Source organism: Mercenaria mercenaria, chromosome 16 (assembly GCF_021730395.1).
Source record: "Mercenaria mercenaria strain notata chromosome 16, MADL_Memer_1, whole genome shotgun sequence".
NCBI lineage: Eukaryota > Metazoa > Mollusca > Bivalvia > Venerida > Veneridae > Mercenaria > Mercenaria mercenaria.
The window spans coordinates 49,115,021-49,187,109 of NC_069376.1; the positions used below are offsets into that span (position 1 = coordinate 49,115,021).

The 72,089-nt window shown below is 35.3% G+C and overlaps 5 protein-coding genes and 1 long non-coding RNA gene across 9 annotated transcripts in view; 5 read left to right on the top strand and 1 right to left on the bottom strand.

Annotated features, from left to right (window-relative positions):
• The first annotated feature begins 7,792 nt into the window (after positions 1 to 7,792).
• LOC123539903 (protein TsetseEP-like) lies at positions 7,793 to 9,356 on the top strand. Its single transcript, XM_045324687.2, has 3 exons — positions 7,793 to 8,116; positions 8,156 to 8,534; positions 9,238 to 9,356. Exons 1-3 carry the CDS (start codon positions 7,793 to 7,795, stop codon positions 9,354 to 9,356), a joined length of 822 nt encoding a protein of 273 aa, XP_045180622.2.
• Positions 9,357 to 14,909: 5,553 nt separating this feature from the next.
• Positions 14,910 to 20,665, bottom strand: LOC123540559 (uncharacterized). Its single transcript, XM_045325661.2, has 5 exons — positions 20,209 to 20,665; positions 18,307 to 18,450; positions 17,343 to 17,460; positions 16,811 to 16,938; positions 14,910 to 15,818 (listed from the first exon to the last, which is right to left on the bottom strand). The coding sequence occupies exons 1-5, from the start codon at positions 20,270 to 20,272 to the stop codon at positions 15,787 to 15,789; spliced, it is 486 nt and encodes a 161-aa protein (XP_045181596.1). The 5' UTR covers positions 20,273 to 20,665; the 3' UTR covers positions 14,910 to 15,786.
• Positions 20,666 to 25,570: 4,905 nt separating this feature from the next.
• Positions 25,571 to 36,610, top strand: LOC123541580 (C-type lectin domain family 4 member E-like). The gene is made up of 5 exons (XM_045327147.1): positions 25,571 to 25,682; positions 25,781 to 25,887; positions 26,685 to 26,775; positions 35,504 to 35,726; positions 36,484 to 36,610. The coding sequence occupies exons 1-5, from the start codon at positions 25,595 to 25,597 to the stop codon at positions 36,512 to 36,514; spliced, it is 540 nt and encodes a 179-aa protein (XP_045183082.1). The 5' UTR covers positions 25,571 to 25,594; the 3' UTR covers positions 36,515 to 36,610.
• Positions 36,611 to 40,001: 3,391 nt separating this feature from the next.
• Positions 40,002 to 49,967, top strand: LOC123540759 (hepatic lectin-like). The gene is made up of 5 exons (XM_045326022.2): positions 40,002 to 40,127; positions 40,494 to 40,583; positions 40,844 to 40,934; positions 43,569 to 43,782; positions 45,311 to 49,967. Exons 2-5 carry the CDS (start codon positions 40,524 to 40,526, stop codon positions 45,339 to 45,341), a joined length of 396 nt encoding a protein of 131 aa, XP_045181957.2. The 5' UTR covers positions 40,002 to 40,127; positions 40,494 to 40,523; the 3' UTR covers positions 45,342 to 49,967.
• A 196-nt stretch (positions 49,968 to 50,163) lies between these two features.
• On the top strand, positions 50,164 to 56,469 carry LOC128549692 (uncharacterized). Its single transcript, XR_008367867.1, has 2 exons — positions 50,164 to 51,817; positions 54,392 to 56,469. It is a non-coding gene; the product is annotated as an uncharacterized LOC128549692 (long non-coding RNA).
• A 3,889-nt stretch (positions 56,470 to 60,358) lies between these two features.
• The window catches only part of LOC123539594 (uncharacterized), a 22,675-nt gene continuing 10,944 nt past the window's right edge, over positions 60,359 to 72,089 (top strand). The window contains exons 1-2 of one of the 4 annotated variants that reach the window (XM_053527008.1): positions 60,359 to 60,756; positions 70,549 to 70,678. In XM_053527008.1, coding sequence (XP_053382983.1) covers positions 70,654 to 70,678 — 25 coding nt within the window. In that variant the 5' untranslated portion in view covers positions 60,359 to 60,756; positions 70,549 to 70,653. The other 3 variants (XM_053527011.1, XM_053527009.1, XM_053527010.1) reach the window with 3 other exon arrangements.

Below are 72,089 nucleotides of genomic sequence, written 5' to 3' on the forward strand. Positions count from 1 at the left end.
ACCTGTCATGAGCGGACTGGGCCAAACCGAGTCGCAAGGTTTTGTTTAATTCCGTTCTATGTTTCAAACAGATGATTTGATAACACAGTCAAACCTGCTTAAGAGACCACCTGTATCAAGCAAAAACCTGTGTTATAAGACCATTAATTTTAGGTCTCTTTATAGTGAATTTCATATAAAACGAACCTGTATTAACAGACCACATGTCTTATAAGACTACATTTTTGCTCTCCCTTAAGTGATCTCTTAAAACAGGTTTCACTGTACATTAAGATGAGAATCAAGTTTAGTAGAGGGTACATCCGCAATAGCTGTCTTGTAAGTGTTGACTTGCTGTCATAACATTACCACAGCATTTGCATTTATCATTATTTATTTCTTGTCCTTTGGTATCATGGACTCCATTCAGTATAGCAAATTTAATCTTACGACAGCGTTAGTGAATGTGAGGTGTGTTTCTTTCATTACCTCTCATGAGCAGACACGGGCAGCTAGTTTTTATTTAGTTCCATTCTATGTTTCAAAGAAATGATATGACGATACTGTACATCAGTATGAAACACATTTTTAGCAGAGTGTACACCCAACGAATTCAAGAATAAAAATCAGTTTTTTTAAAAGTACAAATCAAACTAAAATGTCTGAATTCATAAGCTACACAACAGGCCCCGCTCTTGGAAGCGAGTATTGGAACCAGTCGTTGAAAAAATATTGTCATAATAGAGAAAATTTCTTTTTTCATCTAGATTCTTATTTTGCGTAAAATGTTCTCAGAAGGTATATACTCTTACAGCGCTACAATATTTTTGAAATGATTGTTTTCGCAAAATCAATTCTCTTAGGTTCTGCCTATTCTGATAAATATATACTACAGTCGTGTCAAATACATTATTTTCAGGGATAACTTTTACTTATACTGACCTGTAACTATTGTGAAATAGAAGGACTCAAGTGTGAGGTTTTGCGTAGAATTAAAACCAGCCAAACTCCCCAGTGGTATTTTTGGCATTGACCGTCCCTTGACAGTCTCCGTCGTGTTCTTTTATTTGTTTGTTTTTATCATATACTCACCTATACATATACTCCTGAAGAATCTATCTTTAAGGATGTGAATTTTCTTGGGACGTGGCTGTTTCTTTGGATTTTTGCCGCTCAGTTAAAAGTCATTTTGACGCAAATAAACTGAAATTCTTGCATAAAAACTACTTTTTTTCACTGGATCCGCCCATGTATCAACGGGAGCAAATCGTGACTCCTCCACGTGAAGTAAACTGAACCTCACGAAGAATATTGACTCCCATAAAAAAACGACCCCCGGTCATTTGGTCAAATTTAGTGATAACTCATGTATCTTAGGCCTAATTGCTGCATTTTATGCCCCCACTCGGGGGAGGAGGCATATAGATTTGCCTTTGTCCGTCCGTCCGTCCGTCCTTCTGTTTGACCATTAGCCCCAGATACCATCACTTGACACAGAGATCAGAGCATTCCGCAACGGGAAAAGGGATTCTATTTCTTGACGCTGTATCTTGGTGTATACATTTTTTTTTCAGGAAAATAACAACTCACAATACGTTCACAAAACACACCAGTGTCAATAATCCCTGCAAACTTCGGTATGAAGTAATTCTTCAGAAGAAAACTGCACAAGAAACTGCTAGCATAGAACTTAGTATTAATAGAAGTTGCAATACTTAGCAGTGGCAGTAAAGTACGGTAGCGGCAACAATAGAAAGTAGGAGTAGTAGTAGTAGTAGTGGCAGTGGTAGTGGCAGTTGCAGTAGCAGCAGCAGCAGCAGCAGCAGCAGCAGCAGCAGCAGAGGAATAAGTGACAGCAACAACAGCAGCAGGAGAAGAAGAGGTAGATGTACAAGACGTATTAGTGGAAGCAGGTATAGTAGTATCAGTAGTAGCAGTTGTATAGTAGTAATAGTAGAAGTAGTAGTAGTAGTAGAAGAAGAAGAAGAAGTACACGTAGTAATAGCAATAGAAGTAGCTACACCAGTAGTAGTAGTACAATCAAAATGTTAACTATTGGCAATGAGGGTATTAGAGTTGTAGATCTAGTAAAATTATCCGTTAGGTTTGGTGGGGATCACTTTTTAATAGATATTATCGTCGAAAGTCTTTTTAGGAGCCGGTGTTTTACACGGAAAGAGTAACTTTTTTAAATAGAATACTGTCCGGGAATCGATATTGTATGAGAGTTCGAATGTAATAATTTCGGCAGTGAGTATTTTACATGGAAGGAGTCACTTTTTCTATAGAATAATAACCGGGGTCGCTATTCTATATGAGATTTGAAGGGAGTCATCTTTAGGGAGTCAGCATTTTACTTGGAGGGGTCAGTTTTTCTATAGAATAATGACCGGGGGGCCGTTATTCTATACAGTTTTCAAAGGGAGTCAGTTTTTTATGGGAGTCAATATTTTACAGGAAAGGAGTCACATTTTCTATAGAATAATGACCGGGGGGTCATTATTCTATGGGGGTCGAAATACTTCATTACACCGGCAGCAGGCTAAAGGTTAATAGTGTATCATGTCTTTTTACAGTGCATTTACTCGAGTCAACAAGACGTGTGTCCTAATTGCAAGCGGGTCTGTCAACACCAGAACAGGCGCGTACTTACACTCAATTTTGTTTCAATGTCTGGTCCGTTTTTTTTCTGTCATGGTGTCCATTCAATATTACCTTAAGACAGATTTCTAGATTAAACATAATCTGCTGTTATTTTGTCTTTTAGGTCCTATGCTTCCAACAGATTTCTAATTTTAAAACATTTATTTTTCTGAGTTTCGGATATACATTGCGAAAGTCGTTATGTCCGCGTTTAAAGCCGAAATTGTTGAATATCAACACTATGCTAATTATTTAATGTTAACTTTAGATGCAGAAATCCGCGCTAAATTATAACTCGGCTAAATATATAAATTTTCAATCACTGTGTATGTTTCCGGATATTTATTCAACGCCCCTCATTACCTTAAAATTCTAATTCTCCAACAGATTTGACAACAAGCTATAGAACTGTCAGAAAATATAGATAGGTCAAATGCCCATCCTTTTTGGATCTTTTTTTCTTTTTCATTTTAGTAATAATCCATTGCAACGTTATATATGATGCAGGCATAATGGGGACTATCTGATATGTTATTTGGGCGATATCTTATTTGTTAGTTTTAAATAAAATAAGTAGTAAGTGGTGTTTGTCCCTAGCGCGTTTACTTCGTCATCGCACTTTGTCACATCTTTTTCAACCTTGAGCTGCATTGAGGAAGGTGTGCAGAAATCCAGACAATTTAAAATCAATACTTTTCTTTGTGTTAATGCATATTCCAAAACTATACTTCAAAATAATATTCATGAATACCTTGCCTTGAATATTCTATAATTCCGCTATTTCATAGATCGTTGGCACCTGAGATTAAAGATTTTTCTGGATTTAAAAGCGACTGAGTGGAGCTGTGGAGTAAGACTTCAATAATGTACATAGCGAATGAACCCACGTGATTTTCTATTGCAACAACGTTCAGTGGCATAGTTTTTATCATTAATTTTATCTAAATTTATAGATTTATTAAAAATTAGGATAGTGCTCGATATATTTTATTCTAGATTCGTTTTTTTTTCTCTTATAACTTTGTCTCTTTGTTGACTCCTGCTATTCATGTCACGAGTGCCGCATTAGTGCAGCATTCGCAAAAATTGTTGACATAAAATAATCAAAGCACTTAAATTACTGATGGGGCGGTGCGTTTCAGCTGTATTTGTAACATGGCAGAATTCACTTGCAATGTCCGTTAAGACAGCTTACAAAATCAGAGCACCAGCACAATTTCTCCAGGACTTCCCTTTCGTTAAGTCATGAACTTTTCGCTTTTTCGACTGACTTATTAAGGGTTCTGTTAGGGTTTCCTTACGCTTCCTTATTTCATTAACCAGGAATCCATCTCTATCACTAAGAATTTGTACTTCAAATTCAGTACACCTGAACCTTTTTTAAATATAAATGATAAATGAATGCAAGTCAAACTGTATATCATCAGAATATAGCCCTAAAGACAATGACAAGCTTCGAAAGAAAGTACACAATTCAAATAGATTAGGAACAACACCTAGAACACACTCTCATGCCTTGTCTATTACGAGAATGGCTATCAGATAAGTAAAATTGGACACCATCATAACTTACACCTACAGAAACGCCATTAACCACTATAATGAATTTGTTTTTAACAGCACATGCTTTTAAAAAAGTGCATTCAAGGGTATGGCAAGTCTGCCCATCTGCAAGCGGATTTTCATTTAAAAACCCAGAGAATAATTCTTTGTGCCCAATAAACACTCTCCTGTACCTTTGTGTGAAATACGTTACTTATCTGAAAATGATAAAGAAAATAACAGTATCATTGTAATAGATGTGTGAAAGTGCATTCAGACAATTGAAGTGGGCACACGGCAAAGCATTTGTACTCGGCTAATTTTGAACAGGAGTTTTACCAATATAAATTATTCTCAGATTTGGATACTGTACTTCCAACTTCCAAACATGCCTATATTTTGCTTTAATTCAATTTGCCGATTTGTAAATATCAATGTCTTTCCTGGTTCCTTTTTAGGATCTGTCTAGTCAAACAATAGCCCCAAGATTAAAGATCAACAATAGCCAGAATATGATTAAATAAGAAGAAAGTAGTTTTTAGTGGGACAACAATGCGTAATTTGACCAGTGACAGTGTGTACCTAACTCCCCTTACATGTTACAGCAGCATAGATTCGGCAAATGGTTCATACAAATTATTCCCTCCAAATATTCAAGAACTTTCCAAGAAATTTTCAGGGTTTAAAAACTCGAATTCAAGCACTCTTTTCATGCATTGCCAGTATTATATTTCGTACAACAGCGACAGAAGTCGACCAGAGTACATACCCGCGAAAACTTTTCATAGCGGACAGTTTCGTACCCAAAGAGAATTGTTATCAGGTGAAAAATGCGATAATTTTACTAGTAGTACTTTTGTTTCCTTTCTTTGTTTTTATTCTTTTTGAAAGTTTTTTTCGGATTTCTTTGATAACAGTTAAAACATTTCAGCTTCTGAGATGTTTATGTGCTATTACGGATCTCTCTTAAGTAAATGGACGCGACCTAGAATTCTGGACTACTTCACATGTAACACTGAGTAGTCACTTGCGTTTGTGTAATCAGTCCTTAAAGGAAAACTTTCTATACTCTAAAAGTGTTTTTTTCACTTAAATTATACCAGTAACCTAAACGTATGAAAAATACCCGTTTCTGTTTGATATAATCAATTTTCAAGGTTTTACGGCTTTTTCAGTAGCATATGCTAGCGCACCAAATTTCCTTCGAAAAAGCTGTCGCGACATAATTTATGACCACTTTTCCCTGCTGGGGCTTATTTTTGCCATATATTATCAATTTTTACCATAAACTGCACTCAAATCACACACTTTTACTGTAAAATATACCAAATCTAACCCCTGACACTTAAAATTTAGCAATATTTAGTCAGTAAATATGCATTTTTAGAAAAAAGATACACCCTAAATAGTGAAATTGAAATATTTTCAATTTTTCTACATTTTCTCTGCAACATTGCGCAGAAATTGTCATTTTGTATTATTATCTGACCAAACTAACACATTTACAGCCACATCTAAACAAGTTTCAATTTTTACCTCTGTTCAACTTAAAATATTGTTTTCGGTTATTTTGCCTATCCAAATGTAGTCGTGTCTACTAGGAATAAGGTCAGTAATTCGGTCGAAAATGTGCTTCCGTGGTGTAGTCGAAAGAAGTCCATAATAAATAGATCCTAATTTTCCCATTTTTTGCGCAAATTCGTGTAGAACGAGTGCTTTAATCACCATTTTTCACTACTAGAATACATTCTGCATGAAATGAGACGGTTTTCATGTTGATACACCCCACATGGCAAGTTTTGCAGATCGAAACCGGAAGTAGGTGTTTATTGCGCGGACGAGAGCAAATATGAGCCATTTTTAGGGTAGCAGACCACAACTGACTGGCATTTCACTAGGAACTACATAACCCCCTATTTTCTTTTCATTTTTTCGTTAATTTGTGATAGAACTTCCATGAAAAATAGGTGTAGGAAAAAGTGATGTTCTCTAAAGATACGTAAAGTTGACCTGAAGTTGTCGTTTTTTATATGAAACAAAGAAGGATTTGAATTACTGACCTTTAACCTACTACAAGAAGCCGGGAAGCAGAATATATCCAAGCGGCAGGATGTAAGGAGTCAACCGATTGGTCACACCTACCCGCTTCGGTCCAACGGGCGTTTGCGTTTTATGAAGTCTGTTATTAATTCGAGGGTGTTTCACGTACAATAGTATGATAACAAAATGTAAATCAGTTACATATACTGTATTAAGATTTTATTGAAAATGAGGATCTCTTCATTTCTGACTTTACATTTAGTTACTATTATGAAGAATTTATGGACATTTATACCTGCCATAGTACGCACACCCCTGAAATAATGTAACCTGCACATTCTGGTTTTAGACTGCTTCTGTGCATGCTTTTTTACCGCTTAGTCATGTTTACAAAAAAGACGGAGAAGTCGACTCCTTCCAGTTTCGTCTGATTTTAATAGTAACAAAGGAAAACCTTTGGACTATAATAGAACACGTCCGAGCGGATGCTTTTACACAAAGTTTTCCGTTTTATGTGAACTGGTTTTGTGCTATACTTGCAGTCTTTGACATAGTTCATAGATTAAAAAAACCAGGCAAGCCTTTCCTTTTAAAAGGAAACTTTATTTCGTATTTAGATAGCGTTCATGGAACTCATCGCTTTATGCGTATAGACTTTATCAACGGAGAGTCACGTGGTCTGTTCCAGGTAAACATATAAACTGCAGATGAACCCTAGGCAGTATTTACAATAGCAATACACTCGTATTTTTTGGCTTAAATGGGCCATGTTCATGCGCTTTGTTGTAGCTTCTCTTATTTTTCAGAGGATGTAGAATCTGTGTAATTTGCCGTTTTGCACTAAAAAGTGCAGTGAGTTTAATTTTCCCGTCTCTAATTCCATTGGAGGCGGAGCAAAGCACCGCCCCAAAAACTGGAATTAAGTTCACAGTGCCGTTTACAATCTATATAATTTTATATCGGAAACAACAGTGCTTTTAGTCTCCGGCACTGACGAGACCTTGGATGTCGTAAGGTTCACAAGTTGATGTAATGATGATGATGATGTTGTTTTTGTTGATGATGCTGATGATGTTGATGACGATGTGAAGGAGGATGTTGATATGATCATATTGATGTTGTCATTGATGCTGCTGTTGATGACGATTAGGTCAACGCCGACGACGACGATGATGATGATGATGATGGTCGATATTACATATTAGAATCAATTTGTTTTAAGAGTTAATGATGATGATAATGGTTAATTCCAGTTACAGAAATCTTAATCAAATCTATTTAATAAATACCAGTTTATCGTAAGTCAAGGTGGTAATGATTTCTGATTCTGCTAATACAGTATACAATACCAACGAAAATAAGAGGCATGCAATATGATCGAAATGCTGACGACTGGCTTATGTTGTGTTTTAGAGATGATGTTGAATGATGATGCTGAAAATGATGTTGTTGTTGTAACTGATGATGATGATGATGGGCTTATTTGTTACAATTGCTTTTATTATTGCAATACTTCAAATTATACAATTTGTAGAAACTTAATTAATTTATTTTATCTTTTTATGCACGTCATCTTTTGCGTTAAAAAATGAAACGATATAAAAGACTGAAGAAGCGGGCCGGAGAGTTGGGTCTGATGGACAAAAGAAAGAGGCGGTACGAGCCTTCACTGGTGATTCCTCAACCAGATAACGAGGTGGACAAAAGACAGAGGCGGGACGAGCCTCCACTGGTGATTCCTCAACCAGATAACGAGGTGGACAAAAGACAGAGGCGGGACGAGCCTCCACTGGTGATTCCTCAACCAGATAACGAGGTGGACAAAAGACAGAGGTGGGACGAGCCTCCACTGGTGATTCCTCAACCAGATAACGAGGTGGACAAAAGACAGAGGCGGGATGAGCCTCCACTGGTGATTCCTCAACCAGATAACGAGGTGGATTAAAGACAGAGGCGGGACGAGCCTCCACTGGTGATTCCTCAACCAGATAACGAGGTGGACAAAAGACAGAGGCGGGACGAGCCTCCACTGGTGATTCCTCAACCAGATAACGAGGTGGACAAAAGACAGAGGCGGGACGAGCCTCCACTGGTGATTCCTCAACCAGATAACGAGGTGGACAAAAGACAGAGGCGGGACGAGCCTCCACTGGTGATTTCTCAACCAGATAACGAGGTGGACAAAAGACAGAGGCGGGACGAGTCTCCACTGGTGATTCCCCAGCCAGATAACGTGGTGGACAAAAGACAGAGGCGGGACGAGCCTCCACTGGTGATTCCCCCGCAGAATGACGTTGGTGGCGACTCTGTGCAAAAAGAAACTGACGATTGTAGCCTAGGTCAAGTTTTTCCTAGTATTCATTCCGAACTGGGGTGGGGATATCTGTTTCATTTCCCTAAAGTCTAAAATATTTTCCGGAAAATATGTTGATCTAGCGCAGTTGTTAGATTCAAATATAAAGCCGGAACATAACAAGGTGTCAATCAGTACAACAGGTGAACTTGTTTTCAAACCTAGTAGCCCTTCAATCAAAATAAGCGACATTGAATCCTGGTCAGACGCCTTTTTAATTAACACCAGTATATACTTATGTACTCATCCCGAAAAAACGCAGAGTTGTTTAAGTATATGAGTACAGTCCGGGATAGTGCAAGAAGGCATAAGTGTTTGGGATGAAAAGATTATGACCAGCAATTTAGATATCGCATGTCAGTTAATCCTTCGATGTCTTGGGCCAAAATACCGGTAGATTATGAGTTATGGCGTGTGTGTGTGTGTGTGTGTGTGGTGCACGCGTCTGCGTGCTGTGGGTTTCGTTTTGAGGAGGCTGCGTTTTTGGTGCGTGGCATTCCCTGTTTGATATTTGTCTTTGTTTTTTTTGTGTACATGGCTAATGGGTAGTCTTCAGGTAATGTAGCAGTTAAGAAGCAATATCTTGGCAGGTGTTATGACTTTAATTATAAACAATGCAATCGACCTATATGTCCATACAAACACACTTGCATAACTTGTCATGCTATTCATTGTTCTAGGTACAATCCCAATAGAAAGCAGTTCTCCAGCACCCACGTTTGAGTGTTCAGAGTCCCAGACTGTTTCAGGGCGATGGAGTTCATTTGTCTGCAGAGGGAAATATGTTATTTCTGCGTAGTTTGGCTAGTCAGTTGGATGCCATTGTTAATATCTGATGGGCTTATTGGTAGTAAACTAAGGGGAATGGTCTGGGCGCGACTTCAAGCTCCCCAGTGGTGTTTTTGCCACTGACCGTTCCAAGGCGGTGCCCCACTGTGTTCCTTTGTTTGTTCGTTTTGTCCTCTTGTGTGGGCTTTGTGTGTGTGTGTGTGTGTGTGTGTGTGTGTGTGTTCCTTTGTTTGTTCGTTTTGTCCTCGTGTGTTGGCTTTGTGTGTGTGCGCGTGTGTGTGTGTGTTTGTGGTGTGCGCGTCTGCGTGCTGTAGGTTTCGTTTTGGGGAGGCTGTGATTTTGGTACGTGGCATTCCCTGTTTGAAATTTGTCTTTGTTTCAAATACTATGTTTGTTTTGTTCGCTGGTGCCATATAAGTATTTGTTTTATTTGGCGGTGGCCGGCGTTCCTGGAGCCCACTAGGACTCCAATACTTCGGACGCATAACTGTACCTCTTGCACGTGATATAAGCCTCTGTTTCCCAGTGCCAAATTGACAATAACTAACATGATTCAAATCCTCTATGGTCCGAACGATTCACTAAATGTTGCTATTGTTGTTTAAACAATGCCAGTTTGGGGCGTGTGGTGACTTTATTTTTGAAACAATTCCCTATTGGGGCGTTATTGTGACTTTAATTAACTCATAGTTGCCGGGATACCCTTAGTGGTCGTTTGTAATGACTGAGTATCTCGAATTGTTGTTGAAAAGGACCTCGGACATTTTCCTATTCACATTGCCTATATCCAATTATGTAAAAACTGACCAAGGGCTAGACTTCTGAAATAGCATAATACAGATAGTTAAAGACCATTTCTTGATATATTCGACTAAATTTTACAAGTTTGTTAAGAAAAAAGATGACTTTTAAACTCCGAAGTTCCTATTATTTGTTATAAATATAAAACACCTGTAAGAAATGTTATATTCAATTACAATAAAATTGTTTCCGACTTAGATGTTCAAACAAATACCCCTTCTTACTGCGAATGTAAAAACTCAAAATTTTGCTATTCAGATGCAGGTCATATCATCACTGGTAATTTTGATATTATTAAAGACAAACGTATACGTAATTTATTCTTTAAAGGACCTAAATATAGAATTTCTTCAACTATTGATTTTAATGCTTGTCGTGGTCAGATTGCGGAATCCATCGAAACCTTCTGTGTTAAATGGCGCCTTCGTGAGAACGCTGATCCCAATGCATTAACGTCTTGGAAACGAAATATTTTTAACATTGTTGATTCTCGAATAAAATTTTATCAAACTAATGAACACCTACTTCCACCAAAATTCAAGTTTACTTTAAGACATTTGAAAAAAGAAATCCAAGAATTTCATTCCAAGTATGTCTTAGTTCCAGCAGACAAGGCGGCCAACAATATTATCATCATTTGACGCCTACATTATATTAATGTTTTACAAATCGAACTAAATAGCACTAGAACTTATACATTGAGTCCTTCTGTTGAAAGTAAGTTGGTCACTGATCACATCACTGAAGTTTCTAATTTAAAAGTTCGTATAGACGATCAACAAATTAAACTACCGACAATGTACTGGATTCCTAAATTGCATAAACAACCATATAAAGCTCGCTTCATCGCTAATTCAAGCTCTTGTACAACTACAAATATTTCAAAACTATTAACATCATGTCTAACTGTTGTGAAAGCCCACGTGGAAAGATACTGCGATAAAGTATACGAAAACTCTGGTAAACACTTATTTTGGTCGATTAAAAATTCTGGCGAAATCTTCGATAAGTTTAAAATTAATAATTACAAGGTTTCTACAGTCAGTACATACGATTTTTCTACTTTGTATACCACTTTACCACATAACTTAATAAATGACAAATTAACTGCCCTAATTCAAAAGACTTTTGCCAGAGAGAATGCTACATTTCTCGCTTGCAATTATTTTACTAGCAATATTATTAAACATTATACAATGTGGACCTGTGACGAAGTTTGTAAAGCCCTTTCCTTTTTATTGAACAACATTTACATCAGGTTTGGGAATGCAGTTTTTAGACAAGTTGTTGGTATTCCCATGGGAACAAATTGTGCACCCCTTGTCGCAGATTTGTTTTTGTATTGTTATGAAAGAGACTTTATGTTGAGCCTTTCTCCAGATACGCAGGCAGATATTATAACTGCATTTAATAATACATCACGCTATCTGGATGATATTCTTAATATGGATAATCCGTTTTTTGGTCATTTGGTGGGTACTATTTATCCTAGGGAGCTTCAGTTAATTAAAACTAACAATTCGGATACTGATGCTTCATTTTTAGATTTACATCTCTCTATTTATTACAATATTATACATACAAAAATTTATGACAAGAGGGATGATTTTAATTTTAGTATTGTAAATTTTCCCCATTTGGATGGGGATGTACCTCAGGCTACATCTTATGGGGTATATATTTCTCAATTAATTCGGTTTGCCAGAGCGTGTAGTCATGTCAAGCATTTCAATATATTACAAGTAAACTTCTTCAGCAAGGCTACCGTTATTACAAATTGCGTAAATATTTTGCTAAATTTTACTATCGTAATTCTGATTTAGTTTTAAAATTCAATAGTAATTTAAAAACACTTCTGCGAGAAGGTATTTCTAAACACGTTTTTTGGGGGGATGTGGTTTACAAACTTTGTAAGATATTGGGTCATGGTAATTTTCCAAATGTATTTGGTAAAATTATTAAACGTTTTATTAAAAGAGGTTACGGCCCAACTGTTTTGAGACATACCGCATGTTTAGTGTTCAACCCGTTTACAGTTGGACACTACGCTTCCCTCTTTGATTGTGTCTGACGGAAGAGGGGGAGGACTCTATGATAAGCAGTTTATAAATCCTACCAGGACTGAACTGTTTTGATATTTGTCTTCTGGCCTGTTTCATCGGGCCCTTAAGGGTGTTTCTCTTGTTGCTCTGTCTTCTGAAAAGGCATTGAGTACATACGTTTTTGGATCTTAAGGTTTGCTTTTTATATATTTATACACGAGCATTTTTGTGTTTTACATGCCATGCCTTTTTGTTTCCATTACGTGTGTAAGAGATTCACCTGGAGGGGATTACTTTTATTTACACTGTCCCGTGTCTTTTGAACATGGTGGGGATAAGAGTGAGGTTGGGTGCGCACCATAAACCGGTTTAAGCTCCTGAGTGGTGTTTTTGCCACTGACCGTTCCAAGGCGGTGCCCCACTGTGTTCTTTTGTTTGTTCGTTTTGTCCTGATGTGTTGGCTTTGTGTGTGTGTGTGTGTGTGTGTGTGTGTGTGTGTGTGTGTGTGTGTGTTCCTTTGTTTGTTCGTTTTGTCCTAATGTGTTGGCTGTGTGTGTGTGTGTGTGTGTGTGTGGTGCACGCATCTGCGTGCTGTGGGTTTCGTTTTGAGGAGGCTGCGTTTTTGGTGCGTGGCATTCCCTGTTTGATATTTGTCTTTGTTTTTGTAGACATTTCTCATTCTCATTTCTATTGAAATATGAACATTAATCATTTTTACGTTTTAAACAACATCTTCCCCCCCCCCCCCCCCCCAGTGACGCAACAAAATATTTCACATGCCTTTGTAAATAGTTATTATATATGTATGCTGCAAAAATGGTACTTGGTCACAGGGGGGAAAGTGATAAAAATGGAAATAAACTACATACAGGGTGTCAGCAAATGAATTTTGCATAAAATATTCTGAAAATGATTGCTTGTGTTTCGTAAACCTTACATATCTACAGATTTATTCGTTTTTGTCAAAATTTCAAACATAGAAAACACTATAATAAATAAATAATGGACATAGAAAGTCATGCTTGAAAGCAGACTGATCCTGATAAGTATGTCTTATGAATTTTTCAATCTGGTCTGCTGCCTTTTGACAATCTAAGTCCGTTGATTGAGTGTCATCAGGATTGAGACAACTGCGTCTGTCGCAAGTCACGGACCAAGCAAGCGGCTTAGACATATGCAACTAGATGTCTTCAACCTAAACATGACAATGAGATATAGACAAACTTCTATGGGAATAGTGCCACTGGGGTGCAAATGCCTTTTAACCCTAGAATGCATTTTGCTTTAATTCGAACCAAAGAACCACTAGATCCAACATCCTCAACTCTAACAGAAATACACTAGACACCAACTCCTGAACTCACCCTGGTGCCTGCAGAACTAACAGTGACACTTCAGAACTAACACGGACGCCCCCAGAACTAACAGTGACACCGTCAGAATTAACAACAATGCACCTACACATCTGAAACTTATTCTGAAGCCGCCCGAAATACTAGTAACGACCTTCAAGGAACTAACACTGACACCCCAAGAATATCTACATAGATGTTGATACTAGCTATTTAACTTCTGTTCCATTGGAACAGTCGGAATTTTATTACCACATTGTATCATTGTGTTGTTTTATTCTTTTTATGCATTGGTGTAACAGAAAGTACATTTAAATGTTTGCTAGACATTAAAAAGACCTTGAAAAGAGCAAACGATGGCAAATGCTAAAACGCAGGCACCCCTGAACCTACAGTTGCCTAGACAGTCCCCTATACCCCTCCGCTACAACTGAAAAAGGCCAGCTACTCAAATGTATGTAAAACATTTTGAGGCCAGCTACACCACTGCATGTATTCAATATATAACCCTCCCTATAACGCCCGGTCACTTTTGTACATGTGTACTGCATGCGTCAATACAGTATAGTACATGTAATAGATGTATAGAAAACAAACAATAGGCTATGATCAATGCATCAGTTACCATGGGCGCTCAGGTGGAAAGAACTGAAGTACAGTTGTGTCACCAAAAGTTTCGTCCCACTTTAAGTTTTTTGCTTTTGTTATTTTTTAAAATGTTAATAAAACTGATAATTTGCATGGTAAGAGTTTATTTATTGTTTTAAAACATTTTATAATAGGCATAGCTTAAATGCATATGCTTAATTCACTAAAAATACACATTTTACATTTTTCATAAAATATGACCTTCAGTCAAAAACTGTTCGAATTTCAAGACAACGAATATGAAATGAACTTACTTTTTGTGACAATCTGATAGGTATATAACATATTTATGAGTATTTGAAGTCATTATATAAAATTGTCAGATACTGAAGTCATGAAAGGGCATTGAAATTTGGGCAAAATCCCTAGCATAATGTCCGATGTCCTTTAAAATTGTGAAAAGTGAAATATTGTTCTCGTTGAATGAAATTTGGGACATTGACAGTTCGAAAAAAGATAAATATTAACATTTTTTTAAAACTACGGAACCGTGCCCAGAAATTGCCATTCTTAAAGTTCAGTAATAAAATTTAGTATTTGTGTTTTCTATTACTGGTATATGAAAAACTGAAATATTGAAAATGCTGTCATCTTGTATACTTGTTACTTTAGTCTTTTGTGAGTACCAAATAACAAGCCACTAACTTACCATACATAGATATAGAACCCTGTACATCCATTTTCTGCGTGTAATGTTTACATAGAGCGACACAGAATCCATAAACTTATGTAATCTTTATATATCCATCAAAATATAGCACAACCATTTACACGCTTATACTTAACAAATAATCAAGGCCTTCGAGTGGTTTATCGTCTAATTTATCATGGTTCAGAGTTCAGATGCGTAGGAATTGAACCACGAGGGCGTTAGCCCGAGTGGTTAAATACTGAAGCATCTGAACGATGAACCGTGGTAAATTAGGCGATAAATCACAAGGAGGGCTTGATTGTTTTCATTCTGACATGTTCATTGACATATTATAATAAATATTATGCTGGACTTCATTTACCCGAGGAGTAATGTATCGGACGTCATGCGGCAATTTGACGTCATAATGCTCTCTTACCGGTCCGCGCGTCAACCGTTGTTTATCGCAGAATATACAGAGCTTGATTTCCTTCTTTGTTTAACTGGAAATCAAATCGAGTCATGTTAGAATGAACATTTACATGTCCATTACATTACGAAAATAAAAACACTGGTAAAACAGAAAAAGTAAGTAGCTAATACATATGTATGTAGTCACTCACGTTGAAATTGCATACACGCATCACATACTGACATAGGTATTTTTAAACTGGTAGACAAAGTATCATTAATCATTTCTTACTCTTCCTGGTATCTAATGCATATTCTTGAGTTATTAGTTAAATGACGGACATTGAAGCAGAAATGAAAAGGGAGGATTGTCTTTTATAACTAAGAATAGCACGAATTTTATAAAACTGCTAAAACAATAGGGTTAAAATACAGAACAAACCCTGATTTTTTTAAATGTACATTCAGAAACCAATTTTAACAACATTTGGTGCTATAAAAAGATAGAACACGTAAAAAAAGAGAGCATATATGCAAAGAGTATCTTCCTTCCTCCTAGTCCATATTACACATGACAGTAGCAAACTCTGCAAATAAAAATAAAATACGTAATATGATTTCTAATTGTTTTTTTTTTCTAAAAAAACATTAGTATGTTATTTTCGTAATTGTACATAAATTAATTCTGAGAAAAGCCAACTTAATATACAAATACGACGAAATGCGCCCCCTCCCCCCCCCCCCCCCCCCACCCCCCACGATGCATTCAGTAACTGCACAAGGGACAGAAATTATTTGGTCACTGTGCACAGGACCTTTGGCGTACTGACCTCAAAAGAATAATTATGGGTCATTTACCAGTCATAAGTGACCTCCGTATCAAATGTGATCTTAGACCAAAACATTCTCTAGTTATCTGGCAGAAAAAGTTTACTGTTCTGGGTAAATGTGACCGTGACCAATGACCTATTGACCTCAAAATCAATAGGGGTCATTTGATCAACCTCCCTATTAAGTTTCGTGATCATAGGCCCAAGCGTTTTCAAGTTATCGTCCGGAAACGGTTTAACTGTTCCGAGTCACTGTGACCTTGACCCTGACTTACTGATCTCAAAATCAATTTGAGTCAGCTGCTGGTCATGATCAACCTCCTTAATAAGTTTCGTGATCATAGGCCAAAGCGTTCTCAAGTTATCATCCGGAAACCGTTTAACTGTTCCAGGTCGCTTGGAGCTTGACCTTTGAACTACTGATCTCAAAATAAATAGGGGTCATTCGCTGGTCATGACCAACCTCCCTATCAACTTTCATGATCCTAGGCCCATCGTTAGGAAACCGATTGGTCTACGGACCAACCGACATACCGACCGACAGACCGACATCTGCAAAACAATATAACCCGCGTTCTTCGAACGGGGGCATAATAAGTCAGTGAATTATAGAAACAAGTAAGATATCTCAAGTAGATGTTTTAGTTTGAACTCTTACAAATTTAAAGCTGTCCTGGGACAGTAAACGATTCAGTGAATTACTTAAACGCGTTTTGTTTCACAATTTTGCGTTAAGATGTTAGTTTTACCTTCATACGATATATTTCCGTCACCATCAATGTCGACCATTCGCAACATCTCTTCTATCTCTGCTTCATCCACTTCTTCACCTGACATTCTTAACACTGCCCGAATCTCATCAGCTGTTATAGTTCCGCTGTAAAATTTAAAAGAGAATTATCGCACGTAGCATTTGTTTTGATGTATGACATCATAGCACAAGCAAAAGTTATCATCATACCAAATGCCACTATATGAAACAGGGAATTTTTAATAAATCGTACAGTATACAGTTTTATATGCCTCATCCTGACCTTGGCCTCTGACCTACTGAACCCTAAAGCAAAGTCGTCATCTGCTGACCACAGACAATCATCTTGAAGTTTGACCGTCGTGAGACCAAGACTTCTCTAGATATTGATCGGAGACCCAATGATCTACCGACGTAAAAGACCGGTCAAAAGACAATGAGCAAAAATATAACCTATCTTACTTGAGGAGGGAATAACTCAAAGTTTTCGAGCATGGGTACCATGGCAATTTGTTTAACATTGTACGTACCTGTTGTCTTTATCAAACACACGAAAAGCAGCCGCTATGTCTTTGATCTCTGCTTCAATGTTAGCTTCATGATCATCAAATAATTTCCTAAATTCACTTTTGTTGACGTATCCAGGTTCTGTAAAGGAAATGGAGACCGGTAAGACAGACTTTAGCGATACTTAAATGACTAGAAGTATAACTATTTGCCAAGGTTGGACAATAACCACCAACTTCGCTCGAGTAAGTTCTGTAAATGTGCTATACAATGGTATAGTAAAAGGAAAAGTCAACATTGCTTAGACGCGAAAGTAATAGGACGTCAAAAATAACCACACAGCCACGACGGTTCAAAAACTGGTTACTGAGTCCGTTCCCGATTATTGGCATTGGTTCAGAATTTTTTACTCTGCAGTTTGTTACTATTTATAATAAGATTCATATTATACTTAATTTATGTGTTTTATCGAAAGGTGCCAGAATACACATTTAACTAGGATGAATAGAAATATTTACTGTACCAAAGCGTAACAATAAGCAAGACATATAGCATTTGTCCAATTATTATATATATCACTTTAAATAGTATCAGAAGTCCATAGGATAGAATTCTAAACCCAGGCCAAATAACCAGAAGCTTGCACAGTTAATGTAGTTCTGCATGTAATGGCGTAACCTATATTAAAGCTTTGACTCAGCATACTTAAGCAAAAACCACTCGATGAATTAATTGCAAGCGCAACCTCCGAGTACATCTATGAAAAAAAAAAGCAACGTAACTATCCTTCTAAAGATAAAAATGATATTAAAACGTTTATCACGTAAAAATATTCCAAAGATGTCTTAAAATGAGCTTTAAATGTGGGGGTCTTGTTAAGCATGGACAAATGGATGACGGTCTCGTAGCATGTGCTCAACGAACAGCAGTCTTGGGTTCATTCTTAACTTAAGTATAAGTGATCTTTGAAAGTATAACTTTACTTACGTGAAGGGTTACAGTCTTTTATCATCTGCTCGGCTTCTTTTCGTGTTGGGTTCATTCCTAGATATCTCGCTGCTTTGGTCAATTCGATAACTGATATGCGTCCATCATTATTTAAATCAATCTTATCAAATATTATATCAATATCTGAAAATAAAAACATTTTTTCATATCGTGAAATTCAAATAATTAGATCAACCTTTCTTAATAACAACAACACCCTAATTAAAAAATAAAAAATGTTGGATTAACACTTTCGTAATAGTTGTTTTTATAGCCCTATCAAAACCTTTTCGTATGGCTAGTTGCAGTTTTATAAAACTTGAGAGTAACTGTTTTTATTCAGTTTTTACAAAAAAAAAATAGAAAAAAACTGGTTATAAAATAGAAAAAGTGGATACTCCACAGGTCGCTCAACACGACAAAAAATGAAAATGCTGCAGGCTCGGTTTGATTGTACCTGTTCATGGACGGTAGTGAAAATACTGCTACCGTCCACGCCCTCTAGCCCCGGGTTGAGCAGAACTCAACATACACATGCTGCAAGTACAAAATTAATTTAGAGACATCCGCAGATGTATAAAGACTTGATATGTCATTGTACAGAGGTTGGCAGCGTCAAATATTGAAATTTGCTCTTCATTTTTAGTTGCCATGAAGCTGTTATCACCAAACTTGGTGTATAGATATCTTTGAATCAAGGTCAAGGTCATTGTTTATAGAAAATAGGAAACAGTTTCCACTGAAAAACATTAGTTGTGAATGAGATAAAGTGGTTGAACCTTCTTTGTAGGTACAGTAGATAGAAATGACAGTCATGATTGCATTTTGAGGCACTTGAATGAGACAATGTCAAGGTAACTGTTACTAAAAATAGGAAAACTGGTTTCAAGTCAATATCTTTACTCTTACAGCTATTGTCGCCAAACTTCTTGTGTGGATAGACTTCATCGAAACAAAAAGATGAACTGCATTTTGATTAAGGTGAAGGCCACTGTTATTAAAATCAAAATACGGTTTTTAAACTGTAACTTTAGATGTGCAGGACATATAGAGGTGAATTTCGATGTATAGGTAGTCTCAGTGGTGATGACATTTGGGGTTACATTTGAAGCCCTTAGGGTCATATTCATTGTTAATTCATTAGCGCATATTTGATGCACATATTGTCACCAAACTTTTTGTGTAAATAGCTTTTATCAAAACTAAGGTGTCACTCAAGTCACGGTCAAGGTCATTATTTCTAAAAGCAAAGGAAACGGAATCCACTCAAAATCTTTCTTTTTTTTGTGTACACATATATGAGCCGCGCCATGAGAAAATCGACATAGTGGGTTTGCGACCAGTATGGATCCAGACCAGTCTGCGCATCCGCGCAGTCTGGTCAGGATCCATGCTCTTCGCTAACGGTTTCTCTAATTGCTATAGGCTTTGAAAGCGAACAGCATGGATCCTGACCAGACTGCGCGGATGCGCAGGCTGGTCTGGATCCATGCTGGTCGCAAACCCACTATGTTGGTTTTCTCATGGCGCGGCTCATATATTATCACTAAAATCTTATAGTGTGTAGATACCTTTTATTGAGGTAATGGTTGGATAGTGTTGTATGTTTCAGTTAGTCCCCAAAATTGTGATATACACTACTTCCATACGGTTGCTAACATTACGTACATTAATTTTGTTTTCATATCAAAGTATCAGATGTCTTACTTTAAAATCCTGACTTATTGCCATTGCCATCTTGTTAAATACTGTATTTTCATTGAACTTGTTCTTATGTAAAGGTTGTGTAATTTAACTATGTAAATGTTTATAAAACAAAGCTAACAGATTAAGAAAAGTGGTGTATGTAAATTAAGAAACAAAAACAAATATCGAAATGTCATTTTCAGAGAAAATACAAACCGTCTTTTTCTGGTTTCTTCTTTTTGATTTGATGCTTTTTCGCTGGTTTCTTGGTTGAAGACATAATAACTATATATCCTTGCGTAATAAAGTTTTAATTCCGTTTATCTCCAGTCAGTTTTTACACATCCTCAAACTGTTCAAAAATTCCTACTTGAATGACTTGTCTGCGTACCAATATATTCAGTATTGTTATTTTATGCGCCCCGACTTTTTATATTTATTGAAAACTGCACAACGTTTTTATTTCTATTCAAAAAACAGTTTAATTTTCTTTTGTAATGCAAAAAATTAATCGAGCGAATTTAATCAAATAATCAAATGCCTTTTATGAGATAATGACATGTTAACGTTTAACCTCCCTTTGACAGAAGATATTGTACGTGTTTTGTGTATATAACTACTTTAACCTTAATGACAAAGATATCCTATTTACCCACCCGATCATCCCCTCATCTATAGGACTGTTATATCATTGTAGTTGTAGACAGCGCCGGTATAGATCTTATGAGACCCATTAAAACCATTAAATGTACTTATTGTTTATAATGATACTTTTATGACGTGCTTTTAATATGCCCGACAAGAGCTCCAATGTTATTTTGTTTCTTTCAATCAAATTTATATGACCATTTGAAGTACTAACAATTTCCGATTTTAATTAAAATATTTAGACAGCAAAATTTGTTAACAGAAAAGGTGTTGCTATAAAGAAATTAATAAAAAGAATTAATATTTTCCGTCCTTTTTCACACACCATCAATGTAATTTAATTAAGTCGTTTGAAGAGCTCTAATTTCGACATGGGTGTAACAAAACATTGTCAATTACTGGTATATTGATCAGCTACAAATTATCAATTAGTAAACAGAGACTTAATTTACATCATTTAAGTTCATTCTCGAACATCTTTGCTAATAGAGCAAAGGTACGGTATCATAAAAACAAACAGAATACTTTTTTCCATTTATATTACATTGCGCATTGTAAACTCATAAACACAAAATGAAATGTGTTTTTTTAACAAAATACATGTTTATTAAGATCAATATTATGTTATTAAATGGGAAATTGTAATTAAATAAAAAGCAACAAATGCTAGTTTCTTCAGTTCAGTTTTCAAAACAACCTGTCTTTCATGACGATGCTATAATGAATTATCAGATTTAGTTCTGAAGGATGTACTAATAATGTGTCTTGCTGTGGAACCACACACATACACAGATCTAAAATTTATATTTGTAAAATTGATACAAATTAAAGACGAAACCCGTATGTACTTCAATATTTCAACAAATTAAATATTAATAAAAACATTAAGCTAGATGCGATTTAAAGTCTATTGACAGTCAAACGGTATTGATAGAATTATGTGATATAAAAACCCTCAACAATAGCCTCTTAGCTGTATAATATTTTTAATAATGGTATTCACAGTTCCATTCATGTGTTATGATATAATAAATAGATACATATCTGTTATATGGTGACATGCTTTAGAATTCATTTGAATTTGACGAAAGATAAAGTAAATAAAAATATTTAATCGTAATAATGACGTACTATTTTTCATTATATTTTACAATTATCAAAAGAATTAATATTCATGTTCTTTATATAAAAATCTATGCATCTCGGTCGAATGCTTTTAAATAAGGTTTGTTAACAAAAGGAGCAACACATTTTTGTGCAATGGCCATATCAGATTTAAAAAATATTACATAGTGTAAACAGCAACAGCATCGTCGTAATGGAAAATACAAGGTTAATGGTTCAATATGAATGGCCAAGTTCCACGAACGAAACATCCACAAAACGAAAACCAGTTTACATAGCTGTTTAAACATAAACTAACATAATCAAAAAGACAATGAGGACAAAACATACAAAAAAGAGGAACACTTTGGGGCAACACCTTTGGAAGTCAGTGGCAAAACACACGGAAGCCCCAGGGCGGAAGGTGCTATAATATAGCTGTTCGCTCCCACATTTCCTGATTAGTGCAGTCCATTTCTCTGACCACCACCATGCACAATATCATTACATTGGTGTTTTATCCTATGAAATATCATCTGCTATAATATATATATATAGCAGATATTATCTAAAATTGACCTTCTTTGAAAGTGAACAAAGTGAATCTGAAAGGGAGTTCTTTAAATCGGTTATAATGCGCGTAAGACCCTACTCTTAATTTCCATCATTGACAGGGTAAATAATTTAACTTTCCCAGGTAAATCCTGTACACCGCGATGGTAACATAAGTAAAATACAAAAACTATCGTGTAGTCCATCAGTGCCTTTGCAGGAGGAGGTAGAAGAACAAACAAGTGTAACACATCAAGTGCCAGCTAAACGGACCAAAAGCAAAACATTAAAACCTTTCAGCCGCCCCTATGGGCTTCAAGAAGTCTATGCTTGTCCTATCATACTTTGAACATGATGCACAAAGAACAGAGCATGTTGTGCTTCTGATGATTTTTACACAATGCATTTAATTGTACTAGTAAATACTCGACCAGAGATGAAAAATGCCTTCTAAATCAATAGCTACTAACGTCACAAACGGTCCCTGTAATTTTGTGAGTACAAGTTGTTGTTTGCGTAATGTAGCTGTTTTTAATACTTTCAAAGGGCCTCATAGGAAACATGTAACTGACAGATATACAGAGGGTTAGGTATATTTGATCAATCAATTAGTTTAAGATCATTTGTATTTATTACCTCTTATCGGTAATGACTACCTGTGTTTTATATTAGATATTTAAAAAAAAATCTTAAAATGACGTCATTAATTGATATGCAAATAATCAAATTACAGTTTATTATTCATAAGATAACAATGTTAATGTAATGTCAATACTTTACATAGCCTCGTTCATGTTTATAGTGCGTATAGGTCGGATTAATGATAGGATAGGATAGGATAGCGGAAATTGTGAAAACTATTGAACATTTTTATAAGGTTGCAGTTCCACTGAAAACCGTGCTGGGGTGTGATGGGTGTTGCAAATTTCATTACTTTCGTAAACAGACTCAAACTGTTAGTCTGCTTGGTTGTATTCTTTTCTCCATTCTAATGGTTTTCTTCGAAAAAAAAAAAGAGATTTAAACATCTCAAAAAATGATCTGCAAATACACGTTATTTTCGTCTTTCTGATCAATTTTCAATTGTAATTAAGGTATTAGGCCCATAATAGAGTACCTCCTTTTTGAAGAGTATTCAATTCCTACCATAAACCTACTTTGACAGCAATTTTCAGGGGGGCGTAGGTTCAAGCCCTACTGGGACCAATTTTTTCCCCTTGTTTTTCTTTTTTTCTAGTAAGTTTTTACTTCTTTCAAGACTTGTTATTGATTTATTGTACAAAAATGGGAAAAAAATCATTTGATATGCGATTTCTTGCTGTTAAAAGTGAATTTACCTCTAAAACAGAAGGGGTAGAGTTAGACATCTTTAAAAATACTGAGTTACATGCGGTAAAAGTTCTCTATTTTGACTTCATTCTTTAGATTACATATTGTGGAAGAAATGTAGGTAGGTTTTACTTCTGCCCCAAGGTTATTTTTGAATGAAGTGAGCAAAATTCAAAACAGACCCGCAGGATTCGACCAAAATTTTTCAATATTGGAGTTGGAATTCTGTTTGATTAAATCCGTTTACTCGAGGCACCCTAGAAAAAATGATATTGACAATTTTTATTTTAAGTTTTATGATTGTTTACCAATAGTTTGATGTTTCTTTCATAAAAAATAATGGAATAATAAATTCTCTGAAAACGTTTTGGATAAAGGACACCACTTTGAAATTTGTCTCCACTTGAGCTTTAGGAAATACCATAAATTACACAAAATTTATAAATAACGGCACGGTAAAAGTTTTTAAAAATTTGCATGTAAGTGCGAAGCACGGTCAACTATAAGAATATACCAAGCAAATGCCATTTTTTAAACATTACTATTAGGGGCCTAATACCTTAAAGCAACATATATAATATTACTAGATATCTTTTGTTCTAAGGTACAAAGCTATTACGGATGTTCAAATCAATCAGCCGAAGGTCCCGTATCTTTTTGCTTTAAAATCCAAGAATTGGAAGTGGGGCTGGGGGGGGGGGGGGGGGGGGGGGGGGGGGGGGGGGGGGGGGGGGGGGGGGATGCGTTTAAACGCGTTAAGGGCATGCCGATCTCGCACTTACCCTATTTTAAACAAGTTAGACAAAGTATAAATAAAATATCTTCACGCTGAGAAATGGTTTAACATTAGTGTGACAAAATACCAGATTGTATGAAGTAAAATATTATTAATTATAAATATGATCAATCTAAGGTATAATTACACAAATGTACTCAACAACTTGTTTGAAGTCAGAGCACCAGGAGCCTAACTTTTACCATTAAGCAAGCTGTAAGACGAATTTTCACTCCCTTCGTCTGTTTTTGTAAGATTTAAGAGAAAAACATCACGAAGTCTTACACTTTATCTGTCATCGAACCACCAAAAAGGAAAGCATAGCGACTAACTGTACAGGGGTCAATCACCAAACATTCACTTTGCTTTACGATTTTCGAATTGATAAACTTACTTACACATTTTACAAATATTTTTGATTGAAATAAACATTATGTTTAATATTTCTTAGTTTATAAACTACATCATCCCAATAGCATAAGGGCTTGTGCAAGACCAAGTTTTATTTGTTTATATCTTTTTAAAAGTTCAGACGAACTGTAGTAAAATTTTGTAAAAGCTTTCCCAAGTTTATGATATCGGTAGCCCTGTTGTAAAAACGGTTTGGTAATACGAAGATTACGATGAATAAAATCCTTTAACTTCGTTCATTCTCTTACGAATAAATTGCGAAATGTTAACATAGATGGACAAAATTAAAATCGTCTCTTTCATCGTATATTTTTGTTTCTAAATTACTATTCTCAACTGTAAAATATAAGTCCACAAATGGAGCTTCTTCGAATGAATGTTTGACCATTTCCCAAAATATAGGTTGTCCACATTTTGAATATCATTAAGGTACCTCGTAGTTCCATTAAAAACTAGTCGAGATGAACGAATTGTGTTCTTTGGTTCGTGTCACTTGTTTGCGCATGACCAGTTATTGACATTTACAGTGGCTAAGGCGGGCCATTTAGTTTGGTAATTTATATCAATAAGGGGGTGGGGGTGGGTGGTGGGGGGCGAGAGACGTAAGAAATTTCGCTAAATGTAAATCTGTTACTCATTTGCAAATCTTATGTTGAAACAGAGATGAAAATTTATCAACACCAAAGTTCATTAAGTTGTGAAAAGTTCTTACGTTTGAAAGTTGTATTTACAATCACCTCATTTACTGATTAAAGATAACATCGTGTTGGAAAAGGGCAGCATATGCACGAGTGTACTCCTTATCTGCTCAACACAGTTAATTTAAACAGCATGCTATACCTACTTTTAATTATTTCATTTCTTTCACCGGGTCAGTGAGTAAATTGAAATTATTTTATATTTCAAAAACTGTATGAGTCGCTGAACTAGATGCTTTTACAATTGAGTTTTATTTTTCTTCCATTTCAGATTTCGTGTATTCGGGAACAACTAGTTGTCGGGATGCATGGGTTGTGTACTATGGTTCGTGTTACCTGTTTGCACATGATCAGTTACTGACATTTACAGAAGCTGAGGTAGGCCGTTAAGAGTTAGATAACTTATATCAATATAGTAACATATTTGATTCCAGATAAAGTTCTCATTTAATTCAGTTCATGTTTCCTTTTAACTGAAATCGATGCAAATGATATCTAGTTTATGGAAGGTCCTTCTCCATGTGACCGCGCAGAATTTAATCAGGAATAGACTGTCTCACAACAATTTCGTATCTATCCACTGTACAATGTAGTTCAATGCGGAATAATTTACCACATCTGAAGTCATTATCGTTACAGACCGGAAAATTTGGCCAACTCTATCACCACCTTTGAGGAAGTCGTGGACTTGATCACAAACTTACAAGTACTCATGCCTAGTAAAATAGTTCAACATAAATTGAATATATACGAATGGCGCAGTAATTTACTACGAATAACTATTGGCTGCATGCATTTACTTCACATCTTTTTACTTTACAGACGGTTTGAATGCATAACTGTATATATCATCAAAGCGCAGTATCATATTGCCGATTCAAATCCTATATGTATTGAGTTTCTAACTATCAAAGTGATGTTAGCGCTTGTTCCAGTTTTGGAATGGATTCTTTTCATATACATAAATCACCTTCCATCAGTACTGTGCTATCAGTACTTTGATTTTTCAATACGCACGTGCACATTTTATAGAGTATGTCATGCCATTCACAGCTTTCAGTATTGCCTTTCCTCGAAAATGGCCAAACAACCAGGGGATAAAGTTTTGAGCGTTAGAATAGAAAAAAATATTTGTAAACTGTGAGTTTTAGTGAATAGTTCTGTTTTCATTGTAGGAGTTTTGTAAACACCACTCTTCTCATCTGGTACACATCGACAATGAGCACGAAAATAACTTCCTTAGACAATTCGTCATTCATTTCCGTAGTAAGTGATCTAATTTCGGACAAATTACATTCTTTAGTTTGTTTTATATGCTTTGTTACTACTTTTATTTATCAAAAGATTTAACTAAATAATAACAGACTTGGTTTGTTACAACTATCGAACACAAGAAATGTCAAATATTTCACCACGTTCGAACCAATCGTTGCATTCAAACATCCACCTAACATAAAGGACATATCAGTAAAATCTAAATTTAAAAAACTTAACAATAAAAATTTCAATTCTGTTAACTGTAATAGACGTTGATGCTTCCACTGTTGTAACATTGCAGAATAATCATTTATTACTAGTTCTGTTACCGGTATACTTCTTTGACACAAACGGCTAAAGTAGTAATTAACAATACCCAATGGTTCAAACGGAATAAGAGGGTCATGATGACCCATGATCGCTCACCTGGGTTATATGAGCTACATGTTTCAAATGTCAAACTGATGATAAAATATTAAGAAAGTAGGTCTGTAGGTCACATTCATGGTCACGGTAACTGAAAGTCAGTTTAAAGGTCGGTGCATAAAACTGTACATGCCACCCAAATTTCAAGGCTGTATCTTAAAAAACAAGAAAGTAGGTCAGTAGGTCACTTTCATGGTCACTGAAAGTCAGGTTTAAGATCGGTTTGCAAAACTGTACATGTCATCCAAATTTCAAGGCCGTATCTTACAAAACATGAAAGTAGGTCAAGGTCACAGTCGGATGACCCCTTATCACTTGGGGTCATCAGGTAATTATAATTAAACAGTCTTGCAAATATGATCTGATAATTTCTGAAGTATTTTTCTATATAACTCGTATAACGAATGACACCCCCGGGAAGGGCCCTCTTTTCACCCCAGGGACATAATTCGAAATATCTTGTTAGAGATCAACTAGGCAATGATACATACAAAATATCAAAGGCCTAGGCCTTGAACTTTCAGACAAGAAGATTTTTAAAGTTTTTTTCCTGTAAGTCTATGTAAATCTTGGGACCTTCAGGGCAGGGCCTCTTTTTACCCAAAGGGCATAATTTGAACAATTTTGGTAGAAGACCACAAGGCAATGCAACATACCAAATATCAAAAGCCTAGACCTTGCAGTTTCAGGCAAGAAGATTTTTAATTTTTTCCCCTATACAAATCTATGTAAAACTTTTTCCCAATATTTTAAGTCTTTGTAAACCATGTGACCCCCAGGGCGAGCCATATTTGATCCTAGGGGAATAATTTGAACCGTCTTGGTAGAGGACTACTAGTTGATGCTACATATCAAATACAAAAGCCCTTGGATCTGTGGTTTTGGACAAGAAGATTTTAAAGCTTTTCCTTTCGGTTGTCATGGCAATAAGAGTTCTGCATGGAGTTCAATTCTTTGGGCAATTTTGAAAGGGGGCCACCCAAGGATCATTCCTTTGAAGTATGGTGTAAATCTACCTAGTGGTTTTTCAGAAGAAGATTTTTTTAGAAATTTTTGACACACGACGCACGACGGACGATGGACATCGAACGGTCACAAAAGCTCACATTTTGGGTTTAACGCCGTTTTTCAACAGTATATCAGTCATGTAACGGCGGGTAGTTAACCTAACTAGTGTTCCTGGATTCTGTACCAGTACAAACCTGTTCTCCGCAAGTAACTGCCAACTTCCCCAAATGAATCAGAGGTGGAGGACTAATGATTTCAGACACAATGTCATTTATCAAATAGTCACGGAGAACATACACCCCGCCCGAGCATCGAACTCACGACCCCGCAGTCCGTAGACCAACGCTCTACATAAGCGGGCGGGCGTAATGCAGAGTAATTCGGATCTATGTCACTATATGATATTATATAGCATGCAGTTTTCCAATCATCCATACTATTTGTATCTTTTGTTCATAGTTTTCTCTTTTTCTAATTTTTATAGGAAGTTTTGCATCATTTTAATCCGATGATACTTTATAATATACGCCACGTCATTGCTGCTTTATGTTTTAATACTCAACATGTACTAATGCAGCTATATCGGCTATAGCGTTGCGTCCATTATACTGCCATCTATTCTGTTTCACACAGTTTAACGTAGCGTACTATGACGTTATATATCCGTTGTTTCTGAAGATTGCATATAGCCGAAGCGTTAGAATATTATTCTAACATGGCTCAATTTGATTGCCAGTTAAATAAAGAAGACGTTCAAGCTCTATATATTCTGCAATAAACAACAGTTGACGCCGAGCATTATTTTAATCAAAACATTTCAATGAACATGTAAGAATGAAAACAATCAGCCCTCGTGGTTCATTTCCTGCGCATCTAAACCGTGATAAATTAGCCGACACACTACTTTGAGGCCTTGGTTGTTTGTTAAGTAAATTATAAATTGTCCGCGTGTTTGACTTTGTGTGCGAGCGTGTGTGTATGCTTATTGTTCGTCTTGTCCTTATGTGTTGGCTTTGAGTGTGTGTATGTGTGTGTGTGTGTGTGTGTGTGTGTGTTGTTCGTTTTGTCCTGATGTGTAAGCTTTTGAGTGTGTGTGCGTGTGTGTGTGTGTTTGTGTGGTGCACGCGTTTGCGTGCTGGGGGTTCGTTTTGAGGAGGCTGCGCTTTTGGTGCGTGGCATTCCCTGTTTGATATTTTTCTTTGTTTTTTTCCACATAATGCACAACGCATCTAGCACCGGCTTAAGCGGAACTCAATAATTCGGAAATATTGAATTGACTTCTTGATCTCAAAGGACCAGAAAATATATATAAAAAGTCTGAGTGCAAGTACTTAAACGGCCGTCACAAGTAGGATATGTTGCTTACAGTTTCATAGTTTCTTAGCATTGACTGTAAAGACTGTTTAGAATGTGTTTGTGCTTGCACGTTAACAAGGTCATTGTGCTACGAAATTATCTCAGTGGAAGCTTAAAAATGTTCACTAGATGCATGCAGTAAACTATGTAATTATATAATGTTATTAATCAAGCAATTTCATATTGGCCTTGTTATTTGTCCAAGGGTTGTCGTATTGGCCCGAGTATTATTATTCTACCTTCGACTGTTGGCGGTAACAGTACAAGAACTCAGTGAGTTACTTTATGGCAGCTATGAGCGTTCAGGTGAAAAATCTTGACAAGTTGTTTAGACTTATTTCAGAAATCATAATCATTTTAGCCGGTAAAACAGAATGAGTTGTATGTAGGTACTTGAGAATAAATTTGAGAGATATTTTTGATGTGACATAATCAAGAGTAACTAGAACTTACCTTATTTTTTGGATTTCTATTTATTTTCTTTAGTGAGTTATCTTATCATTTGAACTGTAATAAAACTGCTTTAAAAGTCATTTCCTTTAAGGCTGCAGGCAACGAGACACAAAATTGTACACATATGTGTTGATCAAGATAATACAACCAACCAAGCACATATTATACACTCTCATGCCTCGTTTAATTCTTATCCGAAACTGTTTACAGTTCACAACTGACACTCTTGTTCGCCAATTTATTCATCCATTTTTCAGCATTTGAAGCGCTATTTATCATTGCACACATGTCAACACTATCAAAATGTCTGTTAAAGATAATCCTCATCCTTTTAATTAATCTGAGTTTCCGTATTTTCTCATTATTTTCCTTGACAACTGTCAGAATTTCTTACAGGAAACACTTGCATTTTACACAATACCGAATAAGCGAAAGTATCGTTGTAATCTATGAAGACTTACACCCCCGCTCAGTTAAACTTGATTATTACATGAACATGTTAGATGATTTTTTTTTGTCAAAATGTGAAAGAAATAATGTTATCTATAACTCTGATGTAAAACAAAATGGCGTCATTTAAAAATCTAACGGAAGTGACTTCTCCGTATTGGCCCTCTCTTTTGAACCAATCAAAATGCTTGATTTCCGTATTGGCCCTGTTTTTCTTGTATTGGCCCTGTTTTTCTCATATTGGCTCAGTTATGTTTTGTATTAGCTCTGTCTGTTTCATATGATGTTTGCAATTGGTCTAATACAGAGTCTAATATTGTAAAGTTGAATAATAATGATTTATATTGAATGTTTCTCATTGCAGAGTTGGTGCAGCCGTTCTGCGCCTGCGCGGAATTATTATCCATTGGAGCGCACGGCAAAATTACTCATTTTTTTGCATGTCCGCACGCATTTAGAGTATCAAATGCATAATATACTGACTAGAGATTAGGGTTAGTATCACCATGGTTACAGAATATATACATTTAAGATATTTTCTTTCAAATTTAGTTAATCCGGTATATACCGGAGTCTGTAATATATCACAGGTGCACCAACGCTGTATTTAGTCACAGCCTTTATAACCATTGGTAAAAGAACTGGTTTATGATAATAAGTTTTGCTTCCTTTATGTAGCAAACGCTTGGTGGATAGGTTTAACTGACGTACTCGTTGAAGGCGAATGGCAATGGATAGATACAAACACCGATGCAAAATACTTGCAATGGGGACCGAACGAGCCTGATAACTCAGCAGTTGAAGAGGACTGTGCGGCTATTGCTTTAAGTCAAGGTTTACATGGATTAAATTGGGCAGACGCTGTTTGTTCCACTAAACTTCAACCAATATGTGAAGAAAAGTAATTACTTTAGTCAATGTAAAATATTTATAAGACTGTCCAGCGTGTTAGCTAGAATGTAATTTGTGTTTGCTTTGAATGCGTGGAATGCGTTGAATTCGATGTGATCAGTGTTTTCATACTTAATGATATATAGCAGATCCAGGTTTTAACGTATCGAAACAATTCAAAGGGGTTATACGCCTGCGGAATAGTTTCACAAGGGCGTAGCCCGAGTGAATTATACATGCGGCATATAACCGAATCGTATTGTTAAAATATATATTAAAACATAGTTCTGCTCTATATAATGTCTTTTATGTAAACAAGTAGATCAAATAGGAAAGCACTATTTTCGCCGAATATTGTAGATCGACCTGACCAGTAACCGTGTTATAAAATACGGGAAGTATTATATTATTCGATTCGAATCAAATGTGGTAGAACTCTTTTTCGACGCCTGTTTGGTGCCAAACGATATGTCGACATGAAGTCAATACTGCCGTGTTTTAACGAAAATATATATTGCATATACACTGAATCCATGTTCACTTTAGTTTTAGTATAATTATGCTTCTTTCTTTATATACCTCAGATACAAACGTTATTGATGAAATGCTTTAAATATTATTTGCAGTACAAATCCTGTAAACTGTCTTTATAGTTCAACTATTTTTGTGCACGTGTTTGTCATCAGATCATCAATTATAACACAGCGGAACCTTTTTGCAGTTACATATATGTAATAATTAAACAGACATTTTCTTTTTTCTTTCAGCGTTTCAACGGAGAATGAAATCATTGGCTGAAAAACAATTTTACACGACTGTTCATTAATAAATAGCTGATAAAATTTATTTTGTATTCCCATTGAGATTGTTGAAAGTAAAAAACACTGAAGTCTTTGTTCTGTAGAATAGTGTTTAGATATAGCTACCCTGCATGTATTAAACTGTTTGCCCTGCACACTTCATAACAATACAATACAATATATTTTATTAGCATTTAACATAATATACAATGTTTATAGCTATAAATGTTACCTAACAATATGCAGTGAGAGCAATAGTTCATACATTTCTGAAGAACAAAAGTTATGAATGAACAGAATAATACAATATATTTATGATGTGATACGTGTTTTGTTTGCAAAATATATAAATTTTGCAAGGTTGCAAATAATCGTTCTGGAAGTAGCTGACATAAGAGCATCAAATGTTTGACAACTGCATGTATTAAAATGTTTGCCCTGCACACTTGTTAACAACCTGCATGTATTAAACTGTTTGCCCTGCACACTTGTTAACAGCCTGCATGTATTAAACTGTTTGCCCAGCACACTTCATAACAACCTGCATGTATTAAACTGTTTGCCCTGCACGGTTGTTAACAACCTGCATGTATTCTTACCTTGCAAACTTGTTAACAACCTGTATGTATTAAACTGTTTAGTGTAGTATATGGTATCTACATTTGTGTAGTATCTTGCATGATGACATATAAAAGATGGCAACGAAGTTGTCACAAAACTCAGTAAATGAACACTTCGTAGTTTTCAGGTCATTTATTAGTATTTAGTATTTATAACGCCGAGAGATACATTTGTGCCAGTATCTTGCTGAAAAATAGGTGGTCCTGTGGTCTTGTGGTTACACGTTTGACTATCAATCCAGAGGTCCGGGATTCGGATCGAATCCCGTTCTACACTCTGGAAATTTCTGAGTTACTTTTGAGTATCTTGCGCTATGTAAAGCGCCTTTGAACGTTTTTATCAGGAAACTGGCGCTATTTAAATCCGGTTTAATGCATAATGTATATACATGTATATAAAACCCATGTTGAATGAGTCGAAGTAAATCACTTACTTCCAAACACAATTAAGATCATATTTGCCACCTCAGACCTTACAATCACCATTTACAGATTGAAATACTTACTCTGAATATATTGTCCGAAGTGGGCTAATTTCTGTACACCCATTCTTGGAATAAAGTTTAATGGCGATTTGACGCCCAGTGTTGAGCAGTTTCAATGATGATATACTGCAATATATGCTTTGGTAGTTATTCAGGATCTTTGTACGTAAGCCTATGCGAGGCTCATATGGGCAGTATCTGTACCATATAGATCCAAAACACATTTCTTTATATTTTCTTTCAATTAACACATTTTCTCGGGTCGGCCATCAGATAATTATAATAAAACAGTCTAGCAAATATGATCTGATAATTTCTGGAGTATTTTTCTATATAACTCGTATAACAAATGACACCCCCGAGGCGGGCCCTCTTTTCACCCCAGGGGCATAAAAAAACTTTTTCCTGTAAGTCTATGTAAAACTTGGGACCTTCAGGGCAGGGCCTCTTTTTACCCAAGGGGCATTATTTGAACAATTTTGGTAGAACACCACAAGGCAATGCAACATACCAAATATCAAAAGCCTAGACCTTGCAGTTTCAGGCAAGAAGATTTGTTTTCCTATACAAATCTATGTAAAACTTTTCCCAAATATTTTAAGTCTTTGTAAACCATGTGACCCCCAGGGCGGGGCCATATTTGATCCTAGGGGAATAATTTGAACCATCTTGGTAGAGGACCACTAGATGATGCTACATATCAAATACAAAAGCCCTTGGATCTGTGATTTTGGACAAGAAGATTTTTAAAGTTTTTCCTTTCGGTTGCCATGGCAATCAGAGTTCTGCATGGATTTCAATTCTTTGGGTAATTTTGAAAGGGGACCACCCAAGGATCATTCCTTTGAAGTACGGTGTAAATCTACCTAGTGATTTTTCAGAAGAAGATTTTTTTAGAAATTGTTGACACACGACGCACGACTGACGATGGACATCGAACGGTCACAAAAGCTCACATTTTTGGTTTAACGCCGTTTTTCAACAATATATCAGTCATGTAACGGCGGGCAGTTAACCTAACCAGTGTTTCTGGATTCTGTACCAGTATAAACCTGTTCTCCATAAGTAGCTGCCAACTTCCCGACATGAATCAGAGGTGGAGGACTAATGATTTCAGACACAATGTCGTTTATCAAATAGTCACGGAGAACTCACGACCCCGCGGTCCGTAGACCAACGCTCTACCTAAGCGGGCGGGCGTAATGCAGAGTAATTTGGATCTATGTCATTATAAGATATTATATGACATGCAGTTTTCTAATCATCCATGCTATTTGTATCTTTTGTGCATTTTCTTCTCTTTTTCTAATTTTTATAGGAAATTTTGCATCATTTTAATCCGTTGATACTTTATAATATACGCCACGTCATTGCTGCTTTATCTTTTAATACTCACAATGTACTATTGCAGCTATATCGGCTATAGCGTTGCGTCCATTATACTGCCATCTATTCTGTTTCCCGCAATTCAACGTAGCGTACTCTGACGTTATATCTGTTGTTTCTGAAGACTGCATATAGCCGAAGCGTTAGAATATTATTCTAACATGGCTCAATTTGATTGCCAGTTAAATAAAGAAGACGTTCAAGCTCTGTATATTCTGCAATAAACAACAGTTGACGCGCGAACCTGTAAGGGAGGAGAGCATTATTGCGTTCGCGTGACGTCTGATTCACTAACCACCCCCTCCCCCCTCCCACACACACACGGATAAATGAAACCGAGCATAATTTTAATCAAAACATTTCAATGAACATGTAAGAATGAAAACAATCAGCCCTCGTGGTTCTTTTCCTGCGCATCTGAACCGTGATAAATTAGACGACACACTACTTTGAGGCCTTGGTTGTTTGTTATGTAAATTATAAATTGTCCGCGTGTTCCACATAATGCACAACGCATCTAGCACCGGCTTAAGCGGAACTCTATAATTCAGAAATATTGAATTGACTTCTTGATCTCAAAGGACCAGAAAATATATATAACAACACTGAGTGCAAGTACTTTTACGGCCGTCACAAGTAGGATATGTTGCTTACAGTTTCATAGTTTCTTAGCATTGACTGTAAAGACTGTTTAGAATGTGTTTGTGCTTGCACGTTAACAAGGTCATTGTGCTACGAAATTATCTCAGTGGAGCTTTAAAATGTTCACTAGATGCATGCAGTAAACTATGTAATTATGATTTATATTAACCATTGGTAAAAGAACTGGCTGATGATAATAAGTTTTGCTTCCTTTATGTAGCAAACGCTTGGTGGATAGGCTTAACTGACGTACTCGTTGAAGGCGAATGGCAATGGATAGATACAAACACCGATGCAAAATACTTGCAATGGGGACCGAACGAACCTGATAACGTAGCAGTTGAAGAGGACTGTGCGGCTATTGCTTTAAGTCAAGGTTTACATGGATTAAATTGGGCAGACACTGTTTGTTCCAACAAACTTCAACCAATATGTGAAGAAAAGTAATTACTTTAGTCAATGTAAAATATTTATAAGACTGTCCAACGTGTTAGCTAGAATGTAGTTTGTGTTTGCTTTGAATGCGTGGAATGCGTTGAATTTGATGTGATCAGTGTTTTCATACTTAATGATATATAGCAGATCCAGGTTTTAACGTATCGAAACAATTCAAAGGGGTTATACGCCTGCGGAATAGTTTAGCAAGGGCGTAGCCCGAGTGAATTATACATACGGCATATAACCGAATCGTATTGTTAAAATATATTAAAACATAGTTCTGCTCTATATAATGTCTTTTATGTAAACATATAGATCAAATAGGAAAGCACTATTTTCGCCTAATATTGTAGATCGACCTGACCAGTAACCGTGTTATAAAATACGGGAAGTATTATATTATTCGATTCGAATCAAATGTGGTAGAACTCTTTTTCGACGCCTGTTTGGTGCCAAACGATATGTCGACATGAAGTCAATACTGCCGTGTTTTAACGAAAATATATATTGCATATACACTGAATCCATGTTCACTTTAGTTTTAGTATAATTATGCTTCTTTCTTTATATACCTCAGATACAAACGTTATTGATGAAATGCTTTAAATATTATTTTGCAGTACAAATCCTGTAAACTGTCTTTATATTTCAACTTTTTTTTGTGCACGTGTTTGTCATCAGATCATCAATTATAACACAGCGGAACCTTTTTGCAGTTATATATATGTAATAATTAAACAGACATTTTCTTTTTTCTTTCAGCGTTTCAACGGAGAATGAAATCATTGGCTGAAAAACAACTTTACACGACTGTTCATTAATAAATAGCTGATAAAATTTATTTTGTATTCCCATTGAGATTGTTGAAAGTAAAAAACACTGAAGTCTTTGTTCTGTAGAATAGTGTTTAGATATAGCTACCCTGCATGTATTAAACTGTTTGCCCTGCACACTTCATAACAATACAATACAATATATTTTATTAGCATTTAACATAATATACAATGTTTATAGCTATAAATGTTACCTAACAATATGCAGTGAGAGCATAGTTAACTTTCCTGAAGAACAAATTGAATGAACAAAAATACAATTATTTTATTGATACTTTTGTTGCAAAATATATAATTTTGCAAGGTGCAATATCGTTCTGAATCTGACAAGGATCAAATGTTACAACTGCATGTATAAATGTTTGCCCTGCACACTTGTTAACAACCTGCATGTATTAAACTGTTTGCCCTGCACATTGTTAACAACCTGCATGTATTAACTGTTTGCCCTGCACACTTCATAACAACCTGCATGTATTAAACTGTTTGCCCTGCACGGTTGTTAACAACCTGCATGTATTCTTACCTTGCAAACTTGTTAACAACCTGTATGTATTAAACTGTTTGCCCTGCACACTTGTTAACAACCTGCATGTATTCTTACCTTGCAAACTTGTTAACAACCTGCATGTATTAAACTGTTTGCCCTGCACGGTTGTTAACAACCTGCATGTATTCTTACCTTGCAAACTTGTTAACAACCTGCATGTATTAAACTGTTTGCCCTGCACGGTTGTTAACAACCTGCATGTATTCTTACCTTGCAAACTTGTTAACAACCTGCATGTATTAAACTGTTTGCCCTGCACGGTTGTTAACAACCTGCATGTATTCTTACCTTGCAAACTTGTTAACAACTCTATGTTAATGTGATGTTAAACTGTTTAGTGTAGTATAATGGTATACTACAATTTGTGTAGTTAACTCTGCCATGATGACATATAAAAGATGGCAACGAAGTTGTCAAGGACAAACTAAGTGTCACAAAACTCAGTAAATGAACACTTCGTAGTTTTCAGGTCATTTATTAGTATTTAGTACTTATAACGCCGAGAGATACATTTGTGCCAGTATCTTGCTGAAAAATAGGTGGTCCTGTGGTCTTGTGGTTACACGTTTGACTATCAATCCAGAGGTCCTGGATTTGGATCGAATCCCGTTCTACACTCTGGAAATTTCTGAGCTACTTTTGAGTATCTTGCGCTATGTAAAGCGCCTTTGCACGTTTTTATCACGAAACTGGCGCTATTTAAATCCGGTTTAATGCATAATGTATATACATGTATATAAAACCCATATTGAATGAGTCGAAGTAAATCACTTACTTCCAAACACAATTAAGATCATATTTGCCACCTCAGACCTTACAATCACCATTTACAGATTGAAATACTTACTCTGAATATATTGTCCGAAGTGGGCTAATTTCTGTACACCCATTCTTGAAATAAAGTTTAATGGCGATTTGACGCCCAGTGTTGAGCAGTTTCAATGATGATATACTGCAATATATGCTTTGGTAGTTATTCTTAAAGTGTATTGTTTTGACAAGAAAGTTTGTGCTATGAATGACGTCCAGTCCGCAGTTGTCTGTTTTCCTCACATTTGGTCTGCAAAGGATGCTTGGGGGTATTTACGAGCAACTCTGTGACCCAGGATAAGATCTCCTACAATAGTAGTACTCCTGGAGGAGGTACTTTTCGGAATTAACTTGGGACCAAAATTTCTTGCTTGAATTTTAGTTTACCAGTCCCTAATACAATAAGAAGTATATGAGGGCTGTTAAAATATAACGAAGGCTTTTGCTGTCAAAAGCCGCAAATCGTGTAAAGAGCAGTATGCAATATATCATTGTAATTCGCAATCTTTCTGTAATTTGGTCATATATTTTTGTGTGTGTAAAATTGTTGCTGATTGGCGAAGCAGTAGAACGCAAAACAATGTTTAAACCAAATGAGTATTTCTGTTTAAAATGCATGTAATGTTGTCATCGACTTACATAGAAAATTAGACAGTTGTTTAGTTGTGTAGAAATTTTGGCGAACAGCAAATGAAATATATAAACTTATGAAGCAGACACCACAACAATGTTCAGTCATCTCTGTCTTGATCTTTAAGTCGTACAAACGATTCGCAGATGACCAAAAATTGCTTAAAGACAGAAAAGGTGGAGTGAGAAAAAAATCTGTGATTTGAAGTTAACGTCAATGTGTGACGTCTTCGATAAAGAGAAAGTACCTTCGATGAGTACCCTATCTGAGATGCTTGGCAACTGTTTACGCCTATTTCAGTTTTCTAACCAAACAACATATTACGACCTTGGTATTGTTCATCAAAATTCATAAAAGAAATTTACAAATATAAATTCATGCAAACTTAATGAGAGTTTCTCGATGAAGGAACAACTTCGTTATCGTCGTTGAAATACAATTACCGTGCGCCGAGTTCGCGTAAGTGACTGTTTTCGAGCATATAGGATCATATTCATTTTGCTTCATTTATGTATATAAAAGCTAGAAACAAAGTCTACACTATTTCTGAACAGCCCTCGTAACTAGCATAACGGTTATGGACATATTTTCAAAAATTGTCTTTTTTTCTCGACCAAGACGCTCAAAGTACCTCAACGATATGTTTCATAATAACTGATAACAATAGACATTAACATATTTTCTGGTTTGAAATATTGAACCTGATTATGATGAGCGTCTTTTTTTCATTAGGGATATTTAAAAAATCAGTCTATAAACCATTAACGACGAAGTTTCAATAGTAATTCTTTACGGCGGTCAAAGCGTTGAAAACTTTCGTTTTAATTAATCTACTGTACTCTAATTTGGTTAGCTCAATTGTGATGAAAGCTTGAAGCTTATCTGAATACACTCCCGAGTCCGCTTCCTGGAAAAACTAGTGCTGGTGTCATATTAGAATTAGCGTATGCTCTTGACTCGTGTGTGGCTCGAACTCATGACTTCCGGGTAAGCAGCAGACACCCTAACCACTAGACCACCCACCCCTTTTTTCATTTGAGATCATTATACCGTTATATTTGTACATTTAGAATATCAGGTTAAAGTTCCATATGGCATACAACTTATGTTAAAAACAGATGAAACAACTGTCTAATAGAAGCACTATTGTCATTGCTGCACATGAACTCGTAAAGTCAGAGACATAGAGGAAAGTAATAAAAAACCAATGGGTTCAATAAAACCTTCCATTATGTTAATCAGTATTGAAACCTTTGTCAAATATTAGTAAATACAATTATCGAAAAGTAAAATTTAGCAAGTTCACAACAAAACATGTGTCAGCAACATAATAAACAAAGGTATTATGAGCAAATAATCAAAACTTGGAAACTTTTATCTATCGGAAACTTAGATTACTTAACCATTACTAATTAAAAGATAGCAGTGTGTTGGAAAGAAACATATCGTCAGTTTAGTGCAAGAAGCCGTTAACTGCGTCTTTATGTTATCTTGTACCTTATCTCTACACAGTTGTCAAAAGAATTTACTTTCATAATCATGATATTCTGGCTGGTATTTTCAATTATTTTGCTAGTAACAGGTGAGTAGGTAAACGTTATTTTGCAATGAAAATATTCAACTTTCTAATTTTAAAATAAACTAGTAAATTCGTCATTACTGACGCTCGAGTTTAAAGACAAAGATATGAGATGATATCCCCGATTTCCCATTGAAGCATTAGCCAGAAATGGAAAATTATAACATTTTAAACAACATGCAGCTGTGTGTTTCTTTTTAAGAAATTAATGACATTTTAACTTGGATTAGACATTTCAAAAGATTACTTTTAATTGATGCATTAAATCCAATCGATACGTCTATGTCCTTTCTGTCAAACTGCAAGGAAACGATTGGCATTAATTAAATCGTCTTATAGTGTTATTGCTTTTGTTCTCTTTCTATACAGATTCCGTCTATTCGAATACCAGTTGTCCAGATGCTTGGTTCATGTTACCTGTTTGCGCACGACCAGTTACTTTCATTTACGGAAGCTGAGGTGAGACATTAACTGATATCATTTAATAATTTCAATACATGTATGTGATCTCAGTTGAAGACACCTGATGATGGAAATACATGTGCATAAGGGTTTCTTGGATGTGCACAGTTCATTTTAGCTAGTTTTTAAAGTGCATTATTCCCTTTTCCCAAGTGGCAAAATTTATAGATAACACGGGGGAAAATGTTTTCACAATTAATTTCACATACATATTATTTTGAGTCCATATAAACATTTTACTTCCGTTTTAATTTCAGCATTTTTGTAAACAGCACTCGTCGCATTTAGTACATATCGACAATGTGCACGAAAACAACTTTCTTCGACAATTCCTCACTCATTTCAAATGTAAGTAATGAAAACTGAATAACTAGTGTCTGTTTTCATCTACAACACATGTAGGGATAAAGCAACGGTAGGTGTCTTTAATTATTTAACGGATGTTTTACCAAACTTGCTCATGTATTGCTTCAAAAAGTCATGACGCCAGGATGTTATGTTGAACACGAACGGTAGTTTCAGCGATTTATTTTAGTAAGTTTTTGCAATGCAAGCCTATTGGAAATATCCAAGTATGCAAGCCTATATTAGGCTATAAGGGATGTACCTGTACAAATTTGGGCCCTAGGTTGTAAGTATCTGCTATCGGTTCAATACTGGACCCATTTACAATGTTTCAGCGACGTGATATGCCAGATCATTAATTCTAAGCTTGTAAGTATCACCATCATTATAACAACTGCTTATATGTATTTATTTAGATTTTAATACATTTCTTGGTCTTTAAGACATTTGATATTCCTGGAAGGGCTACGAATTGGTCACATATTTGCTATTTTGTTTTAGTACTACATTTATTTTACATTTGTTTGAAAACATTATAAAGATATGACAAACATATATTTACATTTTACACCATATACTGAATTTAACAAAATTAGGAAAGTTTAAAAATAAAGTATGCAAATCTCGCACGAGTATTTCAGCTGGGCTCAGTTGTGAATAAGACAGCACATGCCTAGCGATGTAATTATGTTCTGGATGTTATTTTTACATCTTTTGCAAGAACGTTTGACAGTTATTAAACAGGTGCGTGTTTTAGATACTATAAGTTGCTAAATGAATCGCATTGTGTTAAATATAGGAACTGTCTTTGATACTGATTAAATGTTTTTCATATGTTTTCAGGATCTTTGTACGTAAGCCTATGCGAGGCTCATATGGGCAGTATCTGTACCATATAGATCCAAAACACATTTCTTTATATTTTCTTTCAATTAACACATTTTCTCGGGATTAAACTGTAAATTAGTGTTTATTTTATTTGATTTTGTTGGGTTTAAAATCGCACCGGCAAAATTATGGCGACTTTCCAGCTTTGATAGTGGAAGAAGACCCCAGGTGCCTCTCCGTGCATTATTTCGTCACGAGGGGGCACCTATGTAGAAGCACCGACGTAAGCAAGCTGGATGACTTCCTCACATGAAGAATTCAACACCACGTGTGAGGCTCGAACCCAATTCGATGAGGGGCAAGTGATTTGAAATCAGCGGCCTTAACCACTCGGCCACGGAGGCCCCTGAAAAAGAGTACCTTGGGTTGCTTAAGGAAGGGGTAAAACATATTCATTCCCGATTCTGAATCAGCTAGGGGACCAACAGCCAATATATCCAAAGCTGAATACAAGGAAGATACATCAATCAAAGGTAAGACTCAAGTATTCCAAGAAAGGCTGCAAACGGTCCCATAGTGTATTTGTTGCGGGACCCAGAAAGTTTCCCACATGGGTATTAGATCTGGGACCCAGAAGGATCCCATTTTGTATAAACATACTGGTATCCAATGTAGGCCCCGTGCGGAAGGCCATGTTTCCTATATAGGTTTGCGTGCTGGGATATATGAAATGACTATTTTGAAATATACATGTAGATGTCTTATGACTGACATTTGTAGCTTTAACAAGAAACTGTCAGATTACAAAAGATGAAAGGTGAGGGTAGATTTCCCGGAAGCACTAAGCACCCTTAACACAGCTAAAGAGCCACGCATTTGCAAAGCAGGTCCACGACAAAAACTTGTAACGGAAAAATATAAAAGACGGGTTGCTTCAAAAATCCAACAAATACATTTCAACTTTATGCAAAGTACAGAAAAAGGAGTAGGGGTATATATAAATGTGGGGGGGGGGGGGGGGGGGGGAGGGCGGAGGGGGAAAGCGGAACAAGGATTAACATGCAAAAGGGGATGCTACGTTCCTTAAACACGTAAACCACAGCAGCGCAGACACATACGTACAAAAGACACGCACGCACGCACGCACGCACGTACACACACACGCACACGCACACACACACACACACACACACACACACACACACATTACGATCGTACGTAGATAAACAAATAGACAAGTAAGATAATAGGGTTATTATAACAGTAGTACGATCTTGGATGCTGTATTCCGCTGGAGTGGATTTTGCCAGATCGGATCTCACGAGGCGAGCACGCGTCGAGTGTGATCCATCCTTGCAAAATCCAAGAGAGCCGAATACAAAATCCCAGATCTAACTACTGTTGTAATGCCCCTTTTATTATATACCTTCATCTTTTTGTTTGTTTATTTGTAATCGAACGAAATCTTAGTTTTTTTTATGTTAAAATGAAATGAGTGATGTTATTTTTTGTGTGCGCTATTTATGTAACTGTTTAAAGTTATGCATATTGATGAAAATAGTCCGGCAACATATAAAACGGAAGGTACTATAAAGAATTTTGGCAGGTACAGTACGGGAGTTTTCCAGCATGTTCGTATTTCTTTGATAATTGACAGCATTCATATAGGTATATAATAAAAACGATACTGTGAGGCACCGCCCAAAACTCACAGACGACAAGTAACACACCCACACACATACGGAGGAGAAAACAGTAATGTGTGAAATGTAAATTTGCTGTGAGTTTTTTCTTATTTCATACTTTTAGCCGATTTCTGGTGGATAGGTCTGACAGACACAGTCATCGAAGGTGAATGGCAATGGATAGATACAAACAGCGATGCAGAATACCTAGAATGGGGAGCAAATGAACCTAATAACACTAACGTTGAAGAGGATTGTGCAATAATAATTCGTCAAGAACAGTTTAAATGGGCTGACGTGGTGTGTTCCCGTACCTTTCAACCGATCTGTGAAGAAAAGTAAATATCAATTACTTGATTTTTCGTACCTATCTCAAACATTTATGATTTTTTTTTATTATTTTGTTTTCATGATTGAAAAAGGCCCGTGATTCTGTGGCAAGACGTTTGCTGGTAGTTGCGGAAGATTTGTGTTTTCCGATATGAATTAACGGGATATCTATATGGCTTTCCGTAGTAGTTCGGTCTTCTGATTACGAAGTCGCCAAACTATCCTACTAAATCTATCTAGGTTTCGTGACCTAACACTCTGTAGGAGTCGTTAGCTCACATTTTATATACCATATCTACTGTTAGAGTCACGTATTCCATTTAAGATTTTAAAATATTTAAACATCAGACAACTTCGATTATACCATGTACCATGTATAATTGCAAAAATTAAATTTTCAAGTTCCAGAGTTATAAACGAAGCAAATATTTCTGCGACGTTTTATAGTCGCCACACGGCACTTCTGTTGCAGAGGTTAATCAAATCTATTAGAAATGTTATTAAAAACATAGAACGCAATCACGCAAATAAATAGCAGACAATCTGTTCGTGGGAGATGATGAAAAGTGCAACATGCCCCATGCCACTGAGCACAGCCGTCAGCAGAACTCTTTTATGGATCTCAGTGACCTTTATATACATTCGTGTCCTTAAAAATGATTAAGAAAACCAAATTCTACCACACGCCCGACACCTCAACTGAGACTATAAAATGACGTTTTACTTTAACTGTGGTGTTCAGTTTTAACATATTTTATTGCTCATTCTTATATGAGTTACAATGCTTAAATCAGCACAACGGTATTATGTTGACGTCACGTCGACGTGATATTTAGCGCAGTGAAAACAATCATCTTGAAATAGCGCTTTCAAATTTAATCAAATATTTTACTATGTTCAATACAAAATGTCACATTGCACAACTGTCTATTAATTTACACACATACTGAGTTGATTAAGCGATTTGCAGAATAATTCGCCATTATTTTCGCCCAAATTGAATTCTTCCGCAAGACAATTACCATTTCCGGTCCTGGCGTGTATTAACAAAGAAGCGTGACGACCTACCAATTGGCGCTATCATATTTGATATAAAAGTTACAATATAGGAATATTAGAATCGAAATAATTTATAGCAAAAAAGTGTTTGAACACTATTCATACACTCGGGCGGTTTTACGTCGTTCAAAATAATTTCACTCGGGCTGCGCCCTCGTAAATCTTTTACGCTCTTCGTGCATTAATAATGTTAAAACACTGTTTTGCTATAAATTATTTCCTAATTCAATATTAACAACAATATATAACAATTGCTTTTAAAAAAATGAATTTAAGCAAAGGGATCTGGCCACAAAGTATTAACTGATGACGGCCCTCCTCTCTATAGTGTTGCTGTTTTTAAAATATAATGTACACCTTGTTACGGAGTGAATGGACGAAATTAACTTTTTCACCAGTATATAGGTCTACTTTCAATCCAAGAGCTATAAATGTATTTTTTTTTTTTATTAAATGTTTTTGAATTTTCTCTTTCAGTGTGTCCATGGATAATGAAATCGTTGGCTAACTTTGAATAAATGTAGTTACAAGAAGGCTTTGTTGATGCGTTTGTTTATTGCATGAATTTCAACAGATAATTATAACAGAAATAAGATTGGATACGCCTAATACAGAACTCAGCATAATCCTGGTTTGATGCATGTTTTTTTAATTTTTGATATTTAACTTTCTTTTATCTCTGCAAACCTTCAAACAACACGCCGATAGACGTCAATTTGTGATGAATTGGGATTTCATATACTCTCTTCGTATATTGTTCGAATCGTTCAACAAGTTGTTTATTTGTCATTATATTTTCAAAAAAATGTCCATATAAGTGGTATAAATTGTTGATACATGTATAGATTTTCGACGTTTTAATCGATATTGTTGTTAATGTGAATAAAAATATTCGGTTAATATTGTCTAATGAAAAACCCAAACGACAGCACTTAAAGAAAAATTGATGTGATGATAGAAATTGTATTTTCAAAGCGATGAGGCAATCAAACTATATTTCTCGTTATAGTACAGTACGATGAATTAACCTTTGCTTCGCATATGCTACTGATCATGTTATTTTCGAACATCGCTTTGAATGTTTTTTTTTCTATGTAATATCTATTTTCATTTTTGTTTTCTATGTATCAATAAATAATTGTTCCGCTGTAATACACTGCCTACAATTAAGAATTATAGAATTATAGACGCACAATATAGTTAGCGGTTTTTATATCACAAACAGAAGAAAACAAAATAAACAAATACAAACACAAAAACAACATCCCCCACACACAAAACAACAACAACAAAGATCAACAACAACCAAAAAGTAAAACAAGTTATAAACAGTTATTGTATGATGATCCTAAATGTATCAATATCGGCTTGTTTAGGTCAATATTATCACACTGTTAGTGTTCTATTTCATTTCATAACGTGCAGTATGGTTAAACTAATATGTAAGATTGTTTCTCAGAACAAAATGTTTAGTTACATTGTACAAAACAGGTAATAGGATAGTGGCGGAAAGAAAAAATCCTTAATGTTTCCCAGTTAAAGTGACATTTTCATGTTTAATGTCAGCCAGTTCCTCTTCTTATTTCATTGTGAACCTATACTTGACATTTTGGTAGAATTTTCAAGGTTTTTAAAAGTGTAAAGAAGCCTTTTTACACGTGTTTATACACACATTTTAACTGTCAGTTTTGGGGATATTCCATAGTAATGACGTGCTAGACAAAACAATCTCTCTCAGTATATGTGCTTTATTTCTTTTGATAGGCATCTGGGGTTTGAAAATTAGAACACAATTTAACATTTAACATTGCAATCAACTGGGATTTAAATACGCACACATTATGCTGTTTAGTTCGGACATCGAAAATTGATTTACAGAATTTATCAATTAATTTCGTTGAGACAGATGTGTAAAAGAAAGAATAATATGAATACATTTCTACAGTTGATTAATGTAACTTTATATAAATCCCACTGTATCAATATAGTTATAGTTCTTCTTACAAGAACTGGTTTACTGGAGATTTGTAACAGATTCATTTTCAGTAAAGTGATGATATTTGTATGACAACACTGACAGTAGCAACAAAAACAAGGTCAACTATGAATAACAACTGTTTTACTATGTAATCTCTAATTATATTGCCCTTCCCCTTTGTTCAATTGACGTTCTTGGCCACTAATACTTTTTCCTGGTTGATAAATATAGTAAGACAAGCCTATAAACACTACATTCAAAAGAAAAGTATGGTTGTATGACAAAGATAAGTATGACCAATACAATACATTACAATACTGCACAATATACTAACAGGGAACACTGACCTTAACAAGGCCACTTAACTAGTTTCACTCTGAGCCCTCGAAACGATATTCCTTGGCTAAATAACATAAGAAAGGCTATTAGGAAGCGCAAGAAGTTACATAAAACTGCAAAGCGACTAAACACTGAACAAGCGTGGACACACTTTAAAACAATACTCAACGGGATTTCAAAACAAATACGAATAGCAAAACAAAACTACCAAAATAAACTCATTGAACAAGTAAACTCAAACACAATAACAGCGAAACTCTGGTTCAAAACTGCTAAAAAACTAACAAACAAAACAACAGCTCAAACAATTATAACACTACAAGACCAAAATACTCCAGCATCTACAGACCAAGAAAAGACAGAACTTCTTAATCGCTTCTTTTGCTCACAATCCACCATAGATGACACTAACGAAACTTTACCACCAAGCCCATCCTTTACTTCAGCTTCCCTATCAAATAGTCTTATAACACCAACAGACATCTCTGACGCTATATATCCCTCATAGATCCTTCTAAAGCATGTGGCCCTGATCTCATCAGCCCTAAACTTCTTCGATAAGGTAAAGCAGAACTTTCTAAACCTCTTTCACAGTTCTTCAACAAGTTATTGACTTATGCCTTCTTCCTTTCGTCCTGGAAACTAGCAAATGCTACTCCAATTTAAAAAAAAAACAAAAGATCCCTCTAAACCTTCGAACTATCGACCAATCTCCCTTCTTAGCTGCATAGGCAAACTTATGGAACGGTGTATTCACAAATATCTTTAAAACCATCTCACTCAAAACAATCTCCTTACTTCTCTTCAATCAGGCTTTATCAAAGGTGACTCTACAGTTGGTCTATCTTCATAACGACATCTGCAATGCTGTCGATAATGGCAAAGAAATTCGAACCGTGTTTTGTGACGTTTCGAAGGCATTCGACATTGTGTGGCATGGCGAATTTCTTCATATGCTATCCTCTCTAGGTATTAAGGGCTTACTTCTGAACTGGCTACCCTAATAACTTTCCTCGTGTAAGCAGCGAGTTGTGTACGCAAATGTATCTTCCTCTTGGTCGACCATTAACGCAGGTGTCCCGCAAGGATATATTCTAGGACCTTTGTTATTCCTAACTTAAATTAACGACATTTTTTCAAACATCGGTTCTTAAATTCGTCTTTTTGCAGATGATACCAGTCTTTATACAATGTATCATCGTAGGTGATCCAGCTTTAGCTAGTACCACTCTAAGCACTGATCTTGAAACCATCCACTCTTGGTTTAAAGCATGGCTTGTTACATTCAACCCATCAAAAACAGAATCCACGGTCTTTTCAAGAAAACTCTCCAAACCGAATCATCCCCAAATATGTATGAACAGTATACCAATCACTGAAGTGACTGAACACAAACATCTTGGTCTCACCTACTCCTCGGATCTAAAATGGTCCTCACATATATCTATCACTTTGAAAAAAGTTTGGCAACGAATTGGAATAATTAGATCTCTTAAATTTCTTTTAAATCGACATAGTCCCGAACGAATGTACTTTTCATTTATTCGCCAAATCTTGGAATATTCTGATGTTGTTTGGGACAACTGTACAGAAGCTATAAAGAATGAGATCGAGGCCATCCAGAATGAGGCTGCTCGTATAGTCACCGGTGCCACAAAACTCTGTAACATCCAGAGACTCTTACTCGATCTCGGTTGGGAACCTCTGACGGAACGACGAAAAAACATCGCCTTGTTTTGTTCTATAAAATGGTCAATGGCTTATCACCCGCCTACCTGTCTTCACTAATTCCTGAAAACCAGCACAGTATCAATACTAGATATAACCAAAGAAACATCAGTAATATCTTTTGCCAATCATATTCATACAGCTCTTCCTTTCTTCCAAACACAATACACGACTGGAACTTACTTCCTCATCATATCAAATCATCTCCTTCAATCAATGCTTTCAAATCAATCTGAATAAAAACATACCAAAATCAAATCCATTATTTAAAGTCGGATCCAGAAAAGGCAATATTCTTCATGCTTGGCTACGTTTGGTTGTAGCTCCCTTAACTATGACCTCAACCGCCGAGGACTCACAAACACTGCTAGATGTGATTGTGGTGCGTTAGAAACTGTCGACCATTATTTATTACATTGTCGAAAATACCAAAATCTTCGAACTGACATATTTTCTAATTTCCAATGCCCTCTAACTCTTAACAATCTACTGTATGGTGATGGACATCTATCCTATCAACAGAATATTTACCTATTCCCTAACGTACAACGATTTATCATCTCATCAAATAGATTCAATGCATAAGCTGCGACAATCAACATTTCCCCTCTCCCACCCCCAAACGACGATGAGAGACAATAGCATAAACATGCTCGTTAATTTTTTTCACTTGTCATTCCAAAAAAGAACAACATTGTATTATATTTTTACATTCAGATTCCGATTCATACAACACGACACACATACTTACACAGCCTAGTTATTATTCTTCATTTAACCTCTGTTTTTCTTATGGAGCGGAATTCATATAAGTTTTAAGTAGCTTGTTTTCCAATCCATTCGATTAATATTTTCTTTGTTTGTTTGTACTATTTTGATTGATGTATGTTTTTATCAAACTTTGTTAATTTAAATGTACTACCCGTTTTTGTAAATATAATTGTGGAAATAAATACAGACCCAAACCCCCAAGTTGGATCTTCAGGTTAGCATAGTGCGATTTTCTTTTAATAATTGATATCAGAAGCAAGCAGTTCATGAATTGCTCAAAGTAAAATGGGCAGAAAGAATGCTTGAGTTATTCTGAGTTTCGAGGGATTCATGAACTATAATAACACCATGGCCTAAGAGTTACATGCATTGATCAAGTGAGCAATCGCACCATCAAGCAAGCTGTGTTCACTGTATTAAAAAAACACTTTTAAAGGTCCAATGGTATGGACAAGATGTGGTTTTCTTGAGGTAAAGACCGAGACTCTGCTTGGGTCTTGCAATATTTCAGAACAAACAGATTTAAATATTATTTGCAAAGCCTTGCGGACTGGCATTGCTCATGGAAGCCATGTTTTACTAATCTATTGTTATTGCTGCAAGTTATACTAACATGCACTTACCCAGTATGTACAACCGTAGGTACCAAATCAATTAGAGATGGCTTCGAGTCCTACCCTAGTTGTCATGTCAGGAAGCCATCCAGCTTTCTTGCAGAAGAAGGGTTCTATGAGTATTGGCTGTCTTGAATGGCACCTGCGGTCTTTCATCTCCAGTAGAAGCTTGAAAGTCTCTACCTGACCTAAAACTTGTATTGTCAAAATGAGATGATTGTAGAACATCAGCAAATTTGCAAAATTTTCGTTTTGCTAAAGACCAACTTTTTACGAAATCCTTTTTGGAGTTAAACATTTCACTTTGACCCATCTTACCCTATGCAATAAACACGCTTGAAGTATTCCTGTAAACGACAGTGTATGAGTTAAATATTTTGTCATTATTGCAGAAAAGCTGTAAAAAAAATGGAATAAAAAGACAAAAATGTAGGCTTGGTTTAATTGAGCACGTTTGTGGACGGTTGCAGAAATGCATGATATACCCTTTAGTCCCAGGTTGAGCAGAACTCAGTATCTGCACATGTTACAGGTACTTAAATGCAATATAGAATATACATCCGCAGGTGTGTTCATAGAATACATGGAACCTTCAATGATACACTAAAGTGCAATTCAGTAAAAAGAAGCGTACAGTCACCAGTTAAAATAATAGACTAGCTCTAAACGAGAAAACAATGGATAGAACTAAAGAAAAAAAAGTAAAAAAAAAAAACAGGCACCATATCCAAAGGACAACTGAAAAATAACTAACATCAAAATATTCAAGCTGCAAACCTAAACAGTACAACGTAAACAACATACATGTCGTTCCAAGACATGAAGTACTGACTTGGATATCTTCTTGCAGTCAATACAAATTATCAATTCTTCGAACAAAATTTCAATTTTTCTAAAGAGAACGACTTGTGCATTTTTAATTACAGTATTTATAAAACACTGTGTTTTTAATGATTACCATTCAAAACCGGTTACTGAAGGAGCTCCGATCCTGTTGTAAGGGCCTGTTTTAACTAATGTCTTGTTGGTATATTAATATACTTGTTGCGATTTAATCTCCTTTTGGGTCATTTCAGTTTTGCACATAGAAGAAGAAGGTCGTTTGCAAATAAATGCCAGGGTTGTTTTTGCTTCTAATCGAAGGAATCCTCGACTGTTTATACTTGCTGATGTTTAATATATCATGATAGATGGACGTAATTAATCTATGCGCATTTAGATATTGTGATGGAATACTTATATAGTATTTTTAGATTTTTGTTAATTGAATTATCAGTTATGCAGTTTATTTATAAATCAGGGAGGTAGGCTGATATAAATTTGCTTACTTTTGATATAGTTTGTATTTATTGTACGGATATATCTGTGTAATTACCGAATGACTTAATCGTTAAATTGATTAATAGCTTTTCTGTTATACTTTTCAGTTATCATAATGACTATTTGTTTTGTGACCTGCTACAATTTAATCCTGGAGTATTGAGGTGCTTATTTGTGTATTACTGGAAGGTATACTTTTAAACGAGAGGTAAAAGAGCAAGACGATATTCGAAGGTAATATGAATTATTAAATTGGTAATATGTCTTGCAAATTTCTGCAGGTAATTATGTGGTTTCCCAGCGAGTTTTGATAACAAATGCAGGGTTAAAAATAGACGTGTGTAAACATCCATGATAGCAGTGTAGCAGACGATTTCTGTATACAAAGCGGCGAGTTGTTGATGTAGTCTGTTACACTATATACATAATATGTAGTATAAATACGTGGAAGTAGCTATTACTCATGATACCTGCTTACAAACAGAGGGTTTAAGCAACTTTATCGACTTTATCTCTCTAAAAAGCATTTTTCTTATAAAATGAAGTAACTTCCATTTCACATATATTTAACAAGTCGGCAAAGTTAAATTTTCATGAGCACGGATCATGTAATTAAGTGCGCATGTGGGAGTTAACTAAGTAGGTTCACTTTTCAATATACCACCGTTCTTGCAGTATGTTTGTTTTCAGTCCTGTTGGCTTATGTATATGCTTTGTAAATGTAGAATAAGATTGCTAATAAAACAATCGAATGTTTGAATAAATATAAAGCAAGTTGTCATTTGTAGATGGATGATTGTTTTCAGTTCATAATCTGTTAGTAGCCCAATTTGTAATGTCTGATTGTATCAGCCCGTATTGGCTTAGAAAAAAGGGTGCCATCATTATCTATTGTAGTGGATGGTAACTGGATTTTGAATTTATGATTACTGATTAATGATGAACTGTTTTTAGCCCATTTGGCTATGTTCGATCGTTTCTAATAAATGAAAAAGAAAGTTAAAAGTTGCTATTATATTCATTGTGTTGGATGATAACTTGATGATTTGAATTAAGATTAATGTATACTGACTGTGTTTCGCCCATTTGGCTATGTTCGATCATTTAAAAAAAAAAAAATGGTTGCCGATTATATCCATTGTGTTGGATGGTAACCTGATTTTGAATTTATGATTAATGTATATTGATGAACTGTGTTTAGCCCATCTGGCTTTGTTCGATCATTTCAATAAATAAATAAATAAATAAATAAATAATAGGTTGCCAATTATATCCATTGTGTTGGATGGTAACCAGATTTTGAATTTATTATTGTTGTACATTGATGAACTGTGTTTAGCCCATTTGGCTATGTTCGATCATTAAAAAAAAAAAAAAAAAAAAAAAAAAAAAAACAGGTTGCCCACTATATCCTATTGTGTTGGATGGTAACTAGATTTTGAATTTATTATTATTGTACATTGATGAACTGTGTCAGCCCATTTGGCTATGTTCGATCTTTAAAAAAAAAAAAAAAATAGGTTGCCGATTATATCCATTGTGTTGGATGGTAACCAGAAGATTTTGAATTTAAAATTATTGTATATTGATGAACTGTGTTTCGCCCATTTTGGCTATGTTTAATCGTTTCAAAAACAAAATAATAGGTTGCCGATTATATTCATTGTGTTGGATGGTAACCGGAATTTGAATTTATAATTAATGTATATTATTGGTGAATTGTGTTTAGCCAATTTGGCTATGTTCGATCATTAAAAAAAAAATTTAAAAAAATAGGTTGCCCATTATATCCATTGTGTTGGATGGTAACTAGATTTTGAATTTATGATTATTGTACATTGATGAACTGTGTTTAACCCATTTGGCTATGTTCGATCATTTAAAAATTTTTTTTTAATAGGTTACCTATTATATCCATTGTGCTGGGTAGTAACCGGATTTTGAATTTATGATTAATGTATATTGATGAGCTAAGTTTCGCCCATTTGGCTATGTTCGATCATTTCAAAAAAAAATAAAAAATGTAGGATGCCGATTATATCATTGTGTTAGATGGTAACCGGATTCTGAAGTTAAGATTTATGTATATTGATGAACTGTGTTTCGCCCATTTTGGCTATGTTTGATTACTAAAAAAAAATTAGGTTGCTGAATATATCCATTGTGTTGGATGGTTACCGGATTTTGAATTTATGATTAATGTATATTGATGAACTGTGTTTCGCCCATTTTGGCTATGTTTGATCATTAAAAAAGAAAAGAAAAAATAGGTTGCTGAATATATCCATTGTGTTGTAACCGGATTTTGAATTTATGATGAATGTATATTGATGAACTGTGTTTCGCCCATTTGGCTATGTTTGTTCATTTAAAAAATAAAATAAAATAAAATAAAATAGGATGCCGATTTCATCCATTATGTTGGATAGTTTCCAGATTTTGAATTTATAATTAATTTATATTGATGAACTGTGTTTGCCCATTTGGCTGTGTTCTATCATAAAACAGAGTTGCTCATTATATTCATTGTGTTGGATGATAATTAGATTTTGCATTCATGTTTAATGGATATTGATGAACTTATTTTAGCCCATTTGTTAAATGATTGACCATTTCAGCCTTATTGATTGATTGCCCACTATAGATATTGTGTATGCTGGTGACATAATTTCGAATTGATGTGCTGCCAAATTGCAAGTTTGTCATATTTTCCTGTGTATCACAAAGTTTGTTCCGGGCTAGTGACAAATTAATATATATAAATATACTTTATGTCAGGTTGTCATGTTAATAATTTAATATTTCTAGATAATGTCACGATCAACACGTCAAAAACCCAAGGAGTTCCGCAACACAGTCCAATTGATACAGCCACACCGCAACGTCTCAGGTGAGTTGGCCCTGATGTAGAGTATTTATAACGACTTGGGAGACCACGTTAACATTACGATGGTTAATGGCGAATTCATAGAGTAAACAATATTGTTACGCTCAGATCACATTAATAAGAGACAAGGTCAGATATTTCTTATTACGGAAGCAGACTGATATCTAAAATTTCAGTCAAGGTGTACACGCACATTACTGTATGCATTATAAATAATCATCTCTTGGACCTCGTGGAAACTTTAGATAGCAAAAACCGGCACCTGCAAGAGGGTCACTTAGACCTTCATTCCCTCACCAAAACCCCTATTAACTTAGCAGTATTACAAGTCTATCTTTCTTTATATCCAAATACATAAGTATCAGATGAATTTTTAAAAGGTTCTAACAAAGGTTTTTTGATTATACAACCAGCGCCCTAGAGTCCAAACTTCTTGTCAAACTTTAATTTCCGTTAATTTCCGCAAAACCCTGCTGTAGCTAATGAGAAAGTGATGTAGGAAGAGCAGTTAAGCAGAATAGCTGTTCCTTTTAAAGAAATGCCTAGGCAGGGTGAAGGAGCTATTGTTTCATTAGTGCATTATTGCAAAATGGCCAAAGTGGACATTAAATCTGCCTTTCGCCCTTTCGCCTTTTGATGGCTCATAATTATGATTTTGAAATTATTAGGCTTCAAATTAGGAGGGGACTATTTTACGGACAAGGTGTTACATACGAGTGTGCAATCTCTTGCTGCCATTGGAAAAAAGTTTGCTAATTTATTTCAAAATCTTGTCCGGTACAAGAGGAAATCCGAAAGGAAAAATATGGCCAATTTGTCCTGTTTTTATATATATATGCAAATATCTTACCATACCCTTAAAAGCCGAAAAAAAAAAAAAAAAAAAAAAAAAAAAAAAAAAAAAACGTATATCAGATTCCAATAATGATGGTTTTAGGGCTAGAATTGCTGCAGTTTCAAAAACTCAGAACAGGAAATAATATCGTTACTAAGTAAGAAGAGCTTCGCGAGCTGCAGGCCTTTTAGTTGATCTTTAAATTTCTGTGGCAGAGCCATTTCCTTTCTAGACTATTTAGTAGTGTTTTCTATGATATTATGTGCAGTTTGTTAAAGTTTATATCATTTTAAAGTGACCAGTTCAATAACAGGTGATTTGAGTGTCTGGTTATCATTTCTTGGCATCTTTTAATGGTTACTGCAGCTTCCACAACTTACACTGATTGGTTAGTTCAGTCCTAAACTTCTTTACGGTTAGCGCTGGCGTACATGAACTAGGTCAGCTGTTTTTCGAAGTAGATAGATATTCTACATTTGGCCTTCTAGGTGGTATAGACGTTCTTATATGCAATAGCATAACCCTTTTAGAGTTAGTGCCGATCATGTCAGCTTCCCTTGCATGGACAGACGATTTCCACCTTACTGCACTATTAACCCATCTTTTAATCAAGAATGTAGTTCGTCATGCAAAACGTCTGTATATTTCGGACATTTCTTTTATTGTAAAATTAATAATCTTGAACATCTTACTCACAGATTTATGATACGTTAAATGCTTATCATTTTTGATAGGTTGCACCGGACAATTGATATCAGGCAACCTGTAACGCTTGATTTACTTCGTAAACTTATACAGGTAACAAATACTGTTTGCTCTTTTATATTTGAGGCATTATTCTTTTCAGCAGTATTTTCCCTGACCATTTTGATTTTTAAGGATATGTGAGCTTGTACACACGAACTCAAATTTACTCATCGGATATAAGTGATAAAGGTCACGCATTACGTGAGGGAGACGTTACGATTGTAAGTAATGGTGAACTATGCATAATTCTTCTTTCATCGAAAACCAATCAGAGAAAGGTGAAGGAGTAGCTATTCATTGACTACCGACCATTGTTCTACTTGACCCTTAGATTAATAGAGAGATAAATGGTTGTTCGACCATCTAGTGATTCAATCTATTTATTTGTGCGTTTAAACGGTGTACCCGTCATACCTATCAGTTTAGTGTGTTCTAAAGAAATCTTTGACTGCGATTGGAGTTAATCCCCTTCCGTATAAACCACATTCATTTAGTGTAGGTGCTGCAATAGCAGCTTAACTGCTGACGATATTTCAGGAATGGGGCGTTGCGCCCCGGATTCAAGTGCATTTAAATCTTACATTAGAATCCCCTCACGTCAGCTGTTGTCACTCAGATCTTAAGCTTATAAGCAGTTCATTCATTGAACCTGCCATCTATTTGCCTCTTTTTTGTTGACAATTGTTTTAAGCTTTTCAGTGCGTCCTACCCATATTTGGATAGTGGGATGTTCAATTATAACGTCGGTATTTCATTTCGACAAGTAATCAGCTGAGGGTTCTCAACTTGTAATGCAGCGTCATGATGCGACCATACTGTGGCAGAGTCAGAGTGGTATGGAATGGCGGCAAGTTAAACAATTAATCTTACACGTGTTTCCTTTTGAAGACAATCAAGGTGTCATTGTTATTCACTGTGTAATTCACTCATTTTTCACTAGAGAGTGCTAGAATACTCGTTAATAATTTCGCTGCTCATTTGTTTTTAAACAGCATTGATGGATACATTCGTTATCCAGAAATCGTCGAATCCGTGACGGGTCTCTTCAACAGGGATGGGTGCAGTTGTCATATTTTGGAAATATTTTGTTTTTTATTCACTCTGCAACACAAGCTTCAGCCCTTTCTGGCAGTAAATTTTTAAGGCACAGCTTCTCAGGCAGGGTTTGGTTCGCTAAACTTGTGGCGGTTGTCAAGAGTTTTCCACGTTGTTCCAAATTCTTGACATGTGGCGGTTAGGTCAGCCTCCACCAGTATATCTTAACGTTGTGTAATAAGAAGTTTGTTTGTTTCAAGTATACTGTATAAGGACTCTGTTCCCAGGCCTCGACATCTGCATTTTAACCATATACTTTATATCATATGTATTTGTATATTGACATTTATGTGAAGCTGTGACCAATTTCTGCCAAACATTAATCAAACGAAATTAGTTATTAATTGCTATAGTAAAACTGTTAATAGTAAAAGTAATGTATTCATACAACTGTCTTGAGTTGTTCTTTTATAGTATTATTATTTTCTGTGCCAAGCTATCTTCAGTAATGTGTTTTTAATGATTACCATTCAAAACCGGTTACTGAAGGAGCTCCGATCCTGTTGTAAGGGCCTGTTTTAACTAATGTCTTGTTGGTATATTAATATACTTGTTGCGATTTAATCTCCTTCTGGGTCATTTCAGTTTTGCACATGGAAGAAGAAGGTCGTTTGCAAATAAATGCCAGGGTTGTTTTTGCTTCTAATCGAAGGAATCCTCGATTGTTTATACTTGCTGATGTTTAATATCCCGCCCACCACGCCCCTTATTTTGTTTGTTACATGTTTTCCGTGTTCTCCTTTCTCTTTATATTTTCAGGTACATCTTATGTGTTCAAGTCCAGCCTACCCCTTCCTTGCCTTCAGTCGTTACAGCTTCACATGGAATATTGGCAGTGTCATGTCACATGTTGATTTATGGACACTACAGTGTTTGTTTCCAGAACTGTGAAATGTGTATGTGGCATATATAAACGTTTAAAGTAGTCACTTATTCTGTATGTCTGTTTTTATATACCTGATCTCCGTTGAATTCTGATCCCAGGTTCGGCGGTTAGGTCAGCCTCCACCAGTATATCTTAACGTTGTGTAATAAGAAGTTTGTTTCAAGTATACTGTATAAGGACTGTTCCCAGGGCCTCGACATCTGCATTTTAACCATATACTTTATATCATATGTATTTGTATATTGACATTTATGTGAAGCTGTGACCAATTTCTGCCAAACATTAATCAAACGAAATTAGTTATTAATTGCTATAGTAAAACTGTTAATAGTAAAAGTAATGTATTCATACAACGAACGGTCTTGAGTTGTTCTTTTATAGTATTATTATTTTCTGTGCCAAGCTATCTTCAGTAATTGTATGTACAAATAGACTCAGATAACGTTCCAGTAGAAAACGAGTCACGTTCAAAAAAAGTTCACTGCAAAGTCCGTATAACGAACCCTTTTATAAATTTGTCAGTTCATTAGATTTACACAAATTTCGATTTTACAACGACAAAAAAAGAAGAAATAGATAAATAAACTCAGTTGGACTCCGGCTACAAACGGTAAGTGGCAGAAACACCACTCTACTGTTTTACCATTTTCATAAGTCTGAACTGCGTACATTCATTCCGTAAACATACAGTTTTCCTTCTGTGTGGTAGGGTCGTAGGAAATAGCTATGGTACTTTGCAGTACCTTGTACCCTGTATTATGTAGAACAACTTATCTTATTTAGTTTAGACGAGAGAGAGAGAGAGCGAGTGGGGGGTGGGGGGGGGGGGGGGGGAGAGAGAGAGAGAGACTCAATTGGATTGGGTAAGGGTATTCAAATTTGTTGTTATCGTTTTTGAAATCATCGTAATGTTTAAATTTCATGCATGAATTCTACATCCGCATTTTGACAGGTTTTTGATAGATGCGTCTACCCATACATTGCGAATGTGTCAGATTTTTATCAAATAATCATTAATATATCTTTCTCACACGAAAGTAAACATTTTATGGAAAACGTATACAACATCACTTTTTTATGCAAATGAAAGTTCAAACTGCGTAAATTGCTTTGGTATTTCGGTATCCTGATCTGGATTTAGATTGATAGATTGAATTGCACATCGAAACTGACGTTAAATGCTTCTTTTTTTTTTTACTTGAGACCACGGATGACTCAGGTATTTTTGTTCTCCATTTCCATACCAATGTTTTACTTGGGGCCTCTATGGCCGAGTGGTTAAGGTCGCTAACTTTGAATCACTAGAATCTCCATGATGTGGGTTCGAGCCTCACTCGGAGCGTTGAATTCTTCATATGGAGAAACCATCCAGCTGGCTTACGAAAGGTCGTCGGCATCTACCCGGGTGTCAACCCGTGGTAAAATAATGCAAGAAGGAGCACCTGGGGAAAAAATCTAAATGAAATATTGTCAGTAGGACCAGCTTTTATTTTATTCAAACTGATGAAATACTTTGTTTTATCAGTGAGATATCATCCATATCACTCACTGCATATCACTCACTGTAAATGATAAAGCTTTGCCGATCTGCTTGTACATTGTGTATAAATTTTAAATCATTTGCTTAAAATAGGATGAAAATTGTAGTCGCGCTTTGTTCTTTATAGTATATTTCTCGATTCAAATTATTTTACTTAACGAGAATTTCAAAACGTTATGTAGCAAGAAATGAAATAAAATAGAACTTTGTCGTGTGCGCCTTTCTAACGTCACAACATGTCTGATGTCATGTTCGTTTACGCGCGCCTGTTTCCCACTCTGAGATTAAAAATTGTTGCAAAATGCATATATCAACGTAATTAAGCATAAAATGAAAAGAAAATTGGTTTGTTTTTCGTGAATATAGAATATCTCACCTCAAAGAGAGAAATTTTTCACATTAATATATTAATTTTCACTCGCGCTACGCGCTCATAAAAATATTTGAAAAATTCTCACTTCTCAGTGAGATATTTTCCATATTCACTAAAAACAAACAAATGTCTAAAGGCAAACAGTGCACGGTGGTTTAACCATGTGAAAGTTGTGTATTCATGTCTGTATATAATTCTGGAGTGCGCTGAATTACCCTACATCCATTGGTTCTAGAATATGAAAAGCATGGGGTGGGAAAACAAATAATGCAACATTATTCTCTAATGCCCAATCAATGAGATCTATGGAAATATGACTTCTGTGGCCATCATATAATACAAGTGTGATTGCATTACTGTTTCAACCCTGAACAAATTTTCAAACAAAAGAGAAAAATTTATTATTTTCGAAACACATCATAACTGAACCGTTCTGACTTTGTTATTGTGCTAGCATCTTCATGAGTTCTGCAGGTCTTCTAACTTCTCACCCGGGAAAACAAATTAGGGTGCTATTTTAACATCAGGAGCATAACCAGCACCTAAGATCATAACAGTTTTACAGCGCTCTGTGATGACTAGTCTTTGCAGTGAGTACATGTTACAACAGTAGTCATTTGTATTCGATATTGATTCTCTTTACAATTGAGTTGAGTGACATGAATTATAATCTCTTTAGTAACAGACTATAACGATTGTACGCAGCGCATATTACTAACAGTGGATACGACATAGTAAATTGTCGGTTTTAGACAAGGATTTGTAGAATTAAAAATACAAGGGGACGTAAATTGCATTCGTTTTTTAAAGGTAAAACTTCATATTTTACAGGGAACCGGTTTCTTCATCACCTTGACTTTGAGCATTGTTTCGATTTTGTTTTTCATTCGTTATGGTTAAACTTCCGCGTGCGTAAAAAACCATATTATATTTATAAATACAAATGTAGATCAAGAAGAAGATGATACATCCCTGTTATATATTCATATATGAGGATCAGTTGTCGTGAACATGCGATATAAACCAAAATAAGTCTTCTTTTTGTAAACGCAATGCATGGTATCGTTTACAATGGCAGTAAGTCGCATATGAAGCTGTCATCTTGTATATACGAATGTGGACTTAACCGTCAAGGAGGTGTTAGAAATTGAACCTTTCGGTTTAACAGACTTTACGATATCACCCGACATTTATAGTTGTCAGCCCAATGACAATGGCGAGTGAAGATGTTTTCACGTTGTTTGGACCATCCCAAACATTCTGTGAACTTACTAGAAGGAACCGAGCATTCTTATATTGTGTCTTTGCTGCCGGGACCCAGCCTGGAATAGCTGTTTCCACTTGTGTTTAAGAATCTGGATAGCGGTCATTATTCTACATTTTCATAGGAGGAAAGGTGCCACAGCCTGAGAAAAATTGCCACCAAAAAAATCATAACTGTTTAATGAGTGGTTTATTACATACCTAAGTACACGATTAATCAGATAATCATATAAAATGTCGATCTTAACACATTTCCAATTGTGATGAAACAGGCAGTCGAATACCCGGTTATTGTGCCTGCTTACAGTTATATTGCTCGATTCCGGGTATTTGGCGTGCGTTACAGGATTCTGTCTACATAGTTTTGTTATAGTAAGGTATTATACATGTATAATAATGTCTATTATTTACCAAGATATTGTCCGTAAGTATTGAGCTGGCACTCATGAATATTCCATGTGTTTCCGTAAATTAATATTTGGCGCCCGAACCTAAAAAGAGGAACAAATTCTTTATCATCAATTGACATGTGCATATATAGCTTTGCGGACAAAACGTTCAGCTACCAATTCCAAGGTTGTGGTTACGAGACTTCTGTCTGATCATATCACTGGTGGCTGCTGCCACCAGTTTCAAATATATTCAGCATCAGTGTTTAAGAAATTGATTAGCTGCAACAGCAGCCACCATCAGTGCTTTGAGCGTTTTGATTTTTCATTTCATCTGTAAACTGAAAAAGCGGGAAAAATTGTCACTCTTATCATGATTAATTGTTCATTTAATGAAAGAGATACACAAGTATTCAACATTCTTCTACGTACATGTCAGTAAACCGTTCTTCAAACTGTCGGCTAAAATCTCCAGGACTGGGGAAGTGTTCGTTCATTCAACGGTCAGTACACTATAAGAAATAAATTATAAAATAAATACTCCGGAAAAAACGTGAAATATGTTTTATAAAATAATGTAAGAATAAAAGCAATATCGATAAAATTACATTGCATCGAATTAATATTAATGGTCTGTACTGAAGTCGAACCTATGGTAACATGCGTGGAAGTGGGAGAGCTTACCAATACGCCACCGTGTCTTTGGTAAACTATACTGTATAGGTTAATTTAGTCAATGTAGATATTTTTAGAACACAGATAAAGCGTAAGATAAAGAATCGACCGAAATGATGGCGAAAATTAATGAATGACGAACAATACCAAAGTATAGGGGCTAAATATATTTACTGGAATCACGTTTGTTCGTTGGTCCGTTTTGTCCAGTCCATATCTTCTTAACCGCTGGGAAGATTTTCATTAAAATAGCATGAATTGTTAACTTCATCAAGTCCACGTGAAGGAAGCACGATCCATGTCCAGGTCCAAGGTCAGGTCACACATGGATGACTAAGCTCAAATAGCTCAACTTCGTGTTGTCATACCCATAACGAAGATTTCATGAATCTAACAACAATTGTTAACCCCATCACGTTTTTTTTCTTAATTTAGCCTTTTTTGGCAATTAGTAAAGTGTCAAAATTCGTCAATGATGAAAACGTTTGTGAATAATCACAACATGGACCATTGACCATTGATTCATGATTCATTAACGCCATGACTTATCAACGCCATGACTCATCAACGCCATGATTCATAAACAACATTTTTATCATTATATCAGCACATCATTATGTCAAGATACGAGTTATATGACCCAGGTAATTGCCTACGCCTTTAGTATCTTGAACAATGATATGGGTCCTATCCCTAAGGTGACTATGTCTTAGACTAGCTGACAAACGAAATAGAATGTCCTTTGTTAAAACGTATAGCTGGTGAGACCAACTATCTCATATATAGAATTTTCTTCGGGCTACCTTGCCTAAATGATTCGTGTACCAATGATTCTTAAATGATTTCAATTATGAGCTCGATAATTTCAGGGATCAGGCTAATCACTAAATGTTTCAAACTATCAATCTTCAATTAACAATAATTTGCTCAAACTCCTATAGGCTGGAGACTCTTTACTTGACTGGTCTTTTTGTTGAAGTTCCCGTCAGACAATGTCCTATCGCATAGATGCTCGGCCTCTGTCCTCTTAATTGAAGTTGCAACTCTATATAAATGCCTTGACTCCTGGATGCCCAGCGCCTATATGCTATCATATGTAGCATTCAACTACCATATAGGTATATCCCCGATGCCTTGGCTGTACTTCGCCAATAACGCTGAACCGTCTATAAGCTTTCCTACTTTCCTACTATCTCAGTAGATTACTAAACTCTGGGTCTTTGTCTCAGCTTTCCGATGTCCAGCCTATATATGCTATCGTCTATAGCATTCAAATACCCTTAAGGTAAAACTCCTATGCGCTGGCCCTATAGCTCGAAACCTGGTTGAAATTCTGCAACTTTTCTTTAGTCTACGAACTTCTAACTTTTTCTTTTTAATAATTTATCCGCCCTGACAGTGTAGTTGCAATAACTTCCTTATCAAGGTACTTGGATAAATTATTAATTGAATCCTCGATGTGTCTTCTTCGATCGCCGGATACCGTATGCGCTCTCTATCATCCATCTACCTATTTATACCTCAGCAGGCGTGCTATTTATAGAACGTTTCTGATTGGTCCAAATTTATACATAGTATTTTGCAATGAGTACTTGCTCTAACAAATATCTGGTTCCTTTTAACTGTTGTATATGACATAACGTGTGATGCTGGGATCCAGCTATCAAAATAATGAACACAAATTAGCCACAAATGACCCAAATCCTATTATTAACAACAATTCAACAATAATTATAGCAATGATAGCATGAGAAGGGAGTCAAGCACTATCTGTGCTCAATGTGTTACGTTATCAATATATCAAACATACAAATTATTCTTACACATTACTCTTTATATAGAAATCAAGCAACTCCGCACATCACTGATAAACATTACTCTTTATATAGAAATCAAGCAACTCTGCACATCACTGATAAACATTACCCTTTATATAGAAATCAAGCAGCTCTGCACATCACTGATAAACATTACCCTTTATATAGAAATCAAGCAACTCCGCACATCAATGATAAACATTACTCTTTATATAGAAATCAAGCAACTCTGCACATCACTGATAAACATTAGTCTTTATATAGAAATCAAGCAATTTCGCACATCACTGATAAACATTATTTTTTATAGAGAGCAACTCCACAGTCTTTTAAATTTTATTTTCAAATAGTCAACATACTGATCTTATGATTTTATAATAGAGAAGAGTTTTTGGTGATATTAAATGTTCTGCTCTAAATAAATTGTTGGTCCACATTTAGAGTATAATTTGTGCTTTTTATGTTGAATCTGTTAAATATCATATTTAAAGACTGTTGTTATTATTATTAAAGAGATAAAAGACAAATCGTTTCTAGTATTAGTTTTATGTCACACTGACAGGATATAATAATATAATGATATCTACGCCGTTTGAAGTATATACCGCAGGTAGCAAAAATCGGCATTTAAATGCCTTGGTAAATCGAATTTTACCGAGAAACGGGCAATAGTTTTATAGTGCAAATCATGCATTTAAATATGAATATTCCTTGTGTATTCACTTAAAGGATTAGCATGCGGTGGAATAAAATTTATGCTTTCTACTTATTGTATACAATAAGTAACAAGATGAACATGTAGCTCAATCAAGTTCGTCTTCGAAAATAAGACTATTTATCATTGTTCAAAGGATGGAGAACATTGAGCCTCGTAAAAACAAAGTACACCCTGAACGATTTCATTTTTGCCCATATCGCTTTAAATATATCACACTTTAGAGCAATCTTAGTGTATAGTCATCTATTCTTGTCTGTGTAAACGATGGGTTGACAAATAGTCGACCGTTTACAGGAAGTTAGCGTATAAAATAACCCTTGTTTGAATGAATTCTATATGAAATGAAATTAAAAAGCAGACATGTTTTGTACGGTAACAATTGGTCGTAGTATTAGATTACACTCTGGCGTTATTAAATCTGACTAACTGACACTAAATGCGGTCAATTTCTCATAAGAAACAGGGAATGACAATTTTTATTTGTGTATGTTCTGCGTGAGATTAATTTAATGAACCAAATGGCCCATTACAAGGAGTCATTCTATAAGAAATGTACGTATTCCATGTTTTTGAAATTTTTCCTCATTTTATAGGATATGAAAGTATTCAAAGAGTGATTAATTTTTTGATATAACATGTATTTTACATTTTTCATATCATAGATATTACCTAAACCAAAGGATATATGTAGCTCTCGGACGGACTTATATTTTTATTTTTCCTGGTTATGTTTTCAAAATAAGTACAGGAAAGTGGGGAGGGGTTTGTTATAATTTCACGACCTTGAATTTCCGATGAATTTAGGCTAAATGCGTATTTTGAAAAATGGAATACAATAGTTCTTATATCCATATAATTCCTTCGGCAAAGTATGAACAAACCCGGCTGTACATTTTCCAAGGGGACCAAGGAAAACCCTTGGACGTACAAGGTTTTTCCTAGGAAAACCTTGGAAATTTCTCTATTCTGAGATAATGCTAAAATGTCCTTGGACAAAACCACGGACATTTGTAAGATTCCTTGGAAACCTTGTACAAAAACCTTTGAAAAGAGAAACATAGTCAATTTTGAGCTTGGACATACCACGGAAATCTGAACTTAGAAAATGTTTTGCTTGGAAACTGTCTTTGAACTGAAAACTTAGTAATTCTAGAGCTCGGAAATACCTCGGACATCTGGACTTAGTTTATTTTTTGCTCGGACACTTAGAACATCTCTTATGGATAAGGCAAAAAAGTTCTAAGTCAAAAACATGGGAAAAGTTTCTTAAAATAATTAATTCATTACTTTTATTAGTTTTATGGTCATGTAGGTATTCAAATTAATTGAAATGAAACAATAAATTTAACTAAATAAAATTTAAGTCAACCTTTTTACTTTGCATATTAAAGAAATATAAATTAGAATTATATCAGCTTATCAATTCATCTGGACAGTTGATGTAACAAGAGATAACATTAAAAATATATCAGACTGTATAAGCTATTCATTTCCTTTTTATTGATCTCTAACAACAGCACTAGAACAAAATAGTAGTTCATTTAAGGATTAAAAGTCCAACAAATATGCTTATATAATTTTGTTACATCATCATCACTGAATTAGTCTATACCTTTGATAATTGCCAATGATTACATTATCTAGCTTTTACAGTCAATTAATATACTGCTGTTCAATGTATACTGATATATAAATAAACCACAGAGATAGCTGATAACAGCAGGATGTTCTATTCAAAATAAGAACCAATGAGAAGCTGTTATATACCTGTGACCCAAAAAAATAATCCCAATTTTTCTGTTTGTTTGTCTGTGATATTTGCAAATTCTGTGAGCAAATAAATGGACAAATTCTTCCTTGAACTCTACATATTTATATTAAAACATTCTAGATATTCCCTTCAGCAGTATAAAGAACATAAGAAAATTGCTCATGAATATCAAAACTTTGAATGTAAACAGGAAGTGCTTTGTTCATGTTGTTGGAGGCAAACACAATGCTGCTAAATAATTGTGTAGCTGGAAAATAAAATGCTTTTAGAGGGACATCAGGTAAGAACATTAAACTTTCTAGCTTTAAATGTAATTTAAACCTATTATATGTCACAGGACTAGAAAAATTGGACTGAAGCAGGAACTTAATTCATCTAACTGGCTTGAATTTTCGCCTGCATGGTTGCAGGTAATTTTTCTTCAGGTATATGTGAATTATAGATAAATATACTTCTGCAGCAACACTTTATTTAATACTTATCATGGCAATTTTCAATCATGTTTTGTAATTAGCTAGTACTTAAATCACTTTGAACCCCTGACTTACAAGATAGCTTAAATACCAATAACCACAGGAAAGATAACTCTTGCAAACTCTTGATTTCCAAAAAATGTGACCACAAAAATATCAAATGCTTGCATTCACTTTTCAAACCTAGCTGGTTGTGTTGCATGTAGGGTACTTTATATACTGTATGATTTTTAAGACCTGAAAATGTGCAGATTGGAAATTATACACTGTTTTCCAAAGTAAAAGTACCATGTATTTGAATGGCGCTGAAATTTCATTTTCATTTTTCTATTGAATGGCTGTGTAATCTCTATAAAGAAACTTAGAGGAAATCTTCCTTTCTAATAGATAAATAAGTCATATTAAAATAAATCAAATACATGTAGCACAACAAATGCAGTTAACTACAGTCACTTCTGCACACAAAAAAACCTGAAAAAATTGTTGCCTGTGAAAATCTGTTGTTGCTTGCCTTTAGAACATTTTAATGTTATAATTTTACTTTTCAGATACAAGAGTGTACATATTTAGTTATTTGAAGTATGTCTTCAACACATATGTATGATATGATGTATTCAGAGAAAACTGATGGCTTCAATGAGTATATGCTACAAGATGACATGAGATCATAGATAGAGACCCCATCAAACATAAATCACAGAATATTTCAACTAAATTGTAAGTACATACTTGCAAACATTATATAGATTACTATAAAAAGTGGGTAATCACATCAACATTTCATGACATTTATCAGTACTAAGTTCTAAAATTTCTTTTTAAGTTTGTCTGATTTTTGAAAAAAATCTTTGAGATATTGTTGTCACTTGATCATAATGATGAATGAATTTCAATAAATAGTTTCTTATTTCAGAACAGTCTGCGGCAGTTTGGTTTTATTTTACAGTAACTTCTCAACCAGCACAGGTCACTGAAGTTTAAAACAATTATACTAAGGTACATATAACTTTGAACTCAATTAATTTTACAACTTTGTACTAGGGTTCTGCTTGCAGACTGAATCTTACGTTTAATTTTCGCGAGGGTTGAGGCTGTTTCTGCATTTCGAAGGTCTGGGCTTTGGTGGTCTGTAACCTCTTTGAGCGGGATTAAAATGAACTGCAAAAAGTACCCAAGCCATGTGAAATTTGGTTAGAGGTTGCTACAGTAACAAAATATTATAAATTTTATAAAAATGAGGTTCGTTTTTAGCTCATGCAATATGGAGGACACTGTTGAAATACTTTGGTATTATGCTGTTTAAGTAGTTTTGCACACCATGACCTGTATAAAATATTTTGCAATAGATAAACTTGACTGTGAAACTGCTTAATATACTATTTGTAAATAAGTATACCAAGAATATACATACAGAAGGTTTATTTATATAAATGATGAGGCTTTGTTTAACCTAATGTATTACTTGCAATTTTCATACACAAAGACTTGTTAGAATTCAATTCTTGTTGTTCCTGGATCAGTTGTGGAGCTACATAGATACTGCCAATGATTATGGCAAAGTCAGCAAGTTGTTCTTCAGAAACCTGCTTTCTGAAGAAGAGTACATGGGACAATCCCTTACTGGCAGTGCCGCTAATAACACTAATAACAGTGCCCCCGGTAGGCTGGCCATCAAAGACCAGCAGAAGTTGAAAGTAATTCAAGGTATGTTTAATTCTACAGTGTTGATCACAAAAGAAACCATGAATATTTTTTTATTCAGTTGCATATATTCTTAATACACTGCTTCCATCAACTCTCAGTGCATTGGAGTAGTCATTTGCCAACAAAATTAAATTTTGGCAAGTTTATTTCCAAGTTCCCTATAACCTAGATAAAGAGTGGTCACTGATTTTCATAAAAGTATGTTTGTAATTTTTTAGCTCACCAATGTCACTTGGGGGGGTGGGGGAGGGGGTCAAGATGAGCTATTGTGATCACCCTTCATCTGATGATCAGCTGTTCACAAAACTAATACCCTGTTAACATGATACAGACTTCATTACAATTTGTCTATAACTAAACTATTTCTGACAAGTTCCATAATGGGCCAGATAATAGTGAAATTGCACACACACAAAAAAAGAGAATTAGCCAAAATAGGCATATTTCATGTTGTTTATGCAACACTTTGAATACTAAGATTCAAGTCAAATTTGAATGTTAGTCAAAAGTTTTGAATATTCACCTGCAGTTAAGATACAACAAATCAGGTGTACAGTTATTAGGGATCCTTTTGTTAATTAATATAATTATCAATTATTCATTGCATAACCACATTTTTTTTTCAGAACTGATCCAGATGAAATGGTCGTGGGCCAAGCCTGCAATGGTAAACAGCAAAATTTCCGAGATTCTGAATTCCTAAAGAAACTCCTCAGCCCAGTTTGGAAAGTAGACTGCCCATGTATTTTCGATGTATTACAGATATAAAAATTAAAATGTTTTAAATGTGCTAAATCAGTACTTATTGTTATAAATCCTAACCATTTTTAATTAGCATATTTTCATTTATATCATTACAAAGAACTACAAAAGAAGATTCCTTGTGATATACCTACAGTTGAATGTTATAAGAAATTATCATAGTAAGTGATTTCATTTGATTTTTTTTCTTTTGTGGAGCTGCTGTGAAACATTTTTTTCAGGTTCGAAGCCCGCAAACTATTCTGCAATTGTCCAAGGTTTTCGTCCTAGGTTTCTGTCCAAGGTTTTTCCAAGATGTTTCCGTCCGAGGTTTTTCCAAGATGTGCAAAGAATCCTCGGTCCCAATACTCCAAGGTTTCCTAGTACATCAGAGGTGACTTGGACATCCTTGGACGCCCTTGGAAACCTCGGTCTCAATACTCCGAGGTTTCCTAGGACGTCCGATAAATATTCCTAGGTTTCCCAGGAAATCCCAGAAGTCAATATTTCCTTGGACATTCCTATCATTTAAACTTTTCTTTTCATTAAAAATACGCACAGACCTCGGAAAAACCTCGGAACCAATACTCCAACGTTTTTCCTAGGTCAAATTGTCCAATTTTCCTAGGAAACCTTGGAAAATGTACAGCCGGGAAGTTTGAAATATATCAAAATAGCTCCATGTTGATAAGGCAACCAGGATAAGAAAAAAAGAATTAGGGACGTTCTAACATGTATGAAGTACTTAAGTGATAATAGTTTTTTTTGTTAAATTTTCAAGAGCAAAATATGATTATCAAGCTTTAAGTTATGGGCTATGAGATACATCCATGATAAAATAATAGATTAGAATTTGACATAGTTTTGTACCCGTACTCGTTTAACATGAAACAGTGTGAGTTATTCATATAACTTGTTTTACAGAACACAACGGGAATTTTGTTATTCGACAAAGGTACGTTTATATTATCTAACAATGTTAATGTCGTTTAACATGCAGTAGACATATTTGGTTGCTTTTAATTCACTAAACTTTTCTTTATTTTTACAGTTATAAGTGTCATATTTAAAAGAACTTTAACGTGGGTAAGTTTTGTCTCGGCTTAAACGTGATCAGGATACAGAATACACAGCTGGTCTACTTTGCACCATACCAATGATAATAGAGTTATGTGAAACAGGTAATATTTAAAACAAGTTTGACAATAGCATGTGTTAGTTCAAATGAAAATAAATTAAAAACATAATTTCATGTAAATTTTTATTAACGTTTTGTGATAGAACAAGTATATGTTTTCTATTTAAAGGAGACCACTTAACCGGGTTATTAAGGTCATTGACTTCGAATCACTTCTCGGTCATCGATTCAGGTTGATATCTAGCTTTGGCGTAGACTTTTATATGTAGAAACAAATGTGTAAGATCCTTTGATAGCAGACTCGGTGTGATTGAATCTGTTCATGAGAGGCATTGGATTAAGCAGAGCTCTGTTACCCATAAATGTTGAATGACTCTATGATCTTAAAGGACAATGAAATATGAGAACATTGAGTCCAAATACGGAGCACTGGCACCAGATCAGAAAGAAAATGCCTCCGTACGTGTTGATACCTACCTTAGGTATTCTATAAGAACCATGGTCGTGAACGGGAAAATTTACTAACCATTTCAATCGGGTATTTCAATACCTAAAGCACGCAGTTCAGTAAATGTGTACTATTAATATTAAACAAGCAGTAATTTATCTTCCGTTGTGTACCGGTCACATTTCTTCAATACTTCTTATCTTAGAAAAACAACGTGTAGTCTACAGTTTTTCAAAGGTACACAAAAAAACTTGCTTGAACTTCCCTGGTGAAGTTCCGTTCTAGATTACAGACACACTCTGATTGGCTGATGTGAAAATGTATGTCAGTCGTCATTTTACTACACGTGTACGCTAAAATGTTTATATGCAGCATAAATGTGCAAAATGAATTAAATAAACAGAATAGATGTATACCAATGTATGATTTCAAATTCAAAATCATATACAAGATGAATTTCATTCATCATTTCGAGTCTTATCGTAAAACTGTGAATATATTGCATTCTGTTTTTGTTTGTTTACATTTTGTTTAACATGTGCACACTGCCGTGACCTCTAGACCGGATGTTCATTAGGGGAGTTCACGCAAGTTTTTTCTGTAACGTTGACTAAAGCATAAAATATATGGAGCATCTCTGCAATATGGAATATTGAGACAATGTGACTCTTGCACGATGGAAGATAAATTATTGCTTGTTTGATATCAATAGTACACATTTACTGAACTGCGTGTTTTAGGTATGAAATACGCGATTGAAATGGGTTAGTATATTTTCCCGTTCATGACCATGGTTCTTATAGAATACCTAGGGGTAGGGTATAACACGTACGGAGGCATTTTCTTTCTGATCTGGTGCCAGTGATACGGAGAGACTTTATACAGACGCCATACGACACGTCACGGCTCTGCTGTTTTGATAGTACTCAAATATTTAAGAAGATCCTTTGGAAGTATAAAAGGATTCCGAGCAAAATAAAAGTTGACTTACGGAACTGATTCAACC

What these genes read in the sequence shown, in the direction of transcription:
- LOC123539903 (XM_045324687.2), top strand. Translation starts at nt 7,793, where the DNA reads ATGAAACGATATAAAAGACTGAAGAAGCGGGCCGGAGAGTTGGGTCTG. An exon ending in GGCGGGATGAGCCTCCACTG is followed by an intron (nt 8,117 to 8,155) that starts GTGATTCCTCAA and finishes GATTAAAGACAG; the next exon opens with AGGCGGGACGAGCCTCCACT. An exon ending in GCAAAAAGAAACTGACGATT is followed by an intron (nt 8,535 to 9,237) that starts GTAGCCTAGGTC and finishes TCATTGTTCTAG; the next exon opens with GTACAATCCCAATAGAAAGC.
- LOC123540759 (XM_045326022.2), top strand. Translation starts at nt 40,524, where the DNA reads ATGCTTGGTTCATGTTACCTGTTTGCGCACGACCAGTTACTTTCATTT. An exon ending in TTTCATTTACGGAAGCTGAG is followed by an intron (nt 40,584 to 40,843) that starts GTGAGACATTAA and finishes TTTTAATTTCAG; the next exon opens with CATTTTTGTAAACAGCACTC. An exon ending in ATTCCTCACTCATTTCAAAT is followed by an intron (nt 40,935 to 43,568) that starts GTAAGTAATGAA and finishes TCATACTTTTAG; the next exon opens with CCGATTTCTGGTGGATAGGT.
- LOC123540559 (XM_045325661.2), bottom strand. Translation starts at nt 20,272, where the DNA reads ATGTCTTCAACCAAGAAACCAGCGAAAAAGCATCAAATCAAAAAGAAG. An exon ending in AAAAGACTGTAACCCTTCAC is followed by an intron (nt 17,461 to 18,306) that starts GTAAGTAAAGTT and finishes TTTCCTTTACAG; the next exon opens with AACCTGGATACGTCAACAAA. An exon ending in CGGAAATATATCGTATGAAG is followed by an intron (nt 15,819 to 16,810) that starts GTAAAACTAACA and finishes TTTTATTTGCAG; the next exon opens with AGTTTGCTACTGTCATGTGT.
- LOC123541580 (XM_045327147.1), top strand. Translation starts at nt 25,595, where the DNA reads ATGCACGAGTGTACTCCTTATCTGCTCAACACAGTTAATTTAAACAGC. An exon ending in TATTTCATTTCTTTCACCGG is followed by an intron (nt 25,683 to 25,780) that starts GTCAGTGAGTAA and finishes CTTCCATTTCAG; the next exon opens with ATTTCGTGTATTCGGGAACA. An exon ending in TGACATTTACAGAAGCTGAG is followed by an intron (nt 25,888 to 26,684) that starts GTAGGCCGTTAA and finishes TTTTCATTGTAG; the next exon opens with GAGTTTTGTAAACACCACTC.